This window comes from Oncorhynchus mykiss, chromosome 5, assembly GCF_013265735.2.
Source record: "Oncorhynchus mykiss isolate Arlee chromosome 5, USDA_OmykA_1.1, whole genome shotgun sequence".
In the NCBI taxonomy this organism is placed as follows: domain Eukaryota; kingdom Metazoa; phylum Chordata; class Actinopteri; order Salmoniformes; family Salmonidae; genus Oncorhynchus; species Oncorhynchus mykiss.
In genome coordinates, this window is record NC_048569.1 from 50413072 (window position 1) to 50485160 (window position 72089).

Below are 72089 nucleotides of genomic sequence, written 5' to 3' on the forward strand. Positions count from 1 at the left end.
GTGGGTGGAGCAGTTGCCGTACCAGGCGGTGATACAGCCCGACAGGATGCTCTCGATTGTGCATCTGTAAAAGTTTGTGAGTGTTTTTGGTGAAAAGTCGAATTTCTTCAGCCTCCTGAGGTTGAAGAAGCGCTGCTGCACCTTCTTCACCATGCGGTCTGTGTAGGTGGACCATTTCAGTTTGTCCGTGATGTGTACGCTGAGGAACTTAAAACTTTACACCTTCTCCACTACTGTCCCGTCGATGTGGATAGGGGGATGCTCCCTCTGCTGTTTCCTGAAGTCCACGATAATCTCCTTTGTTTTGTTGACATTGTGTGAGGTTATTTTCATGACACACACCCCGAATGCCCTCACCTCCTCCCTGTAGGCCGTCTCGTCGTTGTTAGCAATCAAGCCTGCCACTGTAATGTCGTCTGCCATCCTCTTATCCCTGAGTGATAATAATCATTACATTTTAATGTAAGTATTTAGATTTTAGCTTCTATATCAAAATATTCTATACTCTATTAAAGTCAGGGAAATCAATACAAAAAAACACACTTCAACATTTCAAACCCTTCATTCTGGATTGTACAACCCACTTAGTATGGTAATTCTATAATCATGATAAAGGTTAAACTTTATTAATGGGAGTGAGTATCAAAAATACACAACGGATCTGTAGATTCAGAGGTGAATAAATCGCTTGATGTTAACCATTGTTTCCATATTTCTTTCCACACTTGGGTTTCATTGACCTAACTGTCCCTGGGACATCCACCTAGTCAAAATATAATACCCTGTTGTTTCATTAAAAATTCTGCTAAGACCTTCAAAAGGTTGGCGCTGGCTCATCAGCTCAGTGTTCCACTTAATGTAAACAGGTTAAGGGTTTAGAGAACCTTACTCTAAACGTGTTAAAAGAAAACAACCTTTAACCAATACTGACTTACAGCATGTTAATAATATTTCAAAGGAAGAGAAAGAGAACACGCTATAACAGTTTCACACCAAACTTGCTAAGAATGAGATTGTTGCAAGGTTAGCCCAAGCAACAATCTAGTGTCTCGCCTCACGTTTTTTAGGGCATAGCTCTGTCACTAGAAGCCTTGTCGTTCCAAATTATAATTGTGGTGTCAGGACAACAACCTTTCCCTCAACTTGAGAAAGACAAAGGAGCTGATCGTGGTCAAGAGGAAAAGGAGGGGCGAACACACCCCCATTCACATTGACAGGGCTGTAGTGGAGCGGGTCAAGTGTTTCAAGTTTCTTGCTGTCCACATCAACAACAAGCTATTATGGTCAAAACGCATCAAGACAGTCATGGAGAAGGCATGACAATGCCTTTTCCCCCTCAGGAAACTGAAAAGATTTGGTATGGGTCACCAGATCCTCAAAAGGTTCTACAGCTGCATCATCGAGAGCATCCTGACCGGTTGCATGACCGCCTGGTATGGCAATTGCTCGGCATCCTACCATAAGATGCTACATAGGACAGAGCATATGGCCCGGTACATCCTGGGGCCAAGCTTCCTGCCAACCAGGACCTATATACTAGGCTGTGTCCGAGGAAGACCCCAAATCTTTTCAAAGACTCTAGACACCCAAGTCATAAACTGTTCTGTGCTACCGCATGGTAAGCAGTACCAGAGCGCCAAGTCTAGGTCTAAAAGTCTCCTTAACAGCTTCTACCCCCAAGCCTCAAGGCTGCTGAACAATTAATCAAATGGACATCCGGACTATTTGCATTGACAGACCCCTTTGTTTTTACACTGCTGCTACTCACTGTTTATTATCTATGCATAGTAACTTTACCCCTACCTAAATGTACAAATTACTTTGACTAACCTGTACATTTACTCGGTACCCCCTGTATATAGCCTCGTTATTGTTATTTTTATTTTATTTTTTACTTTAGTTTATTTAGTAAATATTTTCTTAACTCTATTTTCTTAAAACTGAATTGTTGGTTTAGGGCTTGAAAGTAAGCATTTCACGGTAAGGTCTATTTGGCGCATGTGACAAATAAAGTTTGATTTGATTTGATCTTGAACCAAGTGGGGACAGCGGACTGGGATAGGAAGAGATTTAATATGTCGTGCGTGCTCTTTTTTAAAAAACCTTTATTTAACTAGGCAAGTTAGTTAAGAACAAATTATTATTTACAATGCCAGCCTAGGAACAGTGGGTTAACTGCCTTGTTCAGGGGCAGAACGACAGATTTTTACCTTGTCAGCTTGGGGATTGATCAAGCAACCTTTCGGTTACTAGTCCAATGCTCTAACCACTAGGCTACCTGCCGCCCCAAATGCAGTGGTTTGCGCTTTCAATTTTGCGCTAATGCTACCATCTATCCACAGTTTTTGGTTTGGGTAGGTTATAATAGTCACAGTGGGAACAACATCCCCTATACACTTCCCGATGAACTCAGGCACCGTGTCCGTGTATACATCAATGTTATTCTTAGAGGCAACCCGGAACATGTCACATTCTGCATGATCAAACCAATATTGAACCATAGATTCCGATTGGCCAGACCAGCGTTGAATAGACCTTAGCACGGGTACTTCTTCTTAGAGTTTCTGCCGATAGGAAGAGAGGAGCAGAATGGAGTCGTGATCTGACTTGCCAAAGGGAGGGCGGGGGAGGGCCTTGTAGCCATTCAGGAAGAGAGAGAAACAATGTTTGAGTTTTTTGATGTGCGAGCATTACAGGCAATGTGTTGATAGAACTTCGGTAGCGTTTTCCTCAAATTTACTTTGTTAAAGTCCCAAGCTACAATAAATGCGGCTTCTGGATATATGGTTTCCAGTTTTCACAAAGTCCACTGTAGTTCCTTGAGGGCCGTTGTGGTATCGGCTTGAGGGGGAATATACATGGCTGTGACTAAAACCGTAGAGAATTCTGTTGGAGGTAATACGGTCGGCATTTGATTGTGAGGTATTCTAGGTCGGGTGAACACAAGTACTTGAGTTCCTGTACATTATCAGAATCACACCATGAGTAAGATAACCATGAAACATACACCACCGCCTTTCTTCTTCCAGAAGAGTTCTTTATTCCTGTCTGTATGGACGGGCCAGTATATCCGGAGAGAGCCATGATTCCGTGAAACAGAGTGTGTTACAGTCCCTGATGTCTTTCTGGAACTAGATCCTCACACTGAACTGGTCTACATTATTGTCCAGGGACTGAACGTTAGCAGTAATATACTCAGAAGTGATGGATGGTGTGCACGCCTCCTGAGTCAGAGAAGTCCACTCTGAATACCTCTTCTCCGCCGGATTCGTCTTGGAGCAGCCTCTGGGATAAATTAAATTGGATTTATGGGTTTTGTCTGGTCTAGGGGTTTTTGTATGTTTATAGGGCTGTTTCCTTTCTAGGTAGTTTGTAGGTCTATGGTTGCCTAGATTGGTTATCAATTAGAGGCAGCTGTCTATCATTGTCTCTGATTGGGAACCATATTTAGGCAGCCATATTCTGTGGGTACTTGGTGGGTGTTTGTCTTATGTCTTTGTGTCTATGCACCAGATAGGACTGTTTTCGGTTTTCACATTTGTTGTATTTTGTAAGTGTTCTCTCTTATCGTCTATATTAAACATGTTGAACACTAACAACACTGCATTTTGGTCGGAAGAAAACCGTTACAGCAATAATAATTAATTATTTGTAATTCAACATTGTGTCTTGATTTTGTGTGTACAGTAGGAAAAGGAAGGGATGGTAGAGAAGGCAAAAATATTAGGATTACATAAAAATGTATCTCCCAACCCAATGTGATGGTTTTATGTCTGAACCCAGCAATATAGTCTAATTTGCCCAGCAGTTGGGTAAAGGGCTCACCCAATGCACTGGGTAAGAAGCAAAACCCAAACCCACTGGGTTGAATTAACCCAATGCTGAGTTTGTCCAATATTGATCCAGCGCTGGGTTGTCGAAATTACCCAAATTGGGTTATTTTTAACCCAGCATTTTTTGGTAGTAACAATTTATTTTGGAAAAATAATGTGAATTGCCATATTAAGCAAAACTCAATATCTACCTTTTTTTTGTTTTCTGATTGTTTCCAGTGCATGCATACATTCAACAAGCTTTGGACGAAGGACTTCCAACTTCCAAAGTTCACTCAAAAAGGCAATGGTTCTGAACTGGGTTGGATTTAGTTATTGTTGTTACTTATTACAATTTTGTTAATGAACTTTTAAACTTCCATTTGTAAATATATTCCTCAGTTATCACTTATCTCATGTAAATAATTATGTAGTTATCCTTTTAAACATCCGAAGGTCAACATCCCAATAGTGTTCACATTTCTCTCATGTAAATGTTGCAGCTACATTAAATTATTTTTTTATTTATTTGGGATATATGCAATCTTTGCTATTTATAATCACTATGCTGATGATTTCAAGTTGTATTGGATTGATTTTTCTCTTAAAGACTTTGAATACTGAATGTCTTTGAATGTTGTTTAGTATATTTACTACTTTTTAGTATGTTTAGTTTTTTCTCTATGAAGTAAGTTCATTTAAAGTTATGTGATTTGGTTTATGTCGATACATCTGAATGTTATTTAACACACAGTAACCAAAACCTGATCTCATTTGCATATTCATACTGCGTTTGAACCAAACAGAATGTTCGCTACAAATTTCCCACAATTGTTGGCCAGAACTTCACAAGTTGCCGCATATTTACCACAACAGTTTGCAACAAAACTAATTTGCATGTGAAAATATGAGCTTTCTGCAAATTTGTGGTAAATTGGCCAAAGACTTACCACAACTGTTAGCCAGAAGCCAGTTTTTTCAGTAAGGGTTCATCACTCCTAACTTATACTGAACAAAAATTTAAATGCAACATGTAAAGTGTTTCATGAGCTGAAATAAATGATCGCAGAAAAGTTCCATATGCACAAAATGCTTATTTCTCTCAAATGTTGTGCACAAATTTGTTAACATCCCTTTTAGTGAGCATTTCTCTTTTGCCAAGACAATCCATCCACCTGACAGGTGTGGCATATCAAGATGCTGATTAAACAGCATTATCATTACACAGGTGCACATTGCACTGAAATGTGAAAGGCCATTTTAAAATGTGCAGTTTTGTCACACAACTCAATCCTACAGATGTCTCAAGTTTTGACGGAGCGTGGATTTGGCATGCTGACTGCAGGAATGTCCACCAGAGCTGTTGCCAGAGAATTGAATGTTAATTTCTCTACCATAAGCCGCCTCCAACATAATTTTAGAGAATTTGGTAGTACCTCCAACCGGCCTCACAACTGCAGTCCAATCAATCAATCAACCATTAGCAGATGTCACAAAGTGCTATAAAGAAATCCAGCCTAAAATCCCAAACAGCAAGCACTAGAGATGTAGAAGCACGGTGGCTAGGAAAATCTCACTAGAAAGGCCGGAACCTAGGAATAAACCTACATGGGAACCTGGCTCTGAGGGGTGGCCGTTCCTCTTCTGGCTGTGCCGGGTGGAGATTATAAGAGTACATGGCCATTAAAGCCAGATTGTTCTTCAAGATGTTCAAATGTTCATAGATGACCAGCAGGGTCAAATAATAATCACAGTGGTTCTAGGGGGTGACAGGTTAGTACCTAAGGAGTAAATGTCAGTTGGCTTTTCATAGCCGAGCATTCAGAGGTTGAAACAGCAGGTGCGGTAAAGAGAGAGCGAGTCGAAAACAGCAGGTCCGGGACAAGGTAGCACGTCTGGTGAACAGGTCTGGGTTGCATAGCCGCAGGCAGAACAGTTCAAACTGGAGCAACTGCATGACCAGGTGGACTGGGGACAGCCAGGAGTCATCAGGCCAGGTAGTCCTGAGGCATGATCCTCAGGTCCTTTGGGAGGGGAGGGAGAGGGAGAGATAATTAGAGGGATCATACTTAAATTCACACAAGACACCAGATAAGACAGGAATTACACCAGATAAAACAGACTGACCCTAGCCCCCCGGCACATAGATTATTGCAGCATAGATACTGGAGGCTGAGACGAGGTGGGTCAGGGGACACTGTGGCCCCGTCCGACAATACCCCCAGACATGGAAAACCAGGCAGGATTTAACCCCACCCACTTTGCCAAAGCACAGCCCCCATACCACTAGAGGGATATCAGCAGACCACCAACTTACTACCCAGAGACAAGGCTGAGTATAGTCCACGAAGGTCTCCTCCACCTCACGAGACAAAGGGGGCGCAAAACTGGACAGGAAGATCACTTCTGTGACTCAATCCACTCAAGTTGAGTATAGCGAAAAAATCCTGGCACTATTTGATGCACCCCTCCTAGGGAAGGCATGGAAGAGCACTAGTAAGCCAATGACTCAGCCCCCGTAATAGGGTCAGAGGCAGAGAATCCCAGTGGAGAGAGGGGAGCCAGCCAGGCAGAGACAGCAAAGTGCCTTGCCGTTCACCTTCGCACCACTGGGCCAGAATACACTCAATCATAGGACCTTCTGAAGAGATGACTCTTCATTAGACTTAAAGGTCGAGACCGAGTCTGCGTCTCTCACATGGATAGGCAGACAATTCCATAAACATGGTGCTCTATAGGTGAAAGTCTTGCCTCCAGCTGTTTGCTTAGAAATTCTAGGCACACCATGGAGGCCTGCGTCTTGTGACCTACGTGTAGGTAGGTACGGCAGGAACAAATCGTAGAGATAGGTAGGAGCAAGCCCATGTAATGCTGTGTAGGTTAGCAGTAAAACCTTAACCGGAAGCCAGTGTAGAGACGCTAGCACTGGAGTTCTAGTCAAGATTTTAGCAGCCGTTTTAGGCACTAAAATGTAGTGCTTTATCCAGGTAGCCAGAGAGTAGAACATTGCAGTAGTCTATTTTAGAAGTGACAAAAGCATGGATTAGCTTTTCTGCATCATTTTTGGTGTAATGAGTCACTCAGAAAGCGGATGAAACTGTGGGTTTACACGATTGACGAATTTCTGCACAAACTGTCAGAAACTGTCTTGGGAAAGCTCATCTGCGTGCTGGTCGTCTTCACTACGGTCTTGATCTGACTGCGGTTCGGCATCGTAAGTGAATTATGCAAGGAGCACTAAAGCATGCATGAGAGCACCAGCTGTTCCAGACGACGTGGTAGCCGATGTGAGCAAGACCTTTAAACTGGTCAACATTCACAAGGCTGGATTACCAGGACGTTTACTCAAAGCATGCGCGGACCAACTGGCAAGTGTCTTCACTGACATTTTCAACCTCTCCCTGAGCGTGTCTGTAATACCTACACGTTTCAATCAGACCACCATAGTCCCTGTGCCCAAGGAAGCGAAGGTAACCTGCCTAAATGATTGCCACCCATAGCACTCATGTCTGTAGCCATGAAGTGCTTTGAAAGGCTGGCCATGGCTCACATCAACAGCATCATCCTGGGTACCCTAGACTCAGATCCACAGATGACACAATCTCAATCACACTCCACACTGCCCTTTCCTACCTGGACAAAAGGAACACCTACTGTATGTGAGGATGTTGTTCATTGACTACACCTCAGTGTTCAACACCATAGTATCCACAAAGCTCATCACTAAGCTAAGGACCCTGAGACTAAACACCTCCCTCTGCAACTGGATCTTGGACTTCCTGACGGGCCACCCCCAGGTGGAAGGGGTAAGCAACAACATGTCTGCCACGCTAATCCTCAACTACAAATTAAATTGTATTTGTCACATGTGCCAAATACAACAACCTTACAGTGAAATGTTTACCTACAAGCCATTAACCAACAATGCAGTTTTAAGAACATACCTAAAAAAGAAAGAGATTTAAATAACAAATAATTAAAGAGCAGCAATAAAATAACAATAGCGGGGCTATATACAGGGGGTACCGGTGTCGCAAATAGTCTGGGTAGCAATTTGATTAGATATTCAGGAGTCTTATGGCTTGGGGGTAGAAGCTGTTTAGAAGCCTTTTGGCGCTCGGTACCACTTGCCTAGGTAGCTGAGAGAACAGTTGATGTCTAGGGTGCCTGGTGTCTTTGACCATTTTTCAGCGGTGCATGCTTAGGTCCCTCCTGTACTCCCTGTTCACCCACGACTGTGTGACCAAACATGACTCCAACACCATCATTAAGTTTGATGATGACAACAGTGGTAGGCCTGATCACCGACAGCCATGCTTTTTTGTATTTTATTTGGATCCCCATTAGCTGTTGTAAAAGCGGCAGCTACTCTTTCTGGGGTCCACACAAATGAATCTATATGTTTTGTTCATGACAGTTTACAATCTAAGGAAACGCCAAGTAATTTGTCTCCTCAACATGTACAACAGCCACACCATTCATTGCCAAATTCAGCTGAAGCCAACCATATTGTCGTGGAAATGTCCTCTATTTACCAAATCATGAGAGCAAACCACACACAAGTCAGAGTTAGTTATCACAAAGTCCATCTTTAATTATATGAGCTCTATCACAACCCTGTGACTCTCAGATCAATTCAGTGTCTATCAATGAATTCTCTGAGAGTCCCTTACATATTGCAACTGAGATCCTTTATAGCAAAAGACACACATAGCCAGACAGCATTGGCATAATTTATCGTTCAGCTTTGTCTCCTAAACTATATTCTTTTCTCAAACTCAGAATCATAAAAACCAATCCTCCATATCAACAGGCATATATCAAATCCATCCTATCTTGACAAGATCACAGAGACACATTTACTGGCACACAGACATTGTGGAGCCAAGAGATACACGCTTGACCTCTCCCCTCTCTCCGGCCCAAGCAACTTAGTCTTGACAGAGACCAGATGACTGCAAACCCCACCACAGTATTATACAAACACATTCTGATGAGAAGTAACTTACAAACATATGATGAATATTAAACATCTTACCTATGTTACCAACTAATTCTGATTATTCCCCAACAATATACAATACTCTTAGTTTTAGAGATGTTCAGGACCAGTTTATTACTGGCCACCCATTCCAAAACAGACTGTAACTATTTGTTAAGGGTTTCAGGGACTTCATTAGCTGTGGTTGCTGATGCGTATATGGTTGAATCATCAGCATACAGTTGAAGTCGGAAGTTTACATACACTTAGGTTGGAGTCATTAAAATGTGTTTTTCAACCACTCCACAAATATCTTGTAAACAAACTATAATTTTGGCAATTAAACACTGGAATGGTAGGATGTGCAGAGGATGAATGTGCAAGTTGAGATACTGGGGTGCAAAGGAGAGTGAGATAAATAAATAAATAAAATCAGTATGGGGATGAGGTAGATTGGATGGGCTATTTACAGATGAGCTATATACAGGTGCTGTATAGCTGCTCTGACAGCTGGGGCTTAAAGCTAGTGAGGGAGGTAAGAGGCTCCAGCTTCAGAGATTTTTGCAGTTCGTTCCAGTCATTGGCAGTAGATAACTTCATTTGACTCAACTGGAAGTGTACCTGTGGATGTATTTCAAGGTCTACCTTCAAACTCAGTGCCTCTTTGCTTGACATTACGGGAAAATCAAAAGAAATCAGCCAAGACCTCAGAAAAAAATTTGGAGACCTCCACAAGTCTGGTTCATCCTTGGGAACAATTTCCAAACGCTTGAAAGTACCACGTTCATCTGTATAAACAATAGAACGCAAGTATAAACACCATGGGACCATGCAGCCGTCATACCACTCAGGAAGGAGACACGTTCTGTCTCCTAGAGATGAACATACTTTGGTGCGAAAAGTGCAAATCAATCCCAGAACAACACCAAAGGACCTTACAAAGATGCTGGAAGAAACAGGTACAAAAGTATCTATATCCACAGTAAACCGAGTCCTATATCGACATAACCTAAAAGGCCGCTTAGCAAGGAAGAAGCCACTACTCCAAACCGCCATAAAAAAGCCAGATTACGGTTTGCAACTGCACATGGGGACAAAGATCGTACTTTATGAGAAATGTCCTCTGGTCTTATGAAAAAAACAGTTTGGCCATAACGACCATTGTTATGTTTGGAGGAAAAAGGGGGAGGCTTGCAAGCACCATCCCAACCGTGAAGCACGGGGGTGGCAGCATCATATTGTGGGGGTGCTTTGCTGCAGGGGGGACTGGTGCACTTCACAAAATAGATGGCTTCATGAAGGACAATCATGTGGATATATTGAAGAAACATCTCAAGACATCAGTTAAGTTAAATATTGGTCACAAATGGGTCTTCCAAATGGACAATGACCCCAAGCATAATTCCAAAGTTGTGGCAAAATGGTTTAAGGACAACAAAGTCAAGGTATTGGAGTGGCCATCACAAAGCCGAAAAAGTGTGTGCGAGCAAGGAGGCCTTACAAACCTGCATCAGTTACACCAGCTCTGTCACGAGGAATGGGTCAAAATTCACCCAACTTATTGTGGGAAGCTTGTGGATGGCTACCCAAAACCTTTGACCCAAGTTAAACAATTTAAAGGCAATGCTAGCAAATACTAATAGAGTGTATTTAAATTTCTGACCCACTGGGAATGTGATGAAATAAATGAAAGCTGAAATAAATCATTCTCTCTACTATTATTCTGATATTTCACATTCCTAAAATAAAGTGGTAATCCTAATTGACCTAAAACAGGGCATTTTTACTAGGATTAAAGTTAGTAATTGTGAAAAACTAAGTTTAAATGTAATTGGCCAAGGTGTATGTAAACCTCTGACTTCAACTGTATATTTTTTGCCCCACCAAGATTTACATGCTAAAATCGCCACTGCAGACATTTGAGGTTGGATTAATATATATATTTTTTTTACTGTCTTTACTCATTTGACAGACAAATAACCTAATCACACTGCGACAACACTGTTATTATTTATGTTTACATCATTTCTTCTGTCTGTGTGTTTGTATGATAAACCACTGCAGCCCTTACACTCATTACCTTAAGTTTACAAATGAAGTTGTATAATTGTATTGCAAAGGACAATGACTATGAATGTGCAAATAAAATATATTACAATAGCAAGTGTATGTCCATGTCTTTCCCACCATTTTGCGACAGAGACTGTGCTCCAGGGTGCAGTACATCTTCCAGGTGTGGAAGGCCGAGGAGGGCGTCATCTCTTTTACACTGCTTCCAGAAAGCCATCCCCTTGGAGGCGGAGGCATACACGTGCGAGGCCTGCATGGTGGACGCCATAGGTGAGTGGCCATTTTATTACATTTGGGGTCCATTTCTCTCCTTATCTCTTAGCCTTCATTTTTACTGATACAGGCCACAAACAAATTAACATGAAGGATGGCTTTCGGGAGTATTATTTAACATGTGTAGTTCGTAACTGTCAGTGCAGATGGAGAAAGGGGAGACAAGGAGAAGAAACCGGTTTAGACTACTGAGATGCAGCCTGGTTGTACTTTCATGTTTTAAGATAGAAGTCTTGTGATAATCACCAAAATGCAGATAATATCCCAAGTACATTGCAATTTAAGTGTTTAATCTCTCATTTATCATTTAAAAAAAATCTAATTTAGAGGTATTTTAATCATCAACTGTTTTTTTAATTATATTCTCTCATTTCATTTCCAATATCAGTGGGTAACATGATCCAACACATGGCTCAAAATCAAGACCCCCTATAACGAAAGGAACTAAAACGAAATAAAGACAGTTTTAACGAAACAGTCTCATTGCAGGGTTGAAGATGCTGACCAACCAGAAGTGAAAGGAAAGTACAGGGTGATGATCATGTGGTAGGTGAAGAGGAAGTGGAGCTGGCCGAGGGGTAAAGGCAGCTCAGGCCTCCAGGGCAGGACAGTAGTGACCCCCAGAGGTGAGAGTTGGGTACTGCATCTTAAAACATGCAACAGAAAATTACAAATATGTTTGCTTATTGGACAAGGTCAAGACAGCACATCCCCGTTTCATTTAGTTTGGGAATGTTTTATTTTGTTTCGTGACTAGTGAACACGACCATGCAAACAAGAAGGGAGAGACTCATTATAGAATATGTCTATGGAGAGATGGCGCTGTCAGCTAATCTGTCGCTTTATGGCAGGGATTTGACAGGCTTTTGTTCCAGTCCAGCTTTAATTCACTTGTTTATGCAAAAATGTGTCTAAATTGAAGACTGTGTGAGTTTATTGAAATGTGTTAGTGCTGGGTTGGAACAAAAGTCTGCTAACACTGGGTTTGTCCTCCACTACTGGGCGATGACATGGATGATGATAATCTGTTAGGCCGACACACGTAACATAAATGGTAGTAGTGTCTGACGACAGACTGGGATGCAATGACTAATGAAGAACTTTGTTACGATACGCAGATTTTTAGCCACATCATTTGGACAAATCAAGATTTCGCAGGTGCTCACATCTTTAACATTTCGGAAGGCGAGGGGACATTTGGCCCATAGACTTAACCAAAACCGTCTGAGAGTTTCTGTTTATAGCTGTGGAGACTTTGCTAGTCTAGTTAGTATCTTTTCAAACACGTCTCCCCCAGAACTTAATTGAGCATCTGGCTCAATACGCAATATTTTCACTGGAAGGCCAAAAAGATCATCAAGGGCATCAACCACCCGAGCCACGGCCTGTTCACCCCGCTATCATCCAGATCTCAAGGTCATCAGACTGTTAAATAGCCATCACCATCTGGCTGCCACCCAGTTACTCAACCCTAGCCCTTAGAGGCTGCTGCCCTATGTACACTAGTCACTTTATTAATGTTTACATACTGTATTTTAGTAATTGCTCATCCTAATATTTATATGTTTCTTAATTCCATTATTTTACTTTTAGATTTGTGTGTATTGTTGTGAATTGTTAGATACTACTGCACTGTTGGAGCAAGGAACACAAACATTTCTCTACACCCGCAATAACATCTGCTTAATATGTGTATGTAACAAGTAACATTTGATTTGATATTTTAGTTATGGGTGTGCTAGATTTGGATGAAAATAATGATTCTGACAACTAATAATAATTCTTATGATCATAGTTGTAATTAGGGGTGTGAATGTGTAGCCCTTTCCTGCAGTCAATAACCATAAGCACCCTCTATTGCCTCATGGGTGGAATGTTAATATTTTTCAGAATTGATGTATATTTTTATTTAAACAGACCAAAATCCGGTGTTTCTATGTCAAAAAGTTTTGTTATATTTCAGTCTTCTGTGATGTTTATAAAGTGTAATATTGGGATGCAAACTCAAAATGTAATATATTTCAACTCTATATCTGGCATGGTACAGGTGTCGTCCTGTTTTTAAGCCCATAACCATCTGTGTGAGGTGTATACATTTGTTTCAAAGTAGATTTGTTTAAGACTACTAATAATTACTCTGTGTGACCCTGATTTAGGCCCACTGCTGAAAAAAAACAGGTTAAATGTTTGAGATTCAGCCTATGACTGCAGTAGATAGAACATAGCGGGCATACCCAATAGGACCATATTCTGCATTGAGTTGTTCTTATCGTTTTAATGGAAAAAATGGCAGTGTAAATGTTAAGATTTTTTTTCCTTTGTTCCATCCAGTCATAATTGTTGTTATTATTATTATTATCAGGCATTTGTCTAACTACCCCAAACCAAAATGTCACGAAGCCATCCAGATATGGGTAAATATGTGGAAGAAATTGTATATTTTTTAAAGATGAATGAAAAACACTAATCTTGAATAGATAAGTATTCAAACCCCTGATTCAATACATGTTATATTCACCTTTGGCAGCAGTTACAGCTGTTTGGGTAAGTCTAAGAGCTTTGCACACCTAAATTGGACAATATTTGCCCATTATTATTTTTTAAAACTTTTCAAGCTCTGTTAAGTAGGTTGTTGATCATTGCTACACAGCCACTTTCAAGTCGTGCCATAGATTTTTAAGCAGATTTAAGTCAAAATTTCAACTGGGCCACTGAGGAACATTCAATGTTGTCTTGGTAAGCAACTCAAGTGTATATTTGGCCTTCATGTTTAGGTTATTGTCCTGCTGAAATGTGAATTTGTCTCCCAGTGTCTGTTGGAAAGCAGACTGAACCAGGTTTTCCTCTAGGATTTTTTTGCCTATGCTTAGCTCTATTCAGTTTCTTTTTATCTACCCCAAAATATCCATAGTCCTTGCCGATGACGAGCGTATCCATAATGATGCAGCCACTACCATGCTTGAAAATATGAAGAATGGTACTCAGTGATGGGTTGGATTTTGACCAAACATAATGCTTTGGAGCAAAAGTTCATTTCTTTGCCACATTTTTTTTGAGTATAACTTATTTGCCTTATTGCAAACATGATGCATATTCTGTACATTTTACTCCGTCATTTAGTTAGTCTTGTGGAGTAACTACAATGTTGTTGATCCATCCTGTTTGCTCCTATAACAGCCATTCAATTCTGTAACCGTTTTAAAGTCACCAATAGCCTCCCAGTGAAATCCCTGAGCACTTCCCTTCCTCGCCGGCAACTGAGTTCAGGACACCTGTATCTTTGTGGTGATTGGGTGGGTGTATTGATACACCACCCAAAGCATAATTAATAACTCCACCATACTCTAAGTGATATTCAGTGTATGCTTTATCTTTTTTTAATCCAAATCCAATTATTTGCGATTTAATGGCGAGGAGGCAGAATAAAAGCAGGGGAAATATGCATACTATTTTTATGAAACACCAGTCAGGTTGCAGCAGTATGTTTTTTCAACCCTGGTGTGATTAACTGAATGCGATACACAACATCCGGAACTAGCATTAGCCACTGGTGGTGGTGGACAAGGTGTTTCATAAAGAAAATATGCATTTTTTCCTGTTTTTCCCCCACCTTCTTGGCTAACATCTGGTTTTCAGGGTACAGTATTTTCATCCGAACTTCAGTTTCCCATGTAAGATGGAAGTGGGAACTCAGCTCAAGCGTCTTTCAACACCTGCTACGTTAGGTTAAATGCCAGGAGCCTTGTGGATTTGACAGCTTTAACACAGTTCCACCTCTGACAGTTAAAACATCAGCTATGCAGATGTCGGCTAAAGAGGATTTGATTGAATCTGGCCCATAGGATCTCTATTAGAGGTCGACCGATTAATCGGAATGGTCGATCAATTAGGGCCGATTTCAAGTTTTCATAACAATCGTAAATCGGTATTTTTGGACACTGATTTGGACGTGTTTTTTTTTTACACCTTTATTTAATCTTTATTTAACTAGGCAAGTCAGTTAAGAACACATTCTTATTTTCAATGACGTCCTAGGAACGGTGGGTTAACTGCCTCGTTCAGGGCAGATTTTTACCTTGTTAGCTCGGGGGATTCAATCTTGCAACCTTACAGTTAACTAGTCCAACGCTCTAACCACCTGATTACATTGCACTCCACGAGGAGACTGCCTGTTACGCGAATGCAGTAAGCCAAGGTAAGTTGCTAGCTGGCATTAAACTTATCTTATAAAAAACAATCAATCAATCATAATCACTAGTTAACTACACATGGTTGATGATATTACTAGTTTATCTAGCGTGTCCTGCATTGCATATAATCGATGCGGTGCGTATCGTTGCTCCAATGTGTACCTAACCCTAAACATCAATGCCTTTCTTAAAATCAATACACAGAAGTATGTATTTTTAAACCTGCATATTTAGCTAAAAGAAATCCAGGTTAGCAGGCAATATTAACCAGGCAGAGTCAAGTGTATATGCAACAGTTTGGGCCGCCTAATTTGCCAGAATTTTAAGTAATTATGACATAACATTGAAGGTTGTGCAATGTAACAGGAATATTTAGACGAATGGATGCCATCCGTTAGATAAAACACGGAACGGTTCCGTATTTCACTGAAAGAATAAACGTCTTGTTTTCGAGATGATAGTTTCCGGATTCGGCCATATTAATGACCTAAGGCTCGTATTTCTGTGTGTTATCATGTTATAACTTAAGTCTATGATTTGATAGCGTAGTCTGACTGAACGATGGTAGGCAGCAGCAGGCTCGTAAGCATTCATTCAAACAGCACAGTCGTGCGTTTTGCCAGCAGCTCTTCGCAAGCACAGCACTGTTTATTACTTCAAGCCTATCAACTCCCGAGATTAGGCTGGTGTAACCGATGTGAAATGGCTAGCTAGTTAGCGGGGTGCGCGCAAATAGCGTTTCAAACGTCACTCGCTCTGAGACTTGGGAGTAGTTATTCCCCTTGCTCTGCATGGGTAACGTTGCTTCGAGGGTGGCTGTTGTCTTTGTGTTCTTGGTTCAAGCCCAGGTAGGAGCGAGGAGAGGGACGGAAGCTATACTGTTACACTGGCAATACTAAAGTGCCTATAAGAACATCCAATAGTCAAAGGTTATTGAAATACAAATGGTATAGAGAAATAGTCCTATAATTCCAATAATAACTACAACCTAAAACTTCTTACCTGGGAATATTGAAGACTCATGTTAAAAGGAACCACCAGCTTTCATATGTTCTCATGTTCTGAGCAAGGAACTTAAACGTTAGCTTTCTTACATGGCACATATTGCACTTTGTTTTTGCATTATTTAAACCAAATTTAACACGTTTCATTATTTATTTGAGGCCAAATTGATTTTATTGATGTTTTATATTAAGTTAAAATAAGTGTTCGTTCAGTATTGTTGTAATTGTCATCATTACAAATAAAAAAAAAACATTAAAATCGTCACGATTAATCGGTATCGGCTTTTTTTGGTCCTCCAATAACCGGTATCGGTATCAGGGTTAAAATCATAATCGGTCGACCTCTAATCTCTATGGCAGAAACAGACAGCACACTGGGGCAAACCGTAAGCAATTGAGGGTGATCTATTGTACTATTCACAGGTGGTTGGTTTCACCTTAATTGGGGAGGACGGGCTAATGGTAATGGCTGGAGTGAAATGACTGGAATGGTATCAAATAAATCAAACACATGGTTTCTATGTGTTTGATGCCATTAAATTCTCTCCAGTCCAGCCATTATTATGAGTCGCCCTCCCTTCAGCAGCCTCCACTGGTGCTATTACACATGGAAACATTCAAACTTTTGTAATGTGTTCTTATTTTTGCTATCTATCTTTAGACAAATAACAGCATAATGGGTCACAAATTCCTCTGTGATTATATTATTCAAGTGTTATTTCATGGAAAATACTGTAATAATGACCAGAGAAATGTATAATGTATGAGAACACTTTGTAACAAATCATAAATGTATAAAATTAACTTCTAGTCAAATTCCAGGCACACTGTTAACCATTTGGAATTCGAATGACATGCCTTCCTCTGTTTTCACTGTATATTTTAGTGTATACATTTATTATATAATGCCTACTAAATACCGCAATCACTAAGGGTGGGTTAGGATGCACTTACTGTTTCTCCAAGACAATTCGTGGGGCTATTGCCTTCAGGACATATTCTGTCCTCGATCTGTCAAACTAGACAAACTTATAATTTTACAGTAGGCGCATGTGAGCTAAATATGACAGTCCCCCATATTGTGAAGGAGTAAGGGGCTAAAACGTGTCTTCAGATTTTCAGTTAAAGTTATGTAAACTATTGAGGACAATTCACATCTTTAAACCTTGGTAATAACTGTCTATGGTATATTTAGCTATTATTTGTCTCACTGAGATTAAAGATATATATATATATTTAGTAAAAGAGACCTGTAATATCTGCCTTTCAAAATCCTTATGACCCTCAGTCAAAAAAAATGTACTCACAGAATCATATGGATGGTTGGATATATACATTTTATTCCCCCTTCTCCCATTGCCACATAAGAAAGCTCCAACAAGCATGATCAAGATTTTATATGATGCTATGTCTACTTACACTCTCCATACAAGCCTGTGGGGGAAATACATAATATATATGCACAATAATCAGCACATCCGGACGATATCCCCTCTGACGTTTGGTTGGCGTGGAAATCGGGGACACAGTAGCATTCATTGTTCAGCGAGCTTTTCCACTTAGTTAAACCCACCGACAGCAATGAATGTTGATTGTGACCTTTGCTGTGGTTAGAGGCTGGAGGATTGGTTTCTCTGTGTGTGTGTGTGTGTGTGTGTGTGTGTTTAGGAGGGGGGTAGATGCAGAGGGGTGGAGAGGCAGATAGGGCCATAGTGTTCATCTTCCTTCTTCCTCTGGTCACATTGAGAGTTGGGCTGGCCACAGGGTACACTCAACGGTCGATGGTTTTTGTCAATTTAACTCAAACTCACCGACAGCGTTGAATGTTCACCGGGGAAAACAGGGCCTGATGGTGAGTCGGGCTGACAGTCGGGCTGACAGTTTGCTGCTTCGAGATGAGGAAAGATGAGGAGAGCAATAGGCAGGGCTGGATTACCGAATGGAGGTCAGGGGCCACCACCCAGATAGCAAAATGTGTAGAATTGCAGAAAATTAGCTATAAAATTTCAAAACTTTCTCTCAGCCTCATGGCAAAATATGAACAATAGCATGAGATGAGCTATAAAAACAGAAAAACTAAAATTTTCTCTTGTGTAGAGAAATGTGTAGAATACTATTACAAAACTGCTTTTTCTTCAACACAAAATGTGTTGAAATGCAGTTTCTCAAAAGAGACCCGCCTGGAGGTCGGTGCCCCGGGCCCCAAAAGCAGTAGTCCGGCCATGGCAATGAGCAGCTGGGACTCTATTGCTCCCTCTCCATCCCTCTTTTATTCTCCCTATTTCTCGCTCATCCCTCTTATTCTCTCTCTCCATCCCTCCTTTATTATCTCGCCCACATCTATTCTCCCCCTTTCTCCATACCTCTATTCTCTCCCCATCCCTCTTTTATTCTCACTCTTCATCACTCTTTTATTCTCCTACTCATTCTTGTTTTATTCGCTCTCTCTCTTCCCTCTTTTATTCTCTCCCTGTCCCTCTTTTATTCTCCATCCCTCTTTTATTCTCTCTCTCATCCCTCTTTTATTTTCTCTCTCTCTCTCAGAGCTAGAAGGACACCACAAAGACATGGCCATTGTCCCTTATGTCTTAAGTCACTTTTCAGACGCCTCCATTTACCTGTTGTTATAAGAGGATGGCTATTTAACTTTGAGTGTTTTATTATACTTAAATGACTGAAACCATCTCATATTGCTCACCCACGTGAAATATATGTAGAGAGACTGAACGCTTGGAAATGAATTGCAGACATCTTCTCTGCTTCCTCTTGGTCTCGTCCTCTGGCATAGATGAGAAAGCAAGGGAGAGAAAGAAAGGGAGGCATTAAGAATTCAAATATGCACTTCGGTTGGGTTAATAAACCTAAACATATTAACATGTCAATTTCCAATAAAGCCCCATTTGTTTCACAGACCGTTCAATGTCCTGATTGCCAATTGTATACTGAGTGGCACCCCCTTTCCCTATAATGTATAGTGTACAAAACATTATGAACGCCTTTTCTTTCCATGACATAGACGGACCACGTAAATCCAGGCGAAAGCTGTGATCCCTTATTGATGTCACTTGTTAAATTCACTTCAAATCAGAGTAGATGAAGGGGAGGAGACCTGGTTAAAGAAGGATTTTTTAAAGCCTTGATACAATTGAGACAAGGATTGTGTGTGTGCAATTACGAAGGGTGAATAGGCAAGACAAAAGATTTAAGTACCTTTGAACGGGGTATGGTAAGTAGGTGCCAGGTGCACCAGTTTGTGTCAAGAACTACAACGCTGCTGGGACATCCAGCCAACTTGATACAACTGTGGGAAGCATTGGAGTCAAAATGGGTCAAAATGGGTCAAAATCCCTGTGGAATGCTTTCGACACATTGAGGTGTCCATGCCCCAACGAATTGAGGCTGTTTTGAGGGCAAAAGGAAAGTGGGGGTAGAGGGTAGTATAATGCAATACAATGTTCTAATATAATATTTTTTGTCCTAATATAATTATTCAAAGCATTTCACACATTATAATTTTGCTCCGAGTTTAACCTACAGTTCAGCGGCTTATTTGTCTTAGACAAATTTAATGCAAGGTAATGTACTTCACTTTTTGTTAAACTGTACGCGGAGCAGGAAAACACATTTGTTTTCACTCTCGGTAGCGGTTGAGGCTTTAGTCATCTTTTAGTCATCTTGAAAGTCCTGACTCATTTGAGTCTTGGTAAACAGCGCACCGTGAGAGCGCTAGGGGTGGTTTCTATCGGCATGTAGTCTATCGGCATGTGTTGCTAGCTACCTCAACTGAAAGACCTTAGTGTCAACACAACCTGCTGAGTCATGCTAATTGATAGCATCTGAAGTTTCACTATGATGTGGGGACCTTTCAAAGGCAAGACAGTCATCTGCATTTGTGACCACGCTAAAAATCGGTGCATGCACTCTCATGGAATGTGTGTGGCGCTTTTTCAATAATTAATGTGAGTAATACTAAAATGTGTTCAGTCATTTAATTTAATCTAAATGTAATAATGAACAGAATGTGACTGTCTTTCAAGGATGTTTTTTTCTCAAAGGTGGACAAAGTGAACAGGAGATTATCTATATGTTGACCCTTCTTCATTAGCTAAATTCTCTTGTCTATTCCGTACTGCAAAAAAATGTACTAATTCCTAACCAGGCCTTTATTAGCTTGCTCTGGAAACATGACCAAAAGTACAGCCAGTCCTTGCTCGAGGGCCACATCAAACTCCCTGAACCCTGGCCCCTTATTAAGCCATTGGATTGACATTGTGCGAATTGACAGAAGCGGATCAGCAGAGGTAATGGCAGTGTACTCCAAGGTCTTCTATGTCCAGAGGACGAGCATGACTCAGACTGGTTTGGTCAAGAGTCAGAGAGAAAGAGATGGACCCTGAGCTGACGTCCAAGCCCAAATCGGAGTGACGGGGCTGGGCATGACTGCCGACGGGCCGGAGGAAGTGGAAGTCTACAGTATATGGGGCTAGGGGGGGAGGAGGGGGTAGTCTTTTTCACTCAGACAAGCTGGTCTTAATGGTATGAGCAGCTCTGACATTTGACCACTTCATTGTTGTAAGACGATGGTCGGTTGGAGACCACTGTGAATGTGCGACTCAATGTAAAGGCTTTGTGTTAAAGTGATTTCCCCAATAGTCAAAGCATACAGAACAAGGTTGTACATAACCTTCTCTACAAATGTCTCCATTGCTGAAATGGAGACGATTTGATCTATTTTTGGATGAATGAGAAAGAGAAGACATAGCCAAATTACAACCACATGTATTGGGACCCATATCTAAAAACAACAAACTCTAGTGACAAATCGTTTGGCGCAATCAAATTACGTAAAAATAACAATGGGAGCTGTCTGCACATTGCTATCGTAGCAGTGTGTGAATTTTAGACTATTTTACAACTCAGAGAGCTCCATTCAGACATGAGGGGGTGCAGCGATGACACAAGGAATATTTTGTGACAACTGGTTAGGGACAGCCAGGCAACACAATACAATACAATACAATACAGGACAGACTGGTTTCCTCGCAGGGCAGCAGGCTACTGGGTTCATTAGGGAAGGGATTGGACAACAAAAATTTGAGTTTCTAATTGGACAAGTCCAGGTAGTCCCTCCTCGTTTCAGGCTGTTTTCATCCATTTGGTGCCAAATGAACATGACCCTTTTGGTGTTACTGACATATGAGACTGGTTGGGCAGTAGGCACACTTCATACACTGTAGTTATGGGAACTTGTAATCTTTTGGTGTAATTAGTTACATGTACAAGTAAGGAATTTAACAGAGCATTTGGTAAGTTAATTTTTTATTAGGCTACACTATAATAAAACATTTTCATAGACCTCATCTGCAGTAGTTACAACATATAACTACTTTGGCATTAGGGTAAAGTAATGTATTGCAGACAGGTTGTCTATCTGAGGAGGAAATTCCTTCCTGTTTTTTTGTTAGATTTACAAGCTGCCAGTAGGTACAGACTGGTTAGCTCAGCCCGTCTGCAGCTCTCTCACACACACTATGTGATCTGTTTACCTCCATCTTAATGCTCACCTGCATCTCACCTTTGGGTGTGTTTGTGTGATCTTCTGGCTTCTTCTGTCTCTTCACAGCTGAATGGTCTCTCGAGTTGTTCTGTGACCTGCTGTCATGCACGCACGGACACACACACAAAGAAAAATATAAAATACAAGGATACTATTTTGACATTTGAAATAATATTTTTTTCTGCAATTCTACACATTTCACTATGTAGTGGAGATATTTTTTTGCTGTTTTAAAGCAAATGTCCTGCAATTCTACACACTTTGCTATGGAGCAGAAAGAAAATATTGCAGTTTTAGAGCTTTCCTGCAATTCTATTAATTTTGCCATGGCTAATGCAGTATTCTTAAACATAATCAACAAAATCAATATGAATAAAAAAATAAATAAATGTATTCTCCCTGACTGTCTAGCTTTTATTTTGGTGATTGTTAGTTCTCAAAGATGAAATAATAAAAAATAGGTCCATTATATTTTCTACATATTTTCTATCTGATTTTAGTCATTTAAGTTTAATCTGAAAGCATTTTTCCATCACAAAAATTATTAACAATAAAAAAAGTTTTGGACCAGCCCAAGGATTTCAATTGCATAAAAATCCCTGAAAAATACTTGAAGACATTTAAAGAACAATGATAAGAGCACAGGCAAAATATACTACCCACAAAGCCACACACACTCCCTCTCGCTGCACTCAAACACACACACCCTCTATGTAACAGGCTGGGTTTGATGGGGTTGATTACAGTAATTGTGTGTGTGTGTGTGTGGGATCCTGTGGCAGGAATGCCATACACACACACACACACACACACACACACACACACACACACACACACACAGGCTGTGACACCCGTATTGACGCCCAGCCTCTGAGCACTGAACAAACCACAGACTCGCTCAAACCAAAGCCCTACTCAGACGAAACCAAAATGGCAGCAGTTTCCCTGCATCAGGCCTCGTGTGAATAGCACACAAAGAAAGCACTCCTCCATTTGGGCACTGGGCTTGCTAATCTGCCGCTACTGCTAACTAGAAAGACCAGCAGACCTGTAGCCTAGCAGACTGTATGCATATTTTGGGCTCTTTCAAAACACGGGTGAGCTCACACAAATAAACACACACACACACACACACAGTTAAGCTGGGGGATGGGGGGAGTGGCTCAGGCAGTTAGTCTCACTGTGGTAACTGAGAAGAAGAGGTTCACAAATGCCTATATTATGTATCTCATACCATGTATTTCACAGAGTGCCTTTATGGCTACACATTTACCCATCTACACATTAAAGCCATTGCTCATCCATTGTTCAAAAGGCACTACACTTTCAGTATAATGTGCAACAAGACAGTGGCAAACAAATGTTCCCTTATTCACTCCTAAATTGTCATGACACTGAAGAAGGCTTAGGCCGAAACCTTTGTCCATCTACCTACCCCTGAATGAAATATATACTAAAAATTAAATAAAAAAAATAAACCTTGAATCTCCTTTTTGAGTATGGACCAGCTAAACAATTTTGGAATTCTATTACATTTTGGTCGACACACCTGTTCTGCGTGCAGTGGTCACACAAACTTTCATAGTCCCTTATTCATCCCTACAATAAGGAATTGGCCTGTTCAACTCAAAAGTTAGTAGGGGTTGCCCTTATTCCCTCGTCTATTGCCCCCTATTTAATCCTTTGTTACAGACCTATTCACATAATCGATTAATTCTTTGACAAAAGCCAATATACAATATGACAAAATGTTTAGTGTTTCACACATAAGTTTGGATAATAGGGCAGTTTTCTGTTCTTTCTAAACCACATGATGTTTCTCTACACAACAACTATGCACACTGATCCTTTGGTTATGTGGACTGGGTGGACATTGGAGCCAGCCATTAGATTGACCACAGGTGATAAGAACATGTCAGGCCAGCTAGGCCACATCTCCACTCCTGGTCAGCCCACTAACGTACATGTCAGTGAGAGAGATCTGTGTTGCGCTCTTTAGGGCATGCAACCGAAAATGGGCAAGTCTAGGTAATTCCTCCTTAATTCAGTCAGTTTTTTTTCTTCATAAGATGCCTAATGAATACAACCATGAGGTAGTACATTTGGGTCCCACCTGACTCTACAGGACAGGCCAAGTGTTTGTGTGTGTGTGTCAGTGGAGGCTGGTAGGAGGAGCTATAGGAGGACGGGCTCATTGTAATGGTTGGAATGGAGTTTGATACCATTCCATTTATTCCTTTACAATGAGCCTGTCCTCCTATAGCTCCTCCGACCAGCCTCCACTGTGTGTGTGTGTGTGTGTGTGTGTGAGAGAGAGATGACAGAAAGAGAGAGATGACAGAAAGAGAGAGAGAGAGCAGAGATGGAAAACCTGAAAGAGATACAAAGCCAGATACAGAAACCGAGAGAAAGAGACAGATGGATGGAAACAGAAATCCAGAGACAGACTGAGATAGAAATGCAGAGAGGGAAGAGAGAGGACTGAGATAGAAATTAAGAGGGAAAGAATGCCAGATAGAGAGAGAAAGAAAGATAGATGGAGAGTTAAATAGTGAATAATAACCACAATCACTCCAGTATCCCTTACATTGGCTGATGAAAACATCAATAGTCATCCATTAGCCGTGCCGTCCTCTCTCTCTCTGCTCTCATTCTGAAGGTCTTAATAGCGACACTGTTTGTGTGTGTGTGTGTGTCTGTCTGTGTTCACACAACGCTCATCTAACCAGCTAACAGGGTCCATTCACCTAATTCCTGTGATTTCTGAATCTGCAACAAGACGTATAGGACACATATACAGTTCAAGTTTTCAAAGTCAATGTCAAAGCTAAACTCAGCAAAAAAAGAAACGTCCCTTTTTCAGGACGCTGTCTTTCAAAACTGATTCGTAAAAATCCAAATAACTTTGCAGATCTTCATTGTGAAGGGTTTAAACACTGTTTCCCATGCTTGTTCAATGAACCATAAACAATTAATGAACATGCACCCGTGGAATGGTCATTAAGACACTAACAGCTTACAGACAGTAGGCAATTAAGATCGCAGTTACGAAAACTTAGGACACTAAAGAGGCCTTTCTACTGACTCTGAAAAACACCAAAAGAAAGATGCCCAGGGTCCCTGCTCATCTGCGTGATCGTGCCTTAAGGCATGCTGCAAGGAGGTATGAGGACTGCAGGTGTGGAAAGGGCAATAATTTGCAATGTCCGTACTGAGAGATGACTAAGACAGTGCTACAGGGAAACAGGGCGGACAGCTGATCGTCCTCGCAGTGGCAGACCACGTGTAATAACACCTGCACAGGATCGGTACATCCGAACATCACACCTGTGGGACTGGTATAGGATGGCAACAACAACTGCCCGAGTTACACCACGAATGCAAAATCCCTCCATCAGACTGCTCAGACTGTCCGCAATAGGCTGAGGCAGGTCCTCACCAGACATCACCAACAACAACGTCACCTATGTGCACAAACCCACCGTCGCTGGACCAGACAGGACATGCAAAAAGTGCTCTTCACTGACGAGTCGTGGTTTTGTCTCACAAAGGGTGATGGTCGGATTCGCGTTTATCGTCAACGGAATGAGCGTTACACCGAGGCCTGTACTCTGGAGGGGGATGTTTGGAGATGGAGGATCCGTCATAGTCTGGGGCGGTGTGTCACAGCATCATTGGACTGAGCTTGTTGTCATTGCAGGCAATCTCAATGCTGTGCGTTACAGTGAAGACATCCTCCACCCTCACGTGGTACCCTTCCTGCAGGCTCATCCTGACATGACCCTCCAGCATGACAATGCCACCAGCCATACTGCTCATTCTGTGCGTGATTTCCTGCAAGACAGGAATGTCAGTGTTCTGCCAGCGAAGAGCCCGGATCTCAAACCCATTGAGCACGTCTGGGACCTGTTGGATCGGAGGATGAGGGCTAGGGCCATTCCCCACAGAAATGTCCGGGAACTTACAGGTGGAAAAGTGGGGTAACATCTCACAGCAAGAACTGGCAAATCTAGTGCAATCCATGAGGAGGAGATGCCCTGTGGTACCTAATGCTGCTGGTGGCCACACCAGATACTGACTGTTAATTTGGATTTTAATCCCCCCCCCCTCCCGTTTGTTCAGGGACACATTATTCCATTTCTGTTAGTCACATATCTGTGGAACTTGTTCAGTTTACGTTTTCTGAAAATAAACGCAGTTGACAGTGAAAGGATGCTGAGTTTATCAGTATATTTTAGTATTTACCATTAGCAATGCAATTGTACCATGATTCTAGAAGCTGGTTGAAGGGAGCCTAGGCCGGTGTAGAATGAAGACTCTCCCTAATTGGACAGTACAATTGCAGATGTGAATTAACCTGGCGAACGTTGATGCACATAAAACAAAGATGGGAACCAGATATTGAGACCCCTGGAGAGGGAGAAAGAGGAGAAGGGATGGGGGGGGCGGGGGGGCCTAGGGTGGCATTCCTTGATCCCGGCGCTCCGGAGTTTGGTCTTGTTGGTAAGTGGAATAGGGATGTTTCCATAGGGGTAAATGTAACAGTTGCCTTCTCTCTCTGTGTGTGTCTGTGCGTGTGTAAAAGACCATCAGGGTCTTAGGGTTTCATTAGTCAGACAGAGAAGATGCACAGGCCAGTATGAGGGGAGCAACACACACAAAGTTCTTACTGCAAAGTACTTGCATTCACTAATATGCAACAGTAGCCCTTTATACTCGTACGTGTATATGGGTGGAAAATTGCAGATTTGGGCACTGATAAGCGCCTAAAATGGAACACAGTGGCTGTACAGTAGCATGTTCTAAATGACATCAGAGCTCAGGCTCTGCGATTCACAGCGCCGTATGTGTTTTGACTGACAGCCATTCTTGACCTTCAGCACCGCACGCCACAAGAAGTTCCCCTCATTCCCTCATTCCACCCGATAATTGGGCAACATTTGCAAATTGTTTGTTTTGTGAGAGAGAGAAATTCTGGAAATTAAGAGGACTCTATGTATTTTTGAAAGATGAGACGTTGAGGATTATAATAAATACCAATTTAATGTCATACAAGCAAGCCAAACACCCGTGAGTCCAAAATGTGCACTTCACATTCCCCTATCATAAAACTCATGTCATATTCAGCGACAACGTTAATGATCACTATGTTTGATGTACAGTTACAAGAAGATATGGCATCATATCCTGGGTTGTTCTGAACAGAATGAGCCAATGTTTGTCTCTTGTGAAGAAAACTTACTGCGCAATAAGCACCTGAAACAAGGATATAAACTCAATAATACTACTGTGTCACTAACTAACTAGTCACACACACACACAGACAGATACAAACAGACGCACACACACACACAACGTTGTTAGAGTTAGACAAAGAGAACCCCCAAAAAATAAACATGATTTACGAACTATTGGGTATGTCTCATTGCAAGGAGTCATATCTGTCATTATTGTACATAATGAATACTGAGATTCCTCTGGCCAGTCGGCCCACAGTAGAACCCAGGGGTCTTTTCAGCCTGTTCAGATAGAAATGTATTGTGTAGAACGGATATGATTGTCTGTCATGTAGAATAGGGAATCGTGTCAGCTCTATTCATAAGGAACTGTGTCAGCTCTATTCATGAAATTTCTAGGCTTGCTGAATAGATCCCAGCTGCAGCTGGGAGCACTCAGTCCCTTCCTCAGTCCCTTCCTTCCCTGCCTGCCATAGCGCAAATACCAGCCAGGCCAACCGGTCAACCCTGTGGCCCCCGAGATTTTCCCCTGGTTAAATATCCAGATGTACTTTTTAATGCACCCCAGGTACTAAATTTCCCATATGCTGGTTATAATACTAACTGTAGAATGTCTTTCCTCCTTAATGTAGACCATAGAGGGTAAAGAACAGCTATTGTATAACTATGCCATATCCAAAATAGACGTGGTGGAATAAATTAGCAGAACCTCTTTCAATCGTTTTTTAAAATAAAAATGTACAAACGGAAGGACTAAAAATGTCCATTCCAAAAGTGATGTGCTAAATATGGATTTGATGGTGAAATACAGCACCTTAACTATTTAAATGGATCTACATTCACAGAGAAGGAACAATGATTGACCTCAATTGTTAATACCTCGCTTTGATGTTAAATATTACTGGGATGCAGTTGGCAGTGCTGCTGTGGCTGAGAGCGGGAAGAAAAATGAGGCCTTTATTCCGGTGACTTAACCTCTCTCTCTCTTGCTAAAACCAAGTAGGGCATTCTTCATTAGGACAGATATGGCACGACTCGCCAATGTATCCCTTCATTAGCAGATATATGTGCTGCTCACTACAGTAGAAACATGGGGACCACCCACACGTTTATGCCCTCTCAAACAACTACGCACAATAAAAGAGCTGCTCTCTGGTGACTAAACGAGGGAATTCACACAAATAAAAATGGGGGGGGGGGGACATTCAAAGAAATGCACCTTTTATACATGTCCACCAGAAGTAAACCGTGTAATATACAGTGCCTTCAGAATGCATTCACACCCCTTGACTTATCCCACATTTTGTTGTGGTACAGGCTAAATTCAAAATGGATGAGACAACTCTATCTCACCCATCTACAAACAATACCCCATAATTACAAAGTGAAAACATGTTTTTAGAAATGTTTGCAAATGTATTGAAAATAGAATAAAGAAATATCTATTTTATTTTCTAAGATTTTCCTGAGTTACAGTTCATATGAGGAAATCAGTCAACTGAAATACATGTATTAGACCCTAATCTATGGATTTCACACGACTGGGATTACATACATCTATTGGTCACAGATACCTTTAAAAAAATGGGCCTCATGATCATCACTGTATTGCTGTGCATTCAAATTGCCATCGATAAAATGCAATTGTATTCGTTGCCTCCCCATACCATAACCCCTCTGCATGGTTTTACCGTAAAGTGTGTATAGAAATGTCTATGCATGGTTTTACCACAGCGTCTGCAGTAAAGCAACCAGTAGAGACATGGTGTTACCGTAGCGTGTGCAGTAGAACAACCAGTAGAGACATGGTTTTACCGTAGCGTATGTAGTAAAACAACCAGTAGAGACATGGTTTTACCGTAGCGTATGTAGTAAAACAACCAGTCTCTCTAGCTGTAGACCACCCAGAGCAGTCATCCAAACAATCCCCCCTCCCTCTCACAATTCCTAATTGTCTCCATCCTCTGGTAGGGCCTTTCTACTTCCAACACATCTAAACTAAAACTAGCCCCACAGCAATCCTCAAACAAAACATCAGCCATGGGAGAATTTTAGGGCTTTGCAATATATATATTTATGCCTAAAATAGTACAAAGAGTTTTCCCTGGTCGATTCATATGGCAAGGAAAAACTCAATTATAGTAAGAAATCTGTTCTTATGCATGCTTATTGATGCAGCTTTGCATGCACTAATTATCCATTTAAATTGCACTGTATAAGACTGTCTCCTAAACAACAAGTCTTGTAAACTTTACCCATTGACGACAACGTTAAGACAGAACCTCTGCTGGAGTTCAACGGCTCAGTGTACAGAGGTAGTCAGACTTGAGAAAACCCGTAGCAATGCCTCTCTGCCAAAACCCTTTGATCATCTGCCCACCTCGCTCAGAATGTTTTGTTTCTAAACAAATAGTTTAGATGCTTTGCTAAAGTACGGTGACATTCCGTTGCGCTAAACAGTGCCCGAAAAAGACTCTGGGGGAAACAAACGATAAAGGGTTCTTCGGCTGTCCCTGTATGATAACCTTTTTTGGTTCAAGGTAGAACCCTTCCCCTCAATGAATAACCCCCAAAAGCCCTTTAGAAGTTGGAATCAATAACCAATACCTTCAGGGACAGCATAAGAACCCTTTATGGTCCTAAGTAGCACTTTTTGTTCTAAGAGTGAAGAGAAGGAGCAGAAAAGGAAACCAAGGAGAGCATAAGAGAGAAAAGTTCCCCTCCCTCCTCGGCACCAAAATGTTCAAAAACCTCCAACCCTGAGGTATTCATCTGTTTCTGTCAGAGGTTAGCGCCGATGCTAACAAAGGCTGTTTATTCTAGGCAGCATGGCTAATGACCCCTAATTAATTAATTATTAGCATTATGGAGACCTTAACGCCTTCCTTTGATTTACCAGCTGATACGCAAAACCTCATAACTAAAATCTCACAACTAAACTCAGTCCCAATAATCTCTCATTCCTCCTGAACTGTGCACTTGTTCAAATCTCCCCATAAATGTAAAATTATTAAATTGGTATAGGCATTGGCTGGAAAGAGTTCCATATATCTGTAATTTCCTTTCAAAGCCGAGGGGGGGGAATAAGTGCATAATTCGGGAGAAAGGAGAGATTATTGGGACATTTCAATGAAGAGGTTGAGCCACCATACAATGTCAACTCCAAGCACTGTAGCTCTTTGAAAGCTGAGGAAGTTCATGAGCCAAAAGAGAAAATATGGAGTACTGCTTCTATGAAAAATATATAAACGGTCTCACAAAAAGGTGCTAATTGTAAACAAGGGTCAAAAGAGACTTTGGGGAGCATATTTCGTAGTCTATTATACACTGAACAAAAATATGAACGCAACATGTAAAGTGTTTGTCCCATGTTTCATGAGCTGAAACAAACGGTCCCAGATATTTTCAATGCACACAAAAAACGTATTACTCATAAATTTGGTGCACAAATTTGTTTACATCTCTGTTAGTGAGCATTTCTCCTTTGTCAAGATAAACCATCCACCTTACAGGTGTGGTATATCAAGACACTGATTAGACAGCACAATCATTACACATGTGCACCTCGTGCTGGGGACAGTAAAAGGGCATTCTAAAATGTGCAGTTGTCACACAACAATGCCACAGATGTCTCAAGTTGTCTCTATCATAAACTGCTTCCAACATTGTTTTAGAGAATTTGGTAGTACGTCCAACCGGCCTCACAACTGCGGACCATGTGTAACCATGCCAGCCCAGGACCTTCACATCAGGCTTCTTCACCTGAGGAATCATCGGAGACCAGCCACCTGGATATCTGATGAAACTGTTTGCACAACCAAAGAATTTCTGCACAAACTATCAGAAAACGTCTCAGGGAAGCTCATCTGCATGCTCGTCATCCTCACCAGGGTCTTGACCTGACTGCAATTAAGCGGCATAACCAACATCAGTGGGCAAATGCTCACCTTCGATGGCCATGGGCACGCTGGAGAAGTGTGCTCTTCCCAGATGAATCACAGTTTCAACTGTACCGGACAGATGGCAGACAGAGTATATGGTGTTGTGTGGGCGAGCGGGTTTGCTGATGGTGGCAGTGGGATTATGGTATGGGCAGGCATAAGCTGCAGACAATGAACACAATTGCAATTTATCGATGGCAATTTGAATGCACAGAGATACCGTGACGAGATCCTGAGGCCCAATGACGTGCCATTCAACCAAGGCAAGTCGCAAGGATCTGTACACAATACCTGGAAGTTATAAATGTCCCAGTTCTTCCATGGCCTGCATACTCACCAGACACATCACTCATTGAGCACATTCACCGCCCCTACTTTTAAAAAATGGTATCTGTGACCAACCGATGCATTCCCAGACATGTGAAATCCATAGATTAGGGCCAGATGAATTTATTTCAATGACAGATTTCCTTACATGAACGGTATAACTCAGTAACTTCTTTGAAATTGTTAGATGTTGCGTTTATTTATGTTCAATGTACTGCTCTAAAAAGCAGTTTGTGAATGGAAATGCTCTCTTCTAAATGACAATATTCATTATTGCTTTCATTACACAGGCTAAAGTTGTACCGCCCTCTAAAAAAGCATTTTACAAATGGATATACTTTCAATAATCAGTTGCATTTGGAAAGTATTCAGACCCCTTCACTTTTTCTACATCAGTCTTATTCTAACATTGATAAAAGAAAAATAAATCCTCAATCTTCACATAATACCCCATAATGATAAAGCAGAAATGTTTTTACATTTATTCAGAAAAATGTAAACAGAAATACCGTATTCAGACCCTTTTCTGTGAGACTGACCTAAAAAAAAAAATTGTCCTGTTGAAAAAAATACATTGATAGTCCCACTAAGCGCAAACCAGATGGGATGGTGTATCGCTGAAGAATGCTGTGGTAGCCATGCTGTTTAAGTGTGCCTTGAATTCTAAATAAATCACAGACAGTGCCACCAGCAAAGCACCCCCACACCACCTCCTCCATGCTTCACGGTGGGAACCACATATATAGAGATCATCTGTTCACCTAATGTGCGTCTCACGAAGACTGTGGTTGGAACCAAAATTTCTCAATTTGGACTCATCAGACCAAAGGACGGATTTCCACCGGTCTAATGCCCATTGCTCATGTTTCTTGGCCCAAGCAAGTCTCTTCTTCTTATTGGTGTCATTTAGTAGTTTCTTTGCAGCAACTCGACCATGAAGGCCTGATTCATGCAGTCTCCTCTGAACAGTTGATGTTGAGATGTGTCTGTTACTTGAACCCTGTGAAGCATTTATTTGGGTTGCAATCTGAGGTGCAGTTAACTCTAATGAACTTATCTGCAGCAAAGGTAACTCTGGGTCTTCCTTTCCTGTGGCGGTCCTCATGAGAGCCAATTTCCTCATAGCACTTGATGGTTTTTGCAACTACACTTGAAGAAAAGACTGTTGTTTCTCTTTACTTATTTGAGCTGTTCTTGCACTAATATGGACTTTGTCTTTTACCAAATAGGGCTATACTCTGTATAACCCCCCCACCTTGTCACAACACAACTGATTAGCTCAAACGCATTAAGAATGAAAGAAATTCCACAAATGAACTTTTAAGAAGGCACACATGTTAATTGAAATGCATTGAGAGAATGCCAAGAGTGTGCAAAGCTGTCATCAAGGCAAAGGGTGGCTACTTTGAAGAACGGCAAATATAAAATAGATTTTTTGGTTACTACATGATTCAATACAAGCCTCACAAGACCTCAACTGGCAGCTTCATTAAATAGTACCTGGGAAAACACCAGTCTCAACATCAACAGTGAAGATGCTGGCCTTCTAGGCAGAGTTGCAAAGAAAAAGCCAGGTCTCAGACTGGCCAATAAAAATAAAAGATTAAGATGGGCAAAAGAACACAGACACTCCACAGAGGAACTCTGCCTAGAGGGCCAGCATCCCGGAGTCGCATCTTCACTGTTGACATTGAGACAGGTTTTTTGCGGGTACTATTTAATGAAGCTACCAGTTGAGGACTTGTGAGGCGTCTGTTTCTCAAACTAGACACTACTGTACTTGTCCTCTTGCTCAGTTGTGCACTGGGACCTCCCACTCCTCTTTCTATTCTGGTTAGAGCCAGTTTGCGCTGTTCTGTGAAGAGAGTATTACACAGCGTTGTACGAGATCTTCAGTTTCGTGGCAATTTCTCGCATGGAATGGCTTTCATTTCTCAGAACAAGAATAAACTGATGAGTTTCAGATGAAAGTTCTTTGTTTCTGGCCATTTTGATATGGTTCATGTGGAAAAGCCTATGTAGGACAAACGAAAAGACACTTAAAACAACGCATAGCTAAACACCTCAGCTCAATCAGGTGTAAGAACATCGACTATCCAGTAGCAGCCCACTTTGTTGAAGCTAACCATCCAATCTCCTCCCTCAAATACACAGGCATTGAGCATGTTGATCTACCAAGGAGAGGAGGTAACATTGAGATCCTACTTCTACAAAAGGGAGGCTTACTGGATATCCTATCTAAAAACATTGAACCCTAGTGGTCTGAATATTGACTTTGATCTCAGACCTTTATGAACAAATCTTTCTTTTATGAACAAGTCTTATAAATTGATATATTCTTTCTACAGCTTATTAGAGTAAACCTAATATGTTCCCCCTGTTGATGTTGCTTATTATGCATTAGGTATGAAGCAAAGGATTACATGTAACAAATACGAAATGAAATACAAAACAATTAAATATGTGAAATTGAATTAAACAATAATATATGTTGATGCTAATATTATGCACAATATTCAATTATGTTTCTATATGATAAAAAACGCCTAATATATTTAATATGCCATACACTATTCTTTAACAGTTTTACTAATTCATTGTAATTTACTTAATCATTTTGACACACCCCTCACCATTGTCATTGGTTGCACTGTATGTCTACATAATCTGGTTCAAGTATTCATGACATTACCCTGAAGAAGGCAGCACAGTGCTGCCGAAACATTGGTTAATACCAAATCAACTACTGGGAGTTTATATATGGAGTGTGCGACTCTCTATTTTGATAGTTTATTCTTTACTCAGCACAACAGTTTTCAGCTGTGCTAACATAACTGCAAAAGGGTTTTCTAATGATCTATTAGCCTTTTAAAATAATAAACTTGGATTAGCTAACACAACGTGCCATTGGAACACAGGAGTGATGGTTGCTGATAATGGGCCTCTGTACGCCTATGTAGATATTCCATAAAAAATTGAATATGGAACAAAAATTGAAAAAACAAGGAAATAAGCAACACCAGCTCAGACTGTGTGAGTGTGTGTGAGTGTGTGTATGTATGTGTGTGAGTGAGTGAGAGCGATAGACACACAGTTGAAGTCGGAAGTTTACATACACCTGAGCCAACAACATTTAAACTCAGTTTTTCACAATTCCTGACATTTAATCTGAGTAGAAATTCCCTGTTATTTGGTCAGTTAGGGTCACCACTTTATTTTAAGAATGTGAAATGTCAGAATAATAGTAGAGATAATGATTTATTTCAGCTTTTATTTCTTTCATCACATTCCAAGGGGGTCAGAAGTTTACATACACTCTACATACACATTAGTATTTGGTAGCATTGCCTTTAAATAGTTTAATTTTGGTAAAATGCTTTGGGTAGCCTTCCACAAGCTTCCCACAATAAATTGGGTGATTTTGGCCCATTCCTGCAGACAGAGATGGTGTAACAGAGTCAGGATTCTAGGCCTCCTTGCTCGCACCCGCTTTTTCAGATCTACCCACAAATTTTCTATGGGTTTGAGGTCTGGGCTTTGCGATGGCCATTCCAAAACCTTGACTTTGTTGTCCTTAAGCCATTTTGCCTGGAGTCATTGTCCATCTGGAAGATGCAACCAAGCTTTAACTTCCTGACTGATGTCTTGAGAAGTTGCTTCAATATATCCACATGATTGCCCTTCCTCATGATGCCATCTATTTTGTGAAGTGTGCCAGTTGCTCCTGCAGCAAAGCACCCCCACAACATGATGTTGCCACCCATGTGCATCACGGTTGGGATGGTGTTCTTCGGCTTGCAAGCCTCCCACTTTTTCCTCCAAACATAACGATGGTCATTATGGCCAAACAGTTCTATTTTTGTTTCATCAGACCAGAGGACATTTCTCCAAAAAGTACAATCTTTGTCCTCATGTGCAGTTGCAAACCTTAGTCTGGCTTTTTTATGGCGGTTTTGGAGCAGCGGCTTCTTCCTTTCTGAGCGGCCTTTCAGGTTATGTCCATATAGGACTCATTTTACTGTGGACAGATACTTTTGTACCGGTTTCCTCCAGCATCTTCACAAGGTCCTTTGCTGTTGTTCTGGGATTGATTTGCACTTTTCGCACCAAAGTACATTCATCTCTAGGAGACAGAATATTTTTTCTGAGGTCTTGGCTGATTTCTTTTGGTTTTCCCATGATGTCAAGCAAAGACGCACTGAGTTTGAAGGTAGGCCTTTAAATACATCCACAGGTACACCTCCAAATGACTCAAATGATGTCAATTAGCATATCTGAAGCTTCTAAAGCCATGACATCATTTTCTGGAATTATCCATGCTGTTTAAAGGCACAGTCAACTAAGTGTATGTAAACTTCTGACCCACTGGAATTGTGATACAGTGAATTATAAGTGAAATAATCTGTCTGTAAACAATTGTTGGAAAAATTACTTGTCATGCACAAAGTAGATGTCCTTAACTGACTTGCCAAAACTACAGTTTGTTAACAAGAATTTTGTGGAGTGGTTGAAAAACTAGTTAATGACTCCAACTTAAGTGTGTGTTAACTTCCGACTTCAACTGTGTGTGTGGGTGTTTACACTACAATTAGTAGTTATGTTGTTTAATGGGTTCCACCATTTTAAAGTAGTCAACTAGATGGGGATTCCTTTAATTGGGAGCAATCAGCCAATGAAGAAGGCTCCCGAGTGGCGCAGCAGTCTAAGGCACTGCCTCTCAATGCTAGGCACGCCACTACAGACCCTGGTTCGATTCCAGGATGTATCACAACCGGCCGTGATTGGGAGTCCCATAGGGCAGCGCACAATTGGCCAAGCATCGTCCAAGTTAGGCCGTCATTGTAAATAAGATTTTGTACTTAACTGACTTGCCTAGTTGAATAAAGGTTAAATTACGTTGTTGCTGGTGATGTCTGGTGAGGACCTGCCTTACAACAGGCCTACAAGCCCTCAGTCCAGCCTCTCTCAGCCTATTGCGGACAGTCTGAGCACTGATGGAGGGATTATGCATTCCTGGTGTAACTCGGGCAGTTGTTGTTGCCATCCTGTACCTGTCCCGCAGGTGTGATGTTCGGATGTACCGATCCTGTGCAGGTGTTGTTACACGTGGTCTGCCACTGCGAGGACGATCAGCTGTCCGTCCGGTCTCCCTGTCTCCCTAGGCAACTCACAGTATGGACATTGCAAATTATTGCCCTTGCCACATTTGCAGTCATCATGCCTCCTTGCAGCATGCCTAAGGCACGGTCACGCAGAAGAGCAGGGACCCTGGGCATCTTTCTTTTGGTGTTTTTCAGTGTCAGTAGAAAGGCCTCTTTTAGTCTCCTAAGTTTTCATAACTGTGACATTAATTGCCTATGGTCTGTAAGCTGTTAGTATCTTAACAACCGCTCCACAGGTGCATGTCCATTAATTGTTTATGGTTCATTGAACAAGCATGGGAAACAGTGTTTAAACCCTTTTAAATGAAGATCTGTGACGTTATTTGGATTTTTACGATTTTTATCTTTGAAAGACAGGGTCCTGAAAAAGGGACGTATCTTTTTTTGCTGAGTTCAGCTAAAACGTTCCACCTGATCTCGCATCCTCCCGCCAGCCCTCCAGCTGAGGACAAACAGTGCATTCGGAAAATACTCAGACCCCTTCACTTTTTCTTATTATTCGAAAATTATTCTACACTCAATACCCCATAATTACAAAGCAAAAACATGTTTCAGAAATCTAGAAGAAGATTTAGAAATCTTTAAATAAAAAATATCTTAATACTTATGTAAATCAGACTCTTTGCTATGAGACTCAAAATTGCTTTGAGACAAAAAAAAATGCTCAGATGCATTCTGCTTCCATTGATCATCCTTGAGATGTTTCTACAACTTCATTGGAGTCCACCTGTGGTAAATTCAGTTGGTTGGACATGATTTGGAAAGGAACAAAACTGTCTATATAAAAGGTCCCAAAGTTGACAATGTATGGCAGAGCAAAAACCAAGCCATTAGGTCGAAGGAATTGCCCGTAGAGCTCCGAGACAGGATTGTGTCGAGGCACAGATTTGGGGAAGGGTACCAAAACATGTCTGCAGCATTGAAGGTCCCCGGCAACCTTAAATGGAAGAAGTTTGGAACCACCAAGACTCTTCCTAGAGCTGGCTACCCAGCCAAACTGAGCAATCGGGGGAGAAGGGCCTTGGTCAGGGAGGTGACTCTGTGGAGATGGGAGAACCTTCCAGACGGAAGCCACTCCTCAGTAAAAGTCACATGACAGCTCGCTTGGAGCTTGCCAAAAGGCACCTAAAGGACTCAGACCATGAGAATCTGGAGGAAACCTGGCACCATCCCTACGGTGAAGCATGGCGTCATGCTGTGGGGATGTTTTTCAGCGGCAAGTACTGGGAGACTCGTCAGGATCGAGGGAAAGATGAATGGAGTAAAGTACATAGAGATCCTTGATGAAAACCTGCTCCAGAGCGCTCAGGACCTCAGACTGGGGCGAAGCTTCACCTTCCAACAGGACAACGACCCTAAGCACACTGCCAAGACAATGCAGGAGTGGCTTCGGGACAAGTCTCTGAATGTCCTTGAGTGGCCCAGACTTAAACCCGATCAGACTTAAACATCTCTGAGGAGACCAGAAAATAACTGTGCAGCGACACTCCCCATCCAACCTGACAGAGTTTGAGAGGATCTGCAGAGAATAATGGGAGATACTCCCCAAATACATGTCTGCCAAGCTTATAGCGTCGAACACTGTTTTAAATTGTTTATAAATTTGCAAAAAAAAAAATAAAACCTGTTTTTGCTTTGTCATTATGGGTTATTGTGTGTAGATCGATGATGGGGAAAAAACGATTTAATACATTTTAGAATAAAATTTATAAAAAGGGAAGGGGTCTGAATGCTTTCCGAACGCACTGTATATTTCTATTGTTCGAGTGGTCACTCGACTATCTTGTCAATATAATTGATAATCTTTTCTGCTGTGGAGAAAGAGTGGACAGTGCATGCACGCATTTGACATAATCACAGAGCAACAGACATGAAAAATAACAAAGAGCATCGAAAAGGGATTTTGGTGAAATACAATAGCACAATATTATTATATTTGTTGTATTCACCCCTCTTAAAGTTCACCAAAATTCTCTTTCCGTTGCTCTTTGTTATTTTTCATGTCTGCATTGGCTTTTGTGGTTGACAATTGCGCTGTGATGGATTGATTTGGTCTACAGGAACGTAAGACGAACAGAACATGCGCTCTCTACCTGTCTCCTCAGTCTGCTGTTTGAATGCTTTCTGTGAACAAGTACTTAGTAAGATAGCTATAATGTTTTTTTATTTTTTTTATTAAATAGAACACTAATTTCCATGAACATTTCATCAAGCCTTTGCTAATGTTGTTGTGATATTAGCTAGCGAACTAGAGGTAATGACAAGGTATTGTGTAAAAACACAATTTTAGGTTGGCTAACATTGCTATTTAGTTAGCTAAAGTAAAACAACACCAGGGTGTTTTACTTTATACTTTACTGTACTTCAATAAAGAATAAATAAATCCATAGATATTACCATCTTATTACCAAGTTATTACCGAGCTGGAATGTAAAGTGCTGTCCTCGTGCTAACGCAGGACAGTTATTGGTAGTTCTGCAGTCCTAAAATGATACAGAAAGAGCTAAAATGCACTGTGCTGTCAGCTTGAGCCCTTAATCAAGGGGGCATCACAGCGAGTCATATTGTAAGAACAGTCAGGTGACATCCTGGCTTTGAAACCAGGCTTTGAGACAGAAGGCAACACCTGAGCTTGTTGAATAAACTTGGTTTTGTTTTCAGTTGCAAAATGTTTTTTCCTAATGAATAGGAGGAAAAGCAAAGTGGGGTTATTTGCTTGGAAACACTCACAGGTTTCCTGATGTAAAAAAAAAACAACAAAAAAAAACAAGGAGCTACTCTCTATTTCCCCTTAAGCGTTTTAATCGCCACCTGCCTTTAAAACAAGAGGCCTTTGTTGAACTGGTAGGATGAAAGAGAGGGATATGTGTGTGAGTGAATAAGACAAGGGGAACACTAATGTGAGTGTGGGTAGGTAGGGACTAGGAAAAAATATTTCACAGAAGAAGGCTACAACAACTAAGCTACCACAACAGCTAGCTGGAAGCTAGAGCGTCAACCTTTTCAACTTCCTACCACCTTTTGAGAGAGAGAGAGAGAGATCTCAGGCAAAGAGAAGAAGAGAGGGAAGAAATTACAGCTTTCCGGCATTCTCTTTATATCTTGGCGTAACCTATAATCTTAGAGCCCCAGTCAGTCTGACCACGCTACAGACTAGCATTTGATTTACTGTAGCTTTTAGCCCAGGAGAGGGAAAGACAGAATGCTCTTAGACTAAGTGGCTCAGACATTGCCTTGGGAACACAGCAACACATTGCAGTATTTGTTTGTTCTCTGTGTGTTTCGTCTTTTTGCCCTGACAATGACCCTTCCACATACGGTGCTTTCAGAAAATATTCACACCCCTTGAATTTGTCCACATTTTGTTGTGTAAAGGTAAGGTTCAACATCCAAGTAAACTTGGTTCAATCTGTGACCAAATACTGGATCAAGACCCCTTATTATTCAGTATAAAACTACCATAGCATGAGAGAAGATAGATAAGATGGCGATACATGATACACAGTACCAGTCAAATGTTTGGACACACCTACTCATTCAAGGGTTTATCTTTATTTGTACTATTTTCTACAATTGTAGAATAAAAGTGAAGACATCGAAATTATGAAATAACACTTATGGAATCATGTAGTAACCAGAAAAGTGTTAAATTAATATATACACAATTGATGTCTTCACTATTATTCTATAATGTATAAAATAGTAAAAATAAAGAAAACCCTTGAATGAGTAGGCGTCCAAAATTTTGACTGGTACTGTATGTGACAGATCTTAGGATTCAAATACATATTTTTTTAAATGGGTAAAACTGGACTTAAAAAGGCACAAAAAAGGATGATATGTTGAGCCCAATTGATGGCTGGAGCAAAAAAGCATTTCACCTCTTAATTAACACGTGAAGGCCAGATTAACTCTGGACTTTTAACTCGGAATCAGGGATAGAGAGATGAGAGGGAAAGAAAGTGAGATGAGAGAGGGAGATAAAGGAGGAGTTGAGGAGTCAGGGATGAGGCAGGTGCTGGGAGAGACAGAACGGAGGGTTCCTCATCTGGCCTTGTATGGCTCAGTGCCTGTCACGCACGCCCGTACACACAAAAACACATTCAGAAGACACACAAACACACACTTGCAAAAAGACACACATTCAGAACGCACAAATCAAATCGTATTTGTCATATGCTTCGTAAACAACACGTGTAGAAATGCTTACTTATGGGCCCTTCCCAACAATGCAGAGAAAAATGTTAGAATAATAGAAAGATAATAACACAATAAATAAATACACAATGAGTTACGATAACTTGGCTATATACAAAACGGTACTAGTACCGAGTCAATGTGCATGATGTGTATGAGGTAATTGAGGTAGATATGCATATAAACTGTGTAAAAGGACTAGGCAATAGGATAGATAATAAGCAGTAAAGCAGTGTATGTGATGAGTCAAAATAGTTAGTGAAAAGGGGGGATAACAAAGAACCAAATAGCTATCTGAACTACTTAGCAGTCTTATGGCTTGGAGGTAGAAGCTGTTCAGGGTCCTGTTGTAGAGTTCTGCTAACCGACCCAAGCCCGATGGACCCCAACATTATACATGGGATTTGGGCCGGGTAGGGCCTGTTTTTTTTATCAATAACTAGGGTACAGGCAGGTCTCGGGTATCACTAAATTGATCACTAACATTTTGAAGCGGAGCCATTTGCTTGTGCTCTGCTGGCGCAGTACAGTCATATGTGACTAAGAGCATAACGAGGTGTCAGAAGTGCTTCAACCTCATCAAGACAGGAGAGATTATTTCACAGAAAATAATGAGTTTTGTCTGAGTTTATATTGATGAAAAGTAGCTAACAGGTAACTGCTCTCTCATGTCTCTTCATTGAGCAGAGCAGCCCTAGCGAAACTATGGATACTCAGTCTCAGAGCCGCATGAGCAGAGCAAGCCAGGAGGGAGCAGAGAGGGAGCGAGTGACAGAGCGAGAGAGTATGGATTTACTAACGGAGAAAGTAATTTCTGATTTCGGATGTTGGGCCTGATTGTTGCGGGCATGGGTAGGGCTCAAGCTTAAAATGTGTGCCCGTGAAGGGCTCTATCCTGTTGGTTCCAGACTTGGTGCATCGGTACCGCTTTCCGAGCAATAGCAGAGAAAACAGTCGGACTTGGTTGGCTGGAGTCTGACAATTCTTAGGGCCATCCTCTGACTTGCAGTTGGATGTGGAAGAAGTTGTCATACCAAGTGGTGATGCAGCCGGTCAAGATGCTCTCAATGCTACAGCTGTAGAACTTTGAGGATCTGAGGGCCCATTCCAAAACTTATCAGCCTCCTGAGGGGGAATATAGGCATTATCGTGCCTTCGTCACGACAGTGATGGTGTGTGTGGACCATGTTAATTCCTTAGTGATGTGGACACCAAGGAACTTGAAGCTCTCGACCCACTCCACTACAAGAGGGCTCAGGAGGACACACACACACAGTGTGCAGGTGACTCAGGCATCCAGGTGGGAGTTAAATGAGGACACCTCACCCTCCCCCAGCCCTCTAACACGAGGCGCCGTTTGACCTCAGGGCTCTTACCTCTATCCCTCTTTCATCTCACGGCAGTCATCCCTCCTTCCTCTGGTTCTGCTCCGGGGTTTACTCCATTCCTTCACACGCGTCGGGCTGCTTCTCTTCCTCTCCGTTTTCCTCTCTTATCGCAGCTCTCTGATAACCTCTGAAATGTAAAAGAACAGAGGCAAAACGATAAAGAAACTGTTCCAGTATATGGAGTCGTCTTCACAAGGAAAAGCGGAGGGCAGGGAACATTCCATTAAAAACTAAATTAGTCGAGAGAGAGAGAGAGAGAGAGAGAGAGAGAGAGAGAGAGCAAGGTTGCTGGCTCCACTCATAACATCAGCGATTTGGTTATCTTTCAAAATGTAGATATACAGTAATAGGAAGTCCTGTAAAAGAATACCACGGTGGATGAGAGCATATTTTCAATGGCACCTATTTCTACTCCAGAGGCAAGGTGGTGTCTAAAAGCCAGAATACTTAACTGAGCTTGGGCCAAACGGCAACGCATACCTCAGGATAACTTGTGTGAAGAGAGGGGGGGTTCAGCTAGAGAGGAATCCACGGCTGTTATAATTGTACTCAAGAAATCACTAACAGCTGTGCTCCCATTCAGCCAGCTAGATCCCCTCCCCAGCCTTTTTTCAAACGTACAGCTGCACAGATAAAGGGAAGAGGGTTAAGCAAATACTGCACAACGAAGAGTAAACAGAGCGGACCTTCCACTCCTCGCGCCTCACTTCGGGAGACACGGGCAAGAGAGCCCTACTGTTTTGTGTGTGTGAGAGAAACGCTCACTGCTTGTAGTCTTTATCTCTCTCAATAGTCCCCTTCTCCATATTTTAATATCTATTCTACCCCCCCTCCCCACCAGTCCAGCCAACACTCCCCAAAAACCCCAGTGAGACAGTGACAGTGCCTCTTTGTTCGACCCACCTCTCCTCTTGCCCTCGGTCTGTGTTCACGTCAGTTGCGAGGGGAGGCATGCCTCGACAGGCACAGGGAGGGGGAACCAGGGAGGCAGAGGAGGGGTCTCACAATTTTTCAGTCTCGCTCTCCCCCATTCCTCCACTTATCTTGAGAGAGGGGGGCAGCGGTAGGGCGTCCGACCTCGATGAACTAACCACTGAGGATCACGAGCCACCTAAACCCCATAGATGGGCCCTATTTCTTCAAAAGACTTTATAGAAGAACATAAAGAAACTCCAACTAAACAATGAGGAGAGAGCGGGAGAACAATAAACAGCAACTCCACAAGTAGACTTAGAGGCTCTGTGGCTAAAAAAGAAAAACAACAAAAGTTTCTAGTTTAGGCGTTTACCTTAAAATGTTTTATTTTCACAGAAATAATGTGGCGTGATATTCCGTGCCGTCTTGTAATTTCTCCTTTACGCAAAGAAAATAGTCTGCCCATTGAGGTCTGTCGACAATTTTAGACTGTTCATTTTCTTAGCAACTCTTAAAAGGGTTAGGAAACCGATTCCTAGATAGTATAAATAAAAAAAAAATAGAATTACTGGAAGTCATTCCCATTCAAGTTGACATTCTGTAATACAATGTCTATGCCGTATGGTGCCTGCATAGCGTAAATAGTGTTGCCACCATAGAAATAGAATTTCTAGAACGGATATTTCCATTCAAGTCAAGGTTTTGTTATTCTATTTCTATGCTATATATTGCCTGCAGTACTGTATGTGTCTGGTGGCAATAAGGGAGACGGGACAGCGAAGCACAACTTGTTTTCCCCCACCTCACATTAAAGAGCCGCCTAGCCTCCCAGGCAGCCGCCAACCAAGCAATCGGATCATTAACCTCAGCTAATCTACAAACATTATGTTTAGAAAAACGCTTTCACAGGCTTAAGCCCTGTGTAACAGCCAAAGCACCTTTCTAATTCACTTGGAGGATATGAGCGTGCGAGACTGACTATGTGTGTGTGTGAGATGGAGTGTACACATGCGAGTGTGCGCACACGCATTTGTATACCCCTTGACTTTTTCCACATTTTGTTGTGTTAAAACCTGAATTTGAAATGGATAACATTTAGATGTGTCACTAGCCTACACACAATACACCATAATGTCAAAGTCGAATTATGTTTTTTGAATTTTTTATAAATTAATAAAAAATAAAAGCTGTAATGTCTTGAGTCAATAAGTATTCAATCCCTTTGTTATGGCAAGCCTAAATAAGATCAGGAGTAAAAATAAGTTGCATGGATAAGTTGCACGGGCTCACTCTGTGTGCAATAACAGTGTTTAATATAATTTTGTGTTGTTCCCCACACATACAATTATTTGTAAGGTTCCTCAGTTGAGCGTTGAATTTCAAACACAGATTCAACCACAAAGACCAGGGAGGTTTTCCAACGCTTCGCAAAGTGCACCTAGATGGGAAAAACATTTGTTTATCAGACATTGAATATCCCTTTGAGCATGGTGAATTTATTAATTACACTTTGGATGGTGTATCAATACACCGAGTCACTACAAAGATACCGAGGTCCTTCCTAACTCAGTTGCCGGAGAGGAAGGAAACCGCTCAGGGATTACACAATGAGGCCAACATTAAAACAGTTAGAGTTGAATGGATATACAGTAATAAGAGAAACATAGTAATAACTACAACATTGTAGTTAATCCACAATACGAACCTAATTGACAGAGTGAAAATAATAGAGCCTATACAGAATAAAAATATTTCAAAACATCCATCCTGTTCGCAAAAAGGCACTGAAGTAATACTGCAAAGAATTGTGTCAAGGCAACACACTTTTTGAACTAAACAGAAAGTGTTATGTTTGTGACAAATCCAATACAACACATTACTGAATACTAGTGATGCACCGATATGACATTTTGGCCGATACCGATATCCAATATTTTCCTTGCCAAATAAAATGATACCGATAACCAATATTAAACATTTTAGCGTCCTATTAATCATTCTAGTACAGCTAAATAGTTAACACACACACATGGACGCAGCGGTCTAAGGCACTGCATCTCAGTGCAAGAGGCATCACTACAGTCGTGATTGGGAGTCCCATAGGGCGGCGCACAATTGGCCCAGCGTTGTCCGGGATTGGCCGGGGTAAGCAGTCATTGTAAATAAGATTTTGTTCATAACTGACTTGCCTAGTTAAATAAAGGTTACACACACACACACACACACACACACACACACACACACACACACTGACCAAAAAGTTACTTCGTTTGGCATTTACGTATGTCACCGTTACCATTAAAACATAATCAAAACATATTCCTTTCACTTACTTGCTGTGCTGTTTCGTTGTTCAGTCATTTCATTCTAGACTAGGATTTCTATGGAACGCCATTTGGGTCTTTGCGTGTCAAATAAGCTTGTTGACCAATCAGGATCTTAATATGACTGCACGTCACATAATAATTTAACGCAATCATAATTTTTTTATGTAGTTATTACACTATCACTCGTATTTCATTTGTCAGAACAATTCATCTATGATATGTATGCTATGATGCTGGTAAAGTTGTTTCACGCACCTACAGTGCTGGTCATAAATAAAGCCAAAAAACATAGCAAAAAGAAAATCTGTTCCAGTAGCTATAGTTGGCTAGCTAACTATATAGCTTGGTGCCATCATCTAAAATAACCCTAATTTATTAGGCAATTCTTATTTGATTAATGGTGGCCTTCGTGAATGTGTGAAACTAATATGAATATATGAAACTAGCCACAATAAGGATTAGCCACAATATTGGACTTTGCAGTTAGCCTTCAAAATTAAAGAATGTAATTGACAGTGATGCTAATGAATACAAACAGTAGAATTATGCCGTAATTGAATAGATCATGCTATCAGTCTACTGAGTGACATCTAGAGAACATTAGCGTCTTAGCTCTTATTGCGGGACTCTGAAACAACTGCTCATCAGCCATAAAAATTACATAACAAGTTGGAAATCACAAAGCCAACAATGAGTGGTTTGGAAGGAAGTGAGAACAGCACGAACAAGGTGAGTCCAAAAATGTACTGTATGCTGCTGCAATATGCCAGGGAGATATGTATACTGCAGCTAAGAAAGTAATACTAAGTGTATGTTGTGAAGTAAGCTGATAGCAACCCATGTGCCTCACACAAATAATTTGGTCCCTTTCCCCCTCTTTCCCTACTGTTCTGACTTGGTGGTGCACATGTGGCCTATAGCCTGTTTTAGAGAAATGTAGTCATCACATATTGTAAGAGCTTTCATTGTCTGCTTATATGGCCTCATCATTTATCCTACGGTTCTGACTTGGTGTACAGGGAGAATTCTGTAAGAACGGCTCATGTTCTGAATTTCAAAAGTGCAGAACAAATCATTATATTGACAACGTCTGTCCTAGCTCGCTCATTAATGTCTTAATCGAAATTACGTATTGCCCCTTACCTGCTCATCTTTCCCTTATGCCTTAGTTCGTACATCTCAGTAGAAACCACAGTTGTTTAAACAAGTTAGACATATCAGCTATGTTTTTTTAAAAAGGCAGTAAATGAGGCTGAATTAACTGTTTCGCTGTCAGACATGGCTCCGCTGATAGCCAGGTGTGGCAGTGGTAAGGTGTTGAGACTGCTGTTGGGGCAGCTTTATGTGGACCCTAACAGTTTGTGGGCACTGTTTGTCACCATTATAGTGCAAGTTTTACATGCTAAAATCGCCACTGGGGCAGGGAAGGGGTAGAGAGCAAATTGAGACTGCTCAGTTGGTAACATGTTACTCTTTACAGGCTCACACCACATCTCTGACAGAGACTACTGATCAGGACCCGAGCCAATGTGTACACAGGGGATTCGGAGGCGTCCCCCATAAAAGCCTGAGATTCCTCAAACTGTCAATCTCAGAACAGGGAGTCATTGAGTGAAGGGGGAGGAGTATTGGGTTCTCCTGACTCAACTGCCACGTTGTTCCGAGAACAAAGAAGCATCCGGAAGTGATTCATCAAAACAATTACTCATCTGACTGTCATATTTGCTCATCTGTGTATGCAGAAGGTAATCCCCTTAGGGAGCTTGGCATAACCAAGCATTATATTGTGAAATGTGAACTTGAAAACATTACTCGTGTTTATCTTTAAAATGACTTAAAAACTATCTGAAAACTTGAGTAATATATATTCTAGGCACAAGTTATTTATAACATTATACTTTTTCTTGTAGAAATAGTTTTATTAGCATTTGGTTGAGATGTGCAGTACCATTCATTCCAGTAGGTAGACTACAGTGTGTTGTTTAAAAAAATTGCTGTCTCATAATGCCGGTCTCATAATTTCATTTCCAGTTAATGTTTTTTTTAAAGGATTTTCTCAGCAGCAGGAACAGTGCGCTCCCTTATCTTCTACAACTGATCTCACTACCACAGCTTGAATTTGATTTTATTGTAATTTCAAACAGAATATATGTAATGTCCTGGTATTCCAACTTCCACATGAATCAATGCAACAGCACAGAGGCCAATTCTTCAGTAGTCACCTTTTAGAACTCTTATACATCCAAGTTGGGGACTGCTCATTTCTATGTGCATGTTTAAAACGTTTATAATTTAGTTGGTAACATTGATCAATGTGTTTAATGTTATTTTTGTTCGTAATGTCATGCAATGGAATGTATCTTTCTTTTAAACTTGAGGGTCCCTATTCTTCTACTAAACATGACTTAACATGACTGTATGTCCAGTGAATGAGCCAATCATCACCATCATATTTACAATCGATGTTGCCAGTAAATGTTCAGAGGTGAGAATAAACAACCCAACAGACTTTCTATAGTGTTTGCAACACCAGAGCCCTATACCACGTACAGGGTTTAAGGATTTAGTTAGGTAACTTTGGCCAATTTAACTCGAAAGTGGCTCACCTTTGAGCCAGGTACATTTTTATGGAAATGAATCCTTCAGAACTAACCTGCTCCCACGCAGGCTAATGCAACGTTAACACCATTTATCCTGAATGAAGTGTCTGAGCCGCCGAGTTGAGGACCAATGAATGAAATCAGATTCCCTGCCTCCTGCAAAGATTGCATCATCATCCTCTTAATTTGAGGAAGAGGACTGATTAAATATTTTATTCATTAATGTTATATATATATATATATATATATATATATATAAAATGCTAAAATACCGATCACATTCCACATTTAGCAATAACAGATTGCATTTGAAACTTCATGCACAGTAAAACTTGCATGACTTAATACAATTATTTTATCGATAGAAGTGGGGAAAAAATGTGTTTGTGCATTGATAAGCACACCAAAGATGGCATATTAACGAAATGTAATAAAATAAAAGACGGCACATCAACAAGCCTATTTCACACCATAGCCTGCTGAATTTCCCATTTTCTTTTCTTTCATTTTGATTTCGGCACAAATGAAAATGTGGCACTGACTCGCCCATTGATTGATGTTTTAACATTGTCTCAATGAAGAGTTTGGTGTTCGACTAGCCACAAGCGACATGCACGCGCAGTTACAAGCCTGCTAGAGTTAGCGGCAGGCAGACCAGCAATATCCACTGTCATAGTACGGATGAAGCCTGAGCTGGAATGTGAAGTTAACTGAAGCTGGCTAGCTTTAGAAAATCCTGAAAAGATCTAGCTTCAACTTGTAGTATACCCCTCAAATCTCAAAAAGTTAATAGATATGTAAATTCCCTAGCCCGAGATGCCCTGATTGCATGGGCACATTGTGCTGACATGCTACAAACCAATACGGCCTAGACAAAGACAAAGGAGGCGGCATGGGTTTCCGGGGGGGGCAGATGACAAACGCAGCTTAAACACGGCCAGATGTAATCTCCGAGAACAAATGTATTTGGAAGGGGACTTATTCAGAACGCATTAGAGAGGTGACAGGGACAAGCACCGAGGGAGTCCCCCCCACGCGCCCCGTTCCCCCCTCTCAACACTCCCAAAGCAGCCCACACAACCCTTCAGAGATCCCTCCCTCCCTAGCCAACTCGACACATCCAGGGGCATTTAAGAGGGGGCCACTAACCAAATGAACGGCCTCCTGGGAGCTGTAGTTTAATTGTCCGTCCTCTACTCTAAATTGAACAAGCAGCCGTACTCACACAAGAGGCCGTGCTGATCTCTTCACCGTAATAGACGGGCACGTTACGTTATACTGCGTCGCCAAGTACCATAAAGCAGCGTGGAATGGCCGAAACGGCTGCATCATCCCATTATACGATTTGCAATTAAGAGAGTTAGACAACTAAGGCGAGATGCCGAGACAAACGTTTCTAATCACGAGTCTGGCGAAGTCCCACTGAGAATCCCGACTTCATTACACGTAATGGCTCTTCTCAATGCTTGATAGAAGACGCAACTGTTTTATTACATTGCAACTGTATCACATGCAAACAGTGAGGGTTTGAGGAAGGGAGGCGTGACGTGAAAAGTATTAGATTTCAGGTGATAAAATGATGTCTAGGCGGTACACTGTGGAATGTCTTCCCCCATGGGTGTGTTGTAGAATGTATTACCCATTTTGGGCTGTAAATCAGGGGGTCACCTGGACACCTCTTTTTTGAATTTTCTCATGTCTTCACCAATCCATACTTTTCCCAACTTCCTCTTCTCCACCTTTCCTTTATTCTGTAGTGTGGCAGTGTTTTCCTTCACAAACTCTGCTATATCTCTTTTGACAAGGCGTGAAAAGTTGAACATCGGCCTCGTGTCGGTATCGCCCAGCACTACAGGAAATGTGACACAATGTGACAAAAAAAATAATCTCTCTTTTCGCTGCAGGAGGTCAAGTCATCTGTCAATGACTGTGTCTGAGAGGCCAAACGAAGAACAAATCCATGATGGTCTTTTAAGGTTGAATTTGAACAACACTCAACTACAGTAACAGCCACACAACTTTAATCTTTGCCACTTAAGGTGATACACGCTGCATTTGGAGAAAGGTAACTTTAGCAGTAGGGGTTATAGACCGGAGACGTCTGTAGAAATTAGAATTGTTTGAAAAGAGAGGAAGTCGAGCGGCCATGATCAGCATTTACCTGGAAAGCGTTCAGTTAAGAATTAACCAGCATTTAAATCATGTACCTTGGTAGCTGTTGTGCTTTGATAGAGCCTCCCAACAGGACAAATACCACTTTCATATAAAATTGTGCAAATCATTTTCTTTCATCTCAGATCGTGGTGGCATTGTTGCATTTTCTTACCACCACCCCCCCCCCCCCCCCCCCCCCCCCCCTCCTCACAGCACAGGGAGCTAATCTGAGACAAACACTCACGCCAACTGAAACGTTGTCAAGTTCAAAACAGGGTGATTCTTTTTAGCACGTAAAAGAGGAGAGCGAGGGAACAGGGCCCTCATTTCCCCAGAGGACACAGGGAAAGGGAGGGTGGGATATCGAACCCCATGCATCCTCTCGATGCACACAGTGGGGCTTTTTTCTGTAGGCCTATCACCATTGATTACCCCACCTTCATTGATCCTTCCATCTACCCCTCCATCCATCCGCCTGTTCCAAGACTCTTTCAGGTCTGCCACGTCTAAAACAGAGGACAGTGGGGCCCCCGACCCCAACACGTTTTGGGTTGCCCATCTCGCAGATCCAATCTTCTAATACTGCCGGTCGGAAGGATATCCGTCTGATAGTGCTGCCCGAGGCCACGGAGGACCTTTCTGCAAGGCCCCGGCTGCGTTATCTGATTCCAGCAGACGGGGAACAATACTGGCCATGCCAATAACCCACCATCTTTGATTCTTAAAGCACATCCCTCTGCTCTGCGCTCCCTTTATTGATCGCCGGCAGGCATCACTTTGTCTATCCTCGCACTAGGAACACTGGGAATTATCTATTTGTAACATGAGCTCCAAGATGAGGGGCGACACATAAGTGGACTGGACACTAATTATTTTTCTCTCTCTGTGGTGAATTTCTTTGATGCATTGGTTCTGTTGAGTTTCAGATAGCCCAAGGGTAAGTAGACCCCTCCTTTTGGAAAGGTCTTGGCGTAATCCACACTTAAGTGGTGCCTTCACAAAGAACAATGGCACATGCCATTGACTGGCAATTTAAATCCCAGCAACGGTGGGTTTGATGGTTCAAAATGACCTATGGTAGATCTACACCTCTGCATATTTCTGTGACCGCTAGCGAACGACAACTGCAAGACGGTTGATTTCAAAAGTTTATATATCGAAACATTTCACCTTAACGAAGCCAAAAGTCTGATTGATCTACATGATCAACTCCTTCCATGTCAACTCCAGAAATTCGATGAAATAGTGCAGAGGATCTGTCTAGCTGCTCCATCCAGATGTATGTAAATTGCATCATTAACCTTACAGCACAACCACTTGGCGGTGCACTGTAGATGGTTCAGTCCATCAGGGCTTTAGTGTTCTATGGTAAAGCACATTAATAGCATCAGGATGCCTTCACTATGGCCCAGGGCTGATTTGCTCTGGCGTTATCAAACAGTATACATGACAAGCCTTTGATTTTATGCTCGTGATTATTACACCATGTCATACCATCTGAGTTTTGCTTCCCCCTCTCTGCTTTGAATCTTTACCCTGAGACAAAACAATGGCACAAAGGGGAGAAAAGCAATGTGAAAAGGATCCGTGTTCTCACACAGCGTTTCCCCCAGGTTCTCCAGTGTGTGTGAAGAATAAATGGTGTGTGTGAGCTCCGGCGGAGAGGGCTTGCACCTGGAGCAGGGAGGAGCATGCAAGAGGTCAGGGGGCTAGAAAGGACTTGCTCACTCTCCTGAGAAGGCCAGAAAACCCCTGCGGCGGCATTGCACAACATGGGCATTTTTTTCTCTCTTGATCCCCCTCTCCTCCTTCTTCTTTTCTCCTTTGGAGAAGCGCAGTAATCCATAACACACTCAACAACCGGCAGCTCAATTATCCTCCCCTTTGCCCATTTTCTCCCCTCGGATGGAAATTCTAAAACAATTAACCTCTTCATGGCCACAGAGTTTTCCCAGGAAATAACACATTGGTAACTGAATGAATCCTACATTTACATTCCTGACCGTGACTTCAGTCCACATACATCTTGCTACAAAAATCCTAAACTGTTGCTCTGTGATTGTCCAATGACATTATGCGGCATGCGTTTTATATTATCTTGCAATTAAGATAATTTATTTCAGTACAGATTTATGAACTATTGATAGACTTAAAACACGTTTAATATAATTCCCAAATAACTATAGGAAAAAATATTAATGTAAGATTTTACGACTTACCCCTAATGCAATTTTGTGTTAAGACGAATGCTAAATGAATAAATGAGGCAAAAAAAATCCAGTGCAACATACATTTGTATAAGAAACAAAAAAATCACTACTCATTGCCATTTTGCTAAATTCAACCGAGGTAATTCAAATAAACTGAACATCTAATATAGCAAGTCAATGTTTTTTCCTCAACAGTGAGCGCAAACAGAACGATAGCTCAATGGCTTACCTACCACACATGGTACATTGCCTACTGGTTGCACCAAAACTATCTAGTCTTTGAGTATAATATGACTATAAGCCATGTAGCATCCCCCCTCTTAAGCCTTCAATAAACACTTTTCTCTCTCCTTCGTTCTAGAGGGCCTCCTATTCATCTCCAGGTAGAATGCTTCAAAGTGCAGGAGGGAAAACCAGCTTGTGGCTTCCATTCAGTATTTTATGGCCCCCTTCAAAGGATCATTACATCTCAAATGGCACCCTATTCCCTATATAGTGCACTGCTTTTGACCAGGGCCCATAGGAATCTAGTCAAAAGAAGTGTACTATATGGGGGCTAGGGTGTCATTTGGGAATCATTCAAGGAGAGATCTAGGTGTGTCCTTAAATGTCTTGATACTCAAAGTAGGCTCTGAAAAAACTAACAAGTGGTTTTCATCTAGAGCTGCCTTCACATTTTACATGCATCAGACATGTTCATTACTTTGACAATTTGATGAACACATATCAACATAATTCACATATAAATTATACATACTCTTATATATCAGCTGAATGTTTGAATATGGAACTTGGTTGTATTATGAATAAATCATATAAAGTGTCTATTTGATCAATGTAAGGGGCTTCCGAGTGGCGCAGCAGTCTAAGGCACTGCATCTCGGTGCTCGAGGTGTCACTAGAGACCCTGGTTTGACTCCAGGCTGTATCACAACCGACTGTGATTGGGAGTCCCATGGGACGGCGTACAATTGGCCCAGTGTCGTCCGTGTAAGTGTTTGGCCGGCGTAGGCCGTCATTGTAAATAAGAATTTGTTCTTAACTGCCTTGCCTAGTTAACTAAAAAAAATCATAAGATTGGTCCTTATAAAATGAGGTATGTGAGGTACAATCTGCAAACAGCTCAATAAAGGCATTCTGAGGCAACCCAAGAAGAAAGACTTGACCATGAGGGAAAAAAATATTTTATATTATAGATGAAGGCTTGTTATTATCAGATTAAACCAGGATGAATTGAATTTGTAAGAAAATTCTGTATTTGAGGCTAGCTCCACAAAAGCTGCTTTCACCCAAAGACAATCTTTATTATTGAAGCGTTTTCATTAAATCACTAGTCCTAATGAGACCTAGGTAAGTCAGCTTTTTGTTCATGTCTCGCATTAGAAACCTGCATGCTCTAGCTTTCAGCCCAAGGTGATAGACATTCACTATAGCAGTATGTGGCGAAACGGGTAGAAAATCTTCAAAGGCCTGAACATTACCACCAATGTAGTGCTGAAACAGGGGCAGGTTCCAATTAAAACAACATGATCAATTCACTGAGGCAACCGCATGAGGCGGAAAGGTAAATAATGCCAGACTTTTGTGCTGTAGAATGAATAAAAGTGAATGTACAGGCTAATAATCCAAGTCAACAAAAAACTTCTGGCTTTCAAAATGAGCCATACTGTGTGTGAATAAGCCCTCGCTCTGTTTGGACAAAAAACACTAGGTGCTATTTAAAAAAAATTCAGAGCCTTGCTAAAATAGCATGGCAGAAAACACACACACACACACACACACACACACACACACACACACACACACACACACACACACACACACACACACACACACTCAACAGGAACAGTGTTGTCTTTCATGTTTCCTTCCTCCTGTGTGTGTGTGTGTGTGTGTGTGCCAGACTCCATATCTATACATAGCGGCAGTGGAACTGGCCCCATGCAAACATAGCATGCTGGCTCCTTGATTGTGGATGGAGGAGGGACAGGCAGGCAGGTAGAAGCAGGGGGGAGAATAAAATAAAACAACTGGCTATGCTCCAAACTGACTGGAACTCTGTTGATCAGTATGTCTAGCCTTCAGGTGTCTAGGGCGGCAGCCAGCGCCAGTTGGGGGAGGTTTAGATAACAGAGGAGCCAGACAAAGAAAAAAAGAGCATACCACCAGAATCAAACAGGGAGGGAAAAAATGGGGGTAATAATTATTTTATTTTTTTAACTTTCTGTGTTGGGTTGTTTTTTGTTTTTGCTCCCACCCCACTTTCTTTTCCTTTTCAGAGAATGGGACAAAAATATTTTATAGGTCCTAATTAAAACCATGTGAAGCCTTTCAAAACGTCAATCAGCCGGGCAAGTTATTTTCTGATTGCTCTTAAAATCAAGAATAACAGCCCTTTTAATGTGACGCAAAATATTATTGTGGTAATCAATATAGGGTGAAAAGAATGACATGACCTCATACAGTGTCTGTCAAATTAATTGGAATGTGATCCCTCTCAAGCAAAGGCATGTTTGGGAGTGAGAGACTTTCTTGTAGGCTAGTCTATTGCTGACTTCAGTCTTATTTTCTTATAATTGAGACACGTGACATATTAGTCTACTGTGTTAGAACATTTTGCATGGAAATGAAATAAATGAGATGGGAGGATGGATGATCCAACCCCCCCATCCATGTTGCAGAGCTTTGCACCTCAAGTGCTCCAGCCCTCTTGTTGGGTTATAACTGCCCTCACTCAGCCGTGTCTGCACACACTTAGGGTCAGCGAGTTTGCAGTGCCTTTATTTAGTCTGTATGTCATGCCCTGCACATCACATAGGCTATATCCAATCAAAAACAGAATACTGGCTACTTTTTACCAACAGTTGATAACAAATCCAAGAGGAGGTAGACCTACGCCTATATGCGTGAAACTCACAAGTACAAGCCTCAATAATAACATTTGATAAAGGCATTTTAACTCACAGCGTGCAAATACAGGACGTGTGATGCAAGGTGTGGAGAAAAAAAAGAGCCGCCATTGATAAATGCGCATCTGATTAAAAAAATCCATCTGAATTAAGTAACAACAATATTTACGGTTAATTTTAGTATTTTAAGATGATGCACCTACCGTTCACGGATTTCCGCGGTCAACAGTCAGAGAAAGTCCGTTCGAAAATACATGAGAACATATGTGGCCAGGAACCTGAAAAACTTCATTTCACAAATGGTCTTCATTTCTAATAATTTGTTGGCTGTTGTTGACGTCCTAACCCGCCGGTTTCCGATCTGCAGTGATGCCACAATCCCGCGATTGTACACCGTGTGGAAAGGCATGAGAGAAAGCCAACATGTGATCTACGAGGACTCGCGCCATTGGCTAGGCAAGCATAAATTGATAAGGCTGGTCTTTGTTCCATTGGACTAGCACGAGAACTGAGAGGCCCCTCCTGCGCGAAGTTGGTCTGTGTGCAAGAATGTGTGTGCATTGTGCAGTGTGTATCTGCTATCTGGTATCCTTGGGACATACATACACACCCCCATTGACATTTAAATGGTTTAAAGGTAAGAGTTATGTTTAGTGTAAGGGTAGGAGTTAAGGCCAGGGTTTAGGGTAGAGACGTCCCAAGGATTCCCGAATAGCACTTAATGTGTGCAGTGTTCACAATTTCCAGCAGAGGAAAAGTAACACATTGCTGAAATAATGGAATGACAAATAGTAGTCTAATATTATGCTACTATTAATTTTGAGAAACAAGTAATCTCTAGATGAAATAGGGCAACACAAATGTACACAGCAAATTGGCCAGTGTTACCTAGTAGAGATTTTTCAGTATAACAATTCTAGTGTTGATTCAGGAGTTAAATTAACTATGTAAAGGCACTTACAGAAAGGCCACGATAAGCTGCAAAGGTCTCATAGACTTCAGTGGGAGTAGGGTGGCAGGCAGCAAAATGCAGACAGTTTTGCAAGCCCCGCAGTTTTGGGTGTTCGCTCCTGTGAGCAGCTTCAGCACCCAAAGCAGCAAAAGATGAAATTAGCTGACAATAACCAGGACCGCTGGTCTCTACACACGGTAAACAGATTTTCTTGCTGTTTGATGTTTACTGCAGCCCGTGTGTAAGCGCTTTAAGAGTGATATTAACACTCAATGGTGTTAAAGAACCCCACTGTTGGTGTTAACAACCAGTGTTGAGCGTGAGAGTGATTGTCAGTTTTACTCTGTGGAGAGTAAAACATTCCCATCAAACCATGCCCATCATTAAAATATATATATATATATATATATATATTTTTTTTTTGGGGGGGGGGGGGTCGTTCTAAACTCTGGCGCAGTTGTAAAGTCAACACATGTCAGTGCTGCTGTGAACTGCATCACAAAAGACATACCAAATGATATCATTGATACAATTTCAATGTTTAATTTGCTTGATGTATCACCAAATTTCCTTCAGATGATTTTACTGCTAACTGCATCCAAGTTGCTTGACATAGGCGTTTCAAAGAGCTGTCAGTCAAGGCGAGCTCATGAATATAAGCTCCTCGTCCACTCAGCCTCTTTTCAAACTTCAAGGTAGTTAGCCATGAGAGAAAAAGTACTTTTCAGAATGACTGTTCAGGACCGTTAAGTCTAGCTAGATTCCAATAGCAATTACACATCACTTTGCAAGCCAGCATAATGTGACTAGCAGGCCTATTGTGGCCGGTAGTAAACCATGAGTTTTAGGCCACTGACAAATAGTAGTCTAATATTATGCTACTATTAATTTTGAGAAACAAGTAATCTCAGAGACAGACAAAAGCACGATAGATGAAATAGGGCAACACAAATGTACACAGCAAATTGGCCAGTGTTACCTAGTAGAGATTTTTCAGTATAACAATTCTAGTGTTGATTCAGGAGTTAAATTAACTATGTAAAGGCACTTACAGAAAGGCCATCAGAGTAAGGCCTTGTGATATACACTACAGTTCAAAAGTTTGGGGTCACTTCGAAATGTCCTTGTTTTTGAAAGAAAAGCAACATTTTTGTCCATTAAAATAACATCAAATTGATCAGAAATACAGTGCAGACATTGTTAATGTTGTAAATGACTATTGTAGCTGGAAAGAGCAGATTTTTTATGGAGTATCTACATAGGCCCATTATCAACAACCATCACTCCTGTGTTCCAATGGCACGTTGTGTTAGCTAATCCAAGTTTATCATTTTAAACGGCTAATAAATGATCAATTAGTCTTTTAAAATGATAAACTTGGATTAGCTAACACAGCGTGCCATTGGAACACAGGAGTGATGGTTGCTGATAATTGGCCTCTGTACGCCTATGTAGATATTCCATAAAAACATCTGCCGTTTCCAGCTACAATAGTTTACAACATTAACAGTGTCTACTCTGTATTTCTGATCAATTTGATGTAATTTTATTGGACCAAAATGTGCTTTCTTTCACAAAAACAAGGACATTTCTAAGTCACCACAAACTTTGGAACTGTAGTGTATGTGTTGTTATAGAGTTTCATTTCAATGATCACATTTGTCTATATATTTTTTGTGCTTTTTTTTTTTAAATAATTTTTATTTTCATTTCACATTCAAATACAATTACAAATTCAGTGCATTACGTTGTACATAACATGGATTTTATATACTCACTTTAGGACCACCACAGACCTTTTACAAGGAAATACTGTATTTCAATAATCATGTCTCTGTCACTAACAATTATTGTCATGCGTGGTAATGCTACAATTCACTTGAAAAGGCAAGGCACACTGGGAAATTATACATTTTTAGGTAGTTATTTTTGGAACTTTTGTTTATTACTATATATTATTTAAAAAATGTAGAATGTCTGCTGACAGTTCTGAAGTCCTTGTAAATGTAAGAGCATGTGACAATAAATAGTTGTAAATAATTGTGTAATGCCCGTAAGCAACCTTGTCAAAAGATACAGACCTCTTGGCATAAGGGTTAAAAAATTATGGAACACCGTTCGGGTCTTTATTTGTCAAAAAAAAGATACACAATTAACACTATTTGACGCATCAAATAAGCTTGTTGACCAATCAGGACCTAAATATGACTGTACGTCACATAATAATTTAACACGTTCATAATTTTTTTACGTGGTTATAACACATTTATTACACTCTCGTGTGTTATATGTCACAGCGATTCACCATCTGTACCATCTATGAGTCATAGATTTTGTCACTGATTATCCTCATTTGCATAAAGGCCGTTTGGACTCCGCCCAATTCTCAGGTACTGATGAAAAACGATGACTCAACTTTCTGTTCTTCTGAGGTCAAGTTAGCTAACTGTTCTTCTGAGGTAAAATTATCTAGCTAGTTAACAATGGCTGCACAATTTCTCAAAAATTGTAAATCTATCAGCTCTGGTTGTACCAGACTGCTGCTCACGGACAGAAGAGATGGACTTCAACCATCAATAGCCAGGTAACGTTAACTTCATGTTAGCTAGGTAGCTAACGTAGGTGTTGAGAGTGAGGGGTGTAACAGCTGCAAAAAAAAAGTAGCTACATCATATAACGCTAACGTTACCTAACAACGCGTCAAATAGTCAAATAGCAATATGCAAACTAAATGCAGATATTGGCCAATCACAAATAAGGCGCATGTGAAAAACTTTGTCAATCATCACCAACAAACGAATAAGTAATGTCGAACCTTGAAAACATGAAACCGCTTTTTAAGGTTTGCCAGCCATGTACAACCACCTTTCCAACTACCCCAGGAGGATCGGGTGGTTCAAAGGTAGGATTCATTCTGGTTGGTAATACTTGGCAAAAGTCAACATTGACAGGTGTTGTGCTGAAAATTCCCCCCCTGACAGAATTCTCCCCCCTTCTAATTTCCTTAATTTTGTGGCTAGAGTCAAATGCTTTCTGTGACACACATCAGAGTCAAATTCTTTCTATAGAATAAACTTCACGTCAGGATGGGCAACCAAAATGAATAATTCATGTACATGTGTTATATTAAACATAGAGAAGGGAGTAAAATGTTGGCAAGCAATAAACATTTCAGAACAACTATGGCTGAATTATTATCCTTACACTTTCAAAAATACTAGTCGAATAAGACATGGGAGAGATGACACATTTTGGCAAAGAGATTTATTTATAGACTAATGTAAATCAGTAGCGGATTTAGGAACTGGCGACATGGGCATGTAATCCATTACATGTAAGGGATTACAAAAAAAAACCAGCTAAAATACCAGCTAAAATATTGTAATCAGATTACAGATACTTTTGAAAAAGTAGATGATTATTTCAAGGATTACTTTTAAATTCAGGAAGGATGTTCGCGAAAAAAAATCTTTGACAGTTATTGGTTTTCTCAAGCATTGAAAAAGGCGGAAGTTTAAGGTGGTTCCACCTGAGCGAGTCTGACCACAGCGAGTCTGACCTGAGCGAGTCTGACCACAAGTCAGAGACACCAAATGTGTGATGGATCGCGGGAAAAGAGCAGGAATAGGCTTTCGTAGTCTACAGTCCAAGCTATGTCTATGGAATCCAAAGATCATCCACTTCAATAAACGCTTGTAGGTAAGGATGACAGAAGTGGTGTAGTCTAAAAGGATACGGATATCACTTATTATTGACATCTACATAGTGCATTGATGTGAATCATACTACTGCTCTCTCATTTAGCTATTTGCGCCTTACGGATTGTGGTTGTTGTGGAAGGCTGTTCACAAATCTAAATGTGTATTTGAACCCAATAATGGTTGAATTGAAGAAGTTTAAGTTGCCTATCAATCACTGTTATTGAAACCAGTGGACAGCCAGTGAAAAATGCACTTTTGCAACATCTGCATAAAATCAAATCAAATTGTATTTGTCACATGTGCCTAATACAGGTGTAGATCTTACAGTAAAATGCCTTAACAAAAAAAAGTGTTAAGAAAGTATTTACTAAAATAAACTAAAGTAAATAAATAAATAAACCAAAGTAAAAAATAAATAAAATAAAAATAATTAAGGAGGAACAACAAAATAACAGTAGCGGGGCTATATTACAGGGGGTACGGGTAGAGAGTCAATGTGCGGGGACACAGGTTAGTCGAGGAAATTGAGGTAATATGTACATGTAGGTAGAGGTAAAGCGACTATGCATGGATACTAAACAGAGAGTAGCAGCAGCGTAAAAATGGGGGTGGGGGGGACAATGCAAATAGTCTGGGTAGCCATTTAATTAGCTGTTCAGGAGTCTTATGGCTTGGGGGTAGAAGCTGTTAAGAACTATTTTGGACCTAGGCTTGGCGCTCCGGCACTGCTTGCCATGTGGTAGCAGAGAGAACAGTCTACGACTAGGGTGGCTGGAGTCTTTGGCAATTTTTTGGGCCTTTCTCTAACACCGCCTGGTATAGAGGTCCTGAAAGGCATGAAGCTTGGCCCTTGTGACGTACTGGGCCGTGCACACTACCCTCTGTCGTGCCTTGCGGTCAGAGGCAGAGCAGTTGCCATACCAGGCGGTGATGCAACCAGTGCTCTCGATGGTGCATCTGTAGATATGTTTGAGGATCTGAAGACACATGCCAAGTCTGAGGACCCATGCCAAATCTCTACGGAGGGGGAATAGGCGTTGTTGTGCCCTCTTCATGACTGTCTTGGTGTGTTTTGACCATGATAGTTTGTTAATGATGTGGACACCAAGGAACTTGAAGCTCTCAACCTGCTCCACTAACGCCCTGGGGATGAGAATGGGGGCGTGCTCAGCCCGCCTTTTTCAGTAGTCCACAATCATCTCCTTTGTCTTGATCACGTTGAGGGAGCAGTTGTCATCCTGGCATCACACTGCCAGGTCTCTGACCTCCTCCCTATAGGCTGTCTCATCGTTGTTGGTGATCAGGCCTACCACTGTTGTGTTGTCAGCCAACTTAATGATGATACTGGAGTCGTGCTTGGCCATGCAGTCATGGGTGAACAGGGAGTACAAGAGGGCACTGAGCTCGCATCCCGTTGAGGATCAGCATGGCAGATGTGTTGTTACCTATACCTCAGGCTGGCCTGTCAGGAAGTCCAGGATCCAGTTGCAGAGGGAGGTGTTCAGGCCCAGGGTCCTTAGCTTAGTGATGAGCTTTGAGGGCACTATGGTGTTGACCGCTGAGTTGTAGTCAATGAATAGCATTCTCATGTCGTTGTTCCATTTGTCCAGGTAGGAAAGGGCTGTGTGGAGTGCAAAAGAGATTGCATCATCTGTGGATCTGTTGGGGCTGTATGCAAATTGGTGTGGGTCTAGGGTTCCTGGGATAATGGTGCTGATGTGACCAGCCTTTCAAAGCACTTCCTGGCTAAAGACGTGAGTGCTACGGGCCGGTCGTCATTTTGTCAGGCTACCGTTGTTTGTCCCTCTGTACATTTTGTATTTTTTGTATATATTTCAATTTATTTCAATCTCTTTTTCCATTTTTAAATTAATTATACCTTCCGGCAACCCGCCTCACCCAATGTGATACGGATCGGCTATTTTTAGACCTTATAGCCAGAACCTCCATCAGAAGCTAGCCATCAGAAGCTAAACAGCTAATTAGCTACTAGCTATTTAGTCATTTTTAGCCACTGCTAGCGGCCTTTACCTTTTGCACAGACACCAGCCGCTTTTAGCCTAGATAATACTTGCCAGCCTGCCAGTATCGGACTGTTTCTCCACTACAACACCGGATTCCTGCCGTAAGCCCTGGACCATTACTCCTGATCATCACAGCTAGCTAGCTGCCACCGAGTGGCCCAGCCCCGAAGCTAGCTTTGAGCCAGACCCACCTCCCGGCCTGGTCAGTGATCACTCGGCTACACAGCTGATGCCTCCTGGACTCTTCACTAACACGACTAGAATCCACTTCTCCACCGGATTCTTGCCGGTAAGCTCTGGACCTTTGCATCGGATCATCGCTGCTGGCTAGCTGCTACCGAGTGGCTATTGTGGCTAACGCCCTTGTCCTGAAGCTAGCACCAGTTAGCTGCGAGTCAGGCTCATTTCCAGGCTAGCGAAACAAAATTACTCCAGCTACAATACCTCTTTTGCCAACTGGCCTGGACCCTTTGTCGACATGGAGCCCTGCCATTCCATTACGACTCATCTGCATAACGTAATTCCATCCGTTATGCCCTCAACCGGCCTTTGCCGGACATCGGAGCAGACACTTCTACTAGCCCCACCCTGCTAACTTTTTATTATTTTTTTAACGCTGTGTCTCCCGCTTGCTAGCGTAGTAACGACTACCGAGCGGCTTCCCTGTTTCATCTATTGCTGTTCACTGGACCCTATGATTACTTGGCTACATAGCTGATGCCTGCTGGACTGTTCATTAATCACGGTACTGCATTTAGTTTATTTTTGTTTAACTGTCGGCCCCAGCCTCGAACTCAGGCCCTGTGTGTAGTTAACTAACCCTCTCTGCCCATTCATCGCCATTATACCTGTTGTTGTTGTCTTAGCTGAATAGCTGTTGTTGTCTTACCTGTTGTTGTCTTAGCTAGCTCTCCCAATCAATACCTGTGATTGGACCCTATTCCAACTAAACTACTGAAAGAGCTGCTTCCTGTGCTTGGCCCTCCTATGTTGAACATAATAAACGGCTCTCTATCCACCGGATGTGTACCAAACTCACTAAAAGTGGCAGTAATAAAGCCTCTCTTGAAAAAGCCAAACCTTGACCCAGAAAATATAAAAAACTATCGGCCTATATCGAATCTTCCATTCCTCTCAAAAATTTTAGAAAAGGCTGTTGCGCAACAACTCACTGCCTTCCTGAAGACAAACAATGTATACGAAATGCTTCAGTCTGGTTTTAGACCCCATCATAGCACTGAGACGGCACTTGTGAAGGTGGTAAATGACATTTTAATGGCATCGGACCGAGGCTCTGCATCTGTCCTCGTGCTCCTAGACCTTAGTGCTGCTTTTGATACCATCGATCACCACATTCTTTTGGAGAGATTGGAAACCCAAATTGGTCTACACGGACAAGTTCTGGCCTGGTTTAGATCTTATCTGTCGGAAAGATATCAGTTTGTCTCTGTGAATGGTTTGTCCTCTGACAAATCAACTGTAAATTTCGGTGTTCCTCAAGGTTCCGTTTTAGGACCACTATTGTTTTCACTATATATTTTACCTCTTGGGGATGTTATTCGAAAACATAATGTTAACTTTCACTGCTATGCGGATGACACACAGCTGTACATTTCAATTAAACATGGTGAAGCCCCAAAATTGCCCTTGCTAGAAGAATGTGTTTCAGACATAAGGAAGTGGATGGCTGCAAACTTTCTACTTTTAAACTCGGACAAAACAGAGATGCTTGTTCTAGGTCCCAAGAAACAAAGAGATCTTCTGTTGAATCTGACAATTAATCTTAATGGTTGTACAGTCGTCTCAAATAAAACTGTGAAGGACCTCGGCGTTACTCTGGACCCTGATCTCTCTTTTGAAGAACATATCAAGACCATTTCAAGGACAGCTTTTTTCCATCTACGTAACATTGCAAAAATCAGAAACTTTCTGTCCAAAAATGATGCAGAAAAATTAATCCATGCTTTTGTCACTTCCAGGTTAGACTACTGCAATGCTCTACTTTCCGGCTACCCGGATAAAGCACTAAATAAACTTCAGTTAGTGCTAAATACGGCTGCTAGAATCCTGACTAGAACCAAAAAATTTGATCATATTACTCCAGTGCTAGCCTCTCTACACTGGCTTCCTGTCAAAGCAAGGGCTGATTTCAAGGTTTTACTGCTAACCTACAAAGCATTACATGGGCTTGCTCCTACCTATCTCTCTGATTTGGTCCTGCCGTACATACCTACACGTACGCTACGGTCACAAGACGCAGGCCTCCTAATTGTCCCTAGAATTTTTAAGCAAACAGCTGGAGGCAGGGCTTTCTCCTATAGAGCTCCATTTTTATGGAACGGTCTGCCTACCCATGTCAGAGACGCAAACTCGGTCTCAACCTTTAAGTCTCTACTGAAGACTCATGTCTTCAGTGGGTCATATGATTGAGTGTAGTCTGGCCCAGGAGTGGGAGGGTGAACGGAAAGGCTCTGGAGCAACGAACCGCCCTTGCTGTCTCTGCCTGGCCGGTTCCCCTCTTTCCACTGGGATTCTCTGCCTCTAACCCTATTACAGGGGCTGAGTCACTGGCTTTACTGGGGCTCTCTCTTGCCGTCCCTGGAGGGGGTGCGTCACCTGAGTGGGTTGAGTCACTGATGTGGTCATCCTGTCTGGGTTGGCCCCCCCCCCCTTGGGTTGTGCCGGGGCGGAGGTCTTTGTGGGCTATACTCAGCCTTGTCTCAGGATGGTAAGTTGGTGGTTGAAGATATCCCTCTAGTGGTGTGGGGGCTGTGCTTTGGCAAAGTGGGTGGGGTTATATCCTTCCTGTTTGGCCCTGTCCGGGGGTGTCCTCGGAGTGGGCCACAGTGTCTCCTGACCCCTCCTGTCTCAGCCTCCAGTATTTATGCTGCAGTAGTTTATGTGTCGGGGGGCTAGGGTCAGTTTGTTATATCTGGAGTACTTCTCCTGTCCTATTCGGTGTCCTGTGTGAATCTAAGTGTGCGTTCTCTAATTCTCTCCTTCTCTCTTTCTCTCTCTCGGAGGACCTGAGCCCTAGGACCATGCCCCAGGACTACCTGACATGATGACTCCTTGCTGTCCCCAGTCCACCTGGCTGTGCTGCTGCTCCAGTTTCAACTGTTCTGCCTTATTATTATTCGACCATGCTGGTCATTTATGAACATTTGAACATCTTGGCCATGTTCTGTTATAATCTCCACCCGGCACAGCCAGAAGAGGACTGGCCATCCCACACATGCTCTCTCTAATTCTCTCTTTCTTTCTCTCTCTCGGAGGACCTGAGCCCTAGGACCATGCCCCAGGAATACCTGACATGATGACTCCTTGCTGTCCCCAGTCCACCTGGCTGTGCTGCTGCTGCAGTTTCAACTGTTCTGCCTTATTATTATTCGACCATGCTGGTCATTTATGAACATTTGAACATCTTGGCCATGTTCTGTTATAATCTCCACCCGGCACAGCCAGAAGAGGACTGGCCACCCCACATAGCCTGGTTCCTCTCTAGGTTTCTTCCTAGGTTTTGGCCTTTCTAGGGAGTTTTTCCTAGCCACCTTGCTTCTACACCTGCATTGCTTGCTGTTTGGGGTTTTAGGCTGGGTTTCTGTACAGCACTTTGAGATATCAGCTGATGTACGAAGGGCTATATAAATAAATTTGATTTGATTTGATTTGATTGCTTTAGGCCTCGCTTAATGTCTATTTCTAATGTCAATATGCCTTGTATGCTGTTGTTTAGGATTAGTTATCATTGTTTTAGTTTATTGCGGAGCCCCTAGTCCCACTCAACATGCCTTAGATACCTCTTTTGTCCAACCTCTCACACATGCGGTGACCTCACCCAGCATAACTAGTGCGTCCAAAGATGCAACCTCTCTTATCGTCACGCAATGCCTAGGTTTAGCTCCACTGTACCCACACCCTACCATACTCCTCCTATCTGTACATTTTGCCCTGAATCTATCCTACCAGGCCCAGAAATCTGCTCCTTTATTCTTTGTCCCCAACGCACTAGACAAACAGTTTTGATAGCCTTTAGCCGTACCCTCATCCTACTCCTCTGTTTCTCGGGTGATGTGGAGATTAACCCAGGCCCTGCGTGTCCCCAGGCGCTCTCATTTCTTGACTTCTGTAACCATAAAGGCCTTGGTTTCATGCAGGTTAACATCAGAAGCCTCCTCCCTAAGTTTGTTTTACTCACTGCTTTAGCACACTCCGCCAACCCTGATGTCCTTGCTGTGTCTGAATCCTGGATTATGGAAAGCCACCAAAAATTCTGAGATTTCCATCCCAAACTACAACATGTTCCGTCAAGTAGAACTGTGAAGGGGGAGGAGTTGCAATCTACTGCAGAGATAGCCTGCAAAGTTCTGTCATACTTTCTAGGTCTATGCCCAAACAGTTTGAGCTTCTAATTTTGAAAATTATTCTCTTCAGAAATAAGTCTCTCACTGTTTCCGCCTGTTATATACCCTCAGCTCCCAGCTGTGCCCTGGAAACCATATGTGAATTGATTGTCCCCCAACTTTTTGGAGTTAGAGCTACAGAATGCACATTTCTGTTTGAAAAAGCTAGCCTTTGCTTTCCTGACTGACTGCGTGTATTAGTTCCTGACTTCCATGAAAAGATCCATATCGCGGGGACCATTAGATGCTAGTGCAGTCCGCCACAGGATGTTTTTGTGCTGGTCGAGGGCAGTCAGGTCTGGAGTGTTCTTAGTTCCACCGGTATAACTAGCATCACAACTCTGGATGGTTCTCACTTAGAAAATGTGGACAACTACAAATACCTAGGTGTCTGGCTAGACTGTAAACTCTCCTTCCAGACTCATATTAAACATCTCCAATCCAAAATTAAATCTAGAATCGGCTTCCTATTTCACAACAAGGCCTCCTTCACTCACGCCGCCAAACATACCCTCGTAAAACTGACTATCCTACCGATCCTCGACTTCGGAGATGTAATTTCCAAAATAGCCTCCAACACTCTACTCAGCAAATGGGATGCAGTCTATCACAGTGCCAAACCTTCTAGAGTCCCGCTCCTTGAAAGTGGCAACACTATCCTTTAACTCAGTCCGGATGTTGCTTGTAATCTATGGCTTGTGGTTGGGGTATGTACCTACTGTCACTGTATAGACGACGTCATCGATGCACTTATTGATGAATCCAGTGACTGATGTGATGTACTCCTCAATGCCATTGGAAGAATCACGGAACATATTCCAGTGTGTGCTAGCAAAACAGTCCTGTAGCTTAGCATCTGCGTCATCTGACCACTTCCTCATTGAGCGAGTCACTGGTACTTCCTGTAAGCAGGAATCAGGAGGATAAAATTACGTTCAGATTTACAAATAGACACAGAACGTCACCCCTTGTCTTACCGGAGGAGGCTGTTCTATGTTGCTGATGGACCGAAAACCCAGCCAGCTGTATGTTATCCATGTCGTCGTTCAGCCACGACTCAGTTAAACATAAGATATTATAGTTTTTAATGTCCCATTGGTAGGGAAGTCTTGATCAGTGTTCATCCATTTTGTTATCCAATGATTGCACGTTGGCTAATAGGACTGATGGTAGAGGGGGATTACTCACTCTCCGTCAGATCCTTACAAGGCACCTATGTCCCCAATATCTCTGTCTCTTCTTCATGCGAATGACAGGGATTTGTGCCTTGTCGGGTGTCTGAAGTAAATCCTTCGCGTCCGACTCGTTAAAGAAAAAATCTTCGTCCAGTACGAGGTGAGTAATCGCTGTCCTGATATCCTGAAGCTCTTTTCGGTCATAAGAAACGGTGGTAGAAACATTATGTACAAAATAAGTTACAAATAACGTGAAAAAACAAACACAATAGCACAATTGGTTAGGAGCCTGTTAAACAGCAGCCATCTCCTACAGGGCGCCATCAGTTATAGTGTGGATCCCAGCCTATGGAATGAAGTGGGGTTTGTATTGCTCAATCTCACGCTGATAAAAAAAATACATCCATAGGCCTAATGGACACATGCTCAAACTCGTAGACGTTTGATAGACTTAAAGGGGTAATCTGTAGTTGCTACAGCCTGCAGTCGCTAGAGCGCGATGAGCAGAGTAAAGTCCCCCGCGGGCCAAACCCTTCTCTAACCCGGACATTGCTGGGCCAATTATGGACCGCCCCATGGGACTCCCAATCATGGCCGGTTGTGATACAGCCTGGGACTGAACCCAGGTCTGTAGTGACGCCTCTAGCACTCTGATGCGGTGCCTTAGACCGCAGCGCCGCTCCGGGGGCCCTCTGTTACCCCAAGTTTTATCAATGGAATGTGAAACAAACGAGGCAACGGTGTGCTTTAAGACCATATGGACGCCTCCGAGCGGTTGGATAGGCTGTTTGGAGTGTTTATCTGACTGGATCAAAAAAGATATATATAACAATAATAATTATGTCCCCTACTTCTAAAACCATAGTTGCACCCCTGCCTGCGGCACTCCAGGACCAGGGTTGCCTACCCCTGTCCTATAGCTTGACTTTCCACTTGAGATGATGCATCCGGCATATTCCAGTCTCTCTCCCTCTCTCTAGTGTGGAGGCAGCAGAACTCAAGGTATGGAGGGAAATAGAGCGTGGGTAATACAGAGACACAGATCTTCCACTGCTTGAATGCGGCATTAACAATAGTCGGCAAAGCATTCTCTTGTTTTCACCTTCACTTGACTGCTGCCATAATGCGTCATGGGGGTTGTGTAGTCGCCCCCCTGATTTTTGTGACACTTTTCTCCCCCTTCTCTCTGGTCGGCCTCATTTAAATAGCTCCGAGGCGCATAATGCTCATTCCATTTGTCCCGCATCCTCAGAGCAGTCATGAGAAATACGTGTTATCACAACACAAAACGATGTCATTATTGCATCACAAGGTCGTTAAACATATCAGGGTTTTTGAGGACAATATGGGAGCCTTAACCCTTTTTGGCATATTATAACCGAAACTGTAAAAAATGTGTCTTTGGATCAACCAAAAATTACACCTGGTTACAAGTAAATTAGTTAGGTTTTCTCAAGGGAAAATACTACATTTGTTGAAACCAAACATAGGATTCAATGCCAGCTGTTTTATTTGATTATTACAGAAACTATAATACTATTTCCAGTTGGTGCAACCTATTTCTCCCAACACTTAACTTAATTTCCCTTTCTAATGAATAACAAATACAAACAAATATTTCCTGTAAACAAAAAAAAAAAATCTTGCTCCAATTATATTTTTTACTTTGAAAATACCAAATGACCTCAACTGGGTTACAAGCAATTACATCAATTTCATGTAAATCGAAATATTAAGTTAAACTAGATGGTAACTTTACATGAAGTTGTGGGTCTTACTTTAGGTCTTTAAAACTATTTTTGTGGTAGTGGAAGAAGTTTAACACGTTTTACTTTACCTTTTAAAGCAATGCTGTTACATATACAGTGCATTTGGAAAGTATTCAAACCCCTTGACTTTTTCCACATTTTGTTACGTTAAAGCCTTATTCTAAAATGGATAAAATATTTTTTCCCCACATCAATCTACACACAATAGGTTTTAGGAGATTTTAGCAAATTAACTAAAATAAAAAACAGAAATACCTCATTTACATAAGTAGTCAGACCCTTTGCTATGAGACTCGAAATTGAGCTCAGGTGCATCCTGTTTCCATTGATCATCCTTCAGATGTTTCTACAACTTGATTGGAGTCCACCTGCGGTAAATTCAATAGATTGGTCATGATTTGGAAAGGCACACATCTGTCCATATAAGTTTGCACAGTTGACAGTGTATGTCAGAGAAAAAACCAAGTCATGAGGTGAAAGGAATTGTCTGTAGAGCTCCGAAACAGGATTAAGTGAAGGCACAGATCTGGGGAAGGGTACCAAAACATTTCTGCAGCATTGAAGGTCCCCAAGAACACAGTGGCCTCCATCATTCTTAAATGGAAGAAGTTTGGAAACCCCAAGACTCTTCCTAGAGCTGTCCGTCCAGCCAAACTGAGCAATTGAGGGAGAAGGGCCTTGGCCAGGGAGGTGATCAAGAATGCAATGGTCACTCTGACAGAGCTCTAGAGTTCCTGTGTGGAAATGGGAGAATCTTCCAGAAGGGCAACCATCTCTGCAGCACTCCACCAATCAAATCAAATCAAATGTATTTATAAAGCCCTCCTTACATCAGCTCATATCTCAAAGTGCTGTACAGAAACCCAGCCTAAAACCCCAAACAGCAATCAATGTAGGTGTAGAAGCACGGTGGCTAGGAAAACCCCCCTAGAAAGGCCAAAACCTAGGAAGAAACATTGAGAGGAAGCAGGCTATGAGGGATGGCCAGTCCTCTTCTGGCTGTGCCGGGTGGAGATTATAACAGAACACGGCCAAGATGTTCAAATGTTCATAAATGACCAGCATGGTCAAATAATAATAATCACAGTAGTTGTCGAGGATGAAACAGGTCAGCACCTCAGGAGTAAATGTCAGTTGGCTTTTCATAGCCGATCATTGAGAGTATCTCTACCGCTCCTGCTGTCTCTAGAGAGTTGAAAACAGCAGGTCTGGGATAGGTAGCACGTCTGGTGAACAGGTCAGGGCCTTTATCAGGCCTTTATGGTAGAGTGGCCAGACGGAAGCCACTCAGTAGAAGGCACATGACAGCCCCCTTGGAGTTTGCCAAAAGGCACCTAAAGACTCTCAGACCATGAGAAACACGATTCCCTGGTCTGATGACCAGGATGAAACTCTTTGGCTTGAATACCAAGTCTCACTTCTGGAGAAAACCTGGCACCATTTTTACGGTGAAGCATGGTGGTGGCAGCATCATGCTGTGGGGATGTTTTTCAGCGGCAGGGACTGGGAGACTTGTCAGGATCATGGGAAAGATGAACGGATCAAAGTACAGAGAAATCCTTGATGAAAACCTGCTCCAGAGCGCTCAGGACCTCAGACTGAGGCGAAGGTTCACCTTCCAACAAGACAACAAACCTAAGTGCACAGCCAAGACAACACAGGAGTGGCTTCGAGATAAGTCTCTGAATGTCCTTGAGTGGCCCAGCCAGAGCCCGGACTTGAACCCGATCAAACATCTCTGGAGAGACCTGAAAACAGCTGTGCAGCTCCCCTCTCTATTCAACCTGACAGAGCATGACAGGATCTGCAGAGAAGAATGGGAAAAACTCCCCAAATACAGTTGTGCCAAGCTTGTATCATCATACCCAAGAAGACTCGCGGCTGTAATCGCTGCCAAAGGTGCTTCAACAAAGAACTGAGTAAAGGGTCTGAATTCTTATGTAAATGTTATATTTCAGTTGTTGTTTGGTTTTTTTTAGCACAATTTTCTAAATCACTGTTTTTGCCTTGCCATTATGGGGTATTATGTGTAGATTGCTGTGGACACCCTACATTTGCTGCTGTGTACTGGTAGAGTCCTCCTAGCTAGCTAGCACACAGTGTCCTTCGCTCCTACCTGCTGTCGCTATCGTTAAGAGAACTGTGGGAAAGCAGTGCCCGACAGGCAGGGGTGAAGTACACTGTCTACCCGTGTCCTAGCTATTGATAGCTAGCTAGCTACTTAGCCCACCTGCTATGTACCAAAGTCTTAGCTAGCTAGCACCCAGTGTCCTAAACGCCTGCCGAACACCTGCCCTCGCTGTTATTAAGAGAACTGAGGGAAAACAGTGCTCGACTGGCGGGGTCGAAGGACACATAGCTACCTAGCTCGCCTGTGATGTAGAGGAGTCTTAGCTAGCTAGTACCCAGTGTCCTAAACGCCTGCTGAACACCTGACCGACCAGCTGAGTGTTAATTTACCTCTTTGTTACACTGAAAAACCAACACTAGGTAACACTGGACAATTTGCTGGGTGCAAATATTATCATATAGGTACAGTTAAACATTCTCATACCTATCTTTTTAAACTGAGCATGACATCTTCATGCGTGTGTGTGCGCGCGCAGGGTTAAATTTTAAACACCAAGGTAAACACTAAGGCTCAAAGCACTATTTAAAAGAAACACATTTATCCAGATTCCTTCTTGCCTTCCAAAGAATCCTTCTTGCCTTCCAAAGAATAATCTAAGAACCCTTTCTTCCAAAAACGGTTCTTAGAAGAAAATGCTTCTTGGTAGAACCCTACCCCTCTGCAAATAACCCTTTTGCAAC

At 41.8% G+C, this 72089-nt stretch overlaps 1 long non-coding RNA gene across 2 annotated transcripts; it reads right to left on the reverse strand.

Moving 5' to 3' along the window:
* Positions 1-17648: 17648 nt before the first annotated feature.
* Positions 17649-55681, reverse strand: LOC118964617. 2 transcript variants are annotated; one of them, XR_005051755.1, is made up of 4 exons: positions 55458-55681; positions 42128-42266; positions 21906-21985; positions 17649-19109 (listed from the first exon to the last, which is right to left on the reverse strand). It is a non-coding gene; the product is annotated as an uncharacterized LOC118964617 (long non-coding RNA). The 2 variants fall into 2 exon arrangements; XR_005051756.1 differs by having other exon boundaries at positions 21895-21985; positions 55458-55651.
* Positions 55682-72089: the final 16408 nt, after the last annotated feature.